Raw genomic sequence first — 72,089 nt, 5'->3', positions numbered from 1 at the left:
ACATGATTTTACAGTTCGTGGCCCTTCAAAAATGAATTAAAAAAATTACAATTAACTGTAATATCCCATTTTATTCTATCAACATTTTTTGCCCTTTTCTTATCAGCTTTCTCTGTCGTTCCTTACCATCCTGAATAGTTTAATCCTTGCTGGGGTATGGTTCTATGGGTTCTTTCAGAACCTGATCCAATATCCATAACGTCTATCTGAGCGATGACAGAATGTTAAACTGTGAAGAACTGATGGCTGAGCAAGGATCTTGCCTTAATGCACCTAAGGTCCACATGCATATCATTCATTGAACAGCTTTTTAGGAGTGAAAACCTTGCCAATTTTCTTTCTGAACGCAGGGTCGCTGATTATTCCTCTCTTAGCCACTGTCCCAGCTGAGAACAGCTAAATCAACAACGCCTGTGGGTTGAACCTGGGACATCCCTGAGCTTTATGACACAGGTACTCAGAAAACAAACTTGCTGAACCATGAAAAGTTTCACAGAAGCATAGAATCTACAGCACAGAAGGAGGCCACTTGGCTCATCGAGCCTGCACTGATAACAATTCCACCCAGATCCTATCCCCATAACCCCACATATTTACCCTCCTTGCCCCCCTGACACCAAGGGACAAATTAGCATGGCCAAAGAACTTAACCAGCACATCTTTCAGACTGTGGGAGGAAACCGGAGAACCCAGAGGAAACCCATGCAGACATGGGGACTCCATGCAGACAGTGACCTGAGGCTGGAATCGACACAGTGCTACCACTGTGCCACCATGATTTTAAAAATATATTCTTGGAACAACTTATACTGATAACGGCAAATGGCTTGCAAGATCTAATGACAGCATATGAGTACTGAATTAATGCCAATAAGATTACGATAGTTCTTAAATTTTGCAGCGATTTTGGAGTTTAAGAACATTTTATTTGGTTTATCTCATGTTTGAGTCTGAGACGTTCATTTTGTAGGTGCCATGATACCACTGGGAATTCATTGTAATATTTAGAAATGAGGATGTACGTTGTAAAGCTGTCTTACACCCCAATATACCAAGGATATCAGAAAGGTTTTTTTAAAACTTTCTTTATTAGTGCCACAAGTAGGCTTACATTAACATTGCAGTGAAGTTATTGTGAAAGTCCCTCAGTCGTCATACTTAGGTGCCTATTCAGGTGTACCGAGGGAGAATTTAGCATGGCCAATGTAACTAATCAGCACAGCTTTTGGACTGTAGAAGGAAACCAAAGTCCCTGGGGGGATCTCATGCAGACATGGGGAGAACATGCATACTCCACACAGACAGTGATCCCAACTGGGAATTGAACCCAGGTCCCTGGCTCTGTGAGACAGCAGTGCTAATCACTTTGCTACCGTGCTGCTCCAATAAGAACACTAAAAAAGGAGGGTTAACAATCTGCACTGTAAGATGATACTGGCGGAAGTGGCTTACTTCACAGCCTGCAATCTGGAGAAGTCTTGAAGAGAAGCACTGAAGTTGATTGTTTATATAACAGGAGATACTTGGGAGTAATTAATTTTTAAAATGTTTTCTTTGTTCATGTGATGTGAGTATTGCTGGCAAGGTCAGCATTTTTGCCCATTGCTAATTATAAAATCACAGAATCCCTACAGTGCAGAAGGAGGCCATTTGGCCCATTAAGTCCACACCAACCACAATCCCATTCAGGCCCTATTCCCAGAACCCTCATATTTACCCTGCTAATCCCAATGACACCAAGGTTAATTCAGCATGGCCAATCAACCTAAGATCGCACATCTTTGGACTGTAGGAAGAAACCAGAGGACCTGGAGGAAACCCATGTTGACACGGGGGAGTGTGCAAACTCCGCACAGTGACCCAAGGCCAGAATTGAACTCAGGTCCCTGGCACTGTGAGGCAGCAGTGCTGACCACTGTGCCACCATACTGCCTGTAATTGTCCTTGAGAAGGTAGTGGTAAGCTGTATTCTTAAATCCCTGTGTGTAGGTCCACTCACAGAGCTGTTAGCAAGGAATTCCATTGGCAGTGAAGGGATAGCATTGTATTTCTAAGTCAGGATGGCACGTGACATGGAGGTAACTTGCGTATGGTGTGATTCCCATGCTTCTGCTGCCCTTTCTCTTCATGTTTGAAGAAGCCGCAAGTTTGGAAAGTGTTGTTGTGGGAGGCTTGCTGAGTTACCACAGTGCATCTTTTAAATGGCACATACTATGTATGCTGGTGGTGGAAGAAGTGCAGGCCGAAATTTTCTGACCCCTCCAACTGGTGGGATCTTTAGTCTTGCGAATGGGAATGGACGTATGAATGGCTTACTTACTGCCGTCATGAACCATGTGGATGTTATCTGTAAGGGTGTCTCAACTTGAAACTCTGGTTCATAATGGTGTATTGTTTTGGAATGTTGTAAAGAATCACGTGAAACCCCCAGAGAGAATAACCAGCCCAGTCATCATGTAACAAATTCTAAATACTAGCTATTAAACTAAAGGAAAGATAGATACTCATGACTAGGGCTATAACACTCTAACACAATTCAATATTTGAACTGCTAAACACACGCACTGTTTTATAGCAATTACCCCTTGTTCCAAACTATATATCTGCGATATCCCTGAACTCATAAAGACTTTTGCATTCCCAACCAACATCCAAATTAAATAAACCTTAAGCCCAGGCCAGCTTATAGTCACCCCACTGTACAAGGTAGACATTTGAATCTGGAAAACACCTATTCCTGGTCTAGCAAAGATATTTGAACTGCCTTTTTAAAGATTCTTGTCACTATCTTGTCTTTAAGATTTTTTAGAAGTTAAAATGACCTCTCAGACTCTGAGCTATAAAATTGGCCTCTGCAACTCTCAAATGCAGCAATCCTCGCTGTGCAATGTTAAGATAGCCTGCCTGCTTCTGCAGGTGCTGGCAATTCTGCCTGGTTCCTCGATAATTTCCCCCTTTGTGTATTTGGACTAAGTGCATCTCTCACGTAGAACCCCTACAGTGCAGATGGAGAATGCAGATTCTCGATGGAGGTCCATCAAGCCTGCACTAACAATCCGACCCAGGCCCTATCCCTGTAATTCCATATATTTACACTGCTAATCCCCTGACACTAAAGGGCAATTTAGCATGGCCAGCCCACCTAACCTGCACATCTTTGGAGTGTGGATGGAAATCAGAGCATCTGAAGGAAACATGCAGAGAGAATGTGCAAACTCTACACAGACAGTCGCCTGAGGCTGGAATTGAACCTGAGTCCCTGGCACTGTGAGGCAGTAGTGTTAACCACTGTGCCACTGTGCTGCTCACATTGTGTGACTCAAAAATTAGCATCCCTTAGTCATCTAGGTAAGCTGTTTCCCAATGATAGTTATTTACACCTGATTCTGTCTGCTAATCTTGCCTCTGGAAAGGTCATATCTTATTAGTCCCTTCGAATGCTGGCTACTGCTGTCACTAGGCAAGTCCTTATCTGTTGCTGGGCAGATCATATGACAGCCGGATTCATTAGCCCTACCCCCCCCAACACAACAAGACTGAACAATTCCACCCAAACCTCTGGGGTGCTGTTAGAACTGCACTCGCCCATACAAATGGGTGGGTATTCCATCTCATTCCTGACTTGTGCATTGTAGATGGTGGACAGGCTTTGGGGAGCCAATGAAGTGACTTACTCACCTAAAATTCCCAATCTTTGATTTGCTTTTGTTGACACAATATTTGTATAGCTGGTCCAGTTCAGTTTGTGGTCAATGATAACCCGAAGGATGTTGGTCATTTGGTATCAGCAATGGCAATGCTACTGAATGTTAAAGGGAGATGATTTGATTTTGTTTTGTTGAAGATGGTCATTATCTGACAATTGTGTGATGGGAGTATTACATTCTACTCACCAACCCAAGCCCGTCTTAGGGCAGTCTTGCAGATGTGAATCTTTTCAGCATCTGGGGAGTGGTGAATGGCGTTCAATACTGTGCAATTATCAGCAAAGAACACCACTTCTGATCTTTTGTGGAGGGGAAGGCATTGATGAAGCAGCTGAAGATAGTTTGGCCAAGGACACTACCCTGAGGAACTGCTGCAGCGAGTTCATGGCATACAGCAATTTTCCTTTGTGCTGGGTGTGACTCCAATTAGTGGAAATTTTCTCCCTTGATTACCATCAGCTTATGTTGTGCAAGGACTCCATGATGCCAAATGCAACCTGCAATCCAGCTGTTTTGTCTCTGTTTTGTCCAAGGCTATTATGAGGTCTGGAGCCTGAGACGGTGACTTTTCCCCATTGTGCCTTTGTGGTGCCTGCCCCAGATTTTAGTGCATTCCTCACTGAGGCACATTTCTTTCCCCAAAATTATACTTAATTCATAAAATTTATAAAGGTGCATTCCAAAAAATTTTGAATTGAATATTATAGAAAGCACAATAGAATTCAAATTTTCAGCATAAATAATGTTGCACCCAGAAATGTCTCAATATCACTGCAATACTGGTATTATTTACAATATACATTCTATGTCAGGGTTACATCCTGAGGGGTTACTGACAATTTCAAGCCCCTTGGTGAACAATGGCTGAAAACCCTTAGACGGTGGCTTTTCGCCATTGCACCTGCATGGCTATCCCAAAATTTAGTGCATCCCTCGGCACGTGGTGTGTGTCAGTCTGCAACACCTGGTCATGGGCAAACCAGCAAGTTTCGGGCAGACCAAACAGTGTCTTTCATTGAGTTAATGGTCTTTTACATGCAATTGCTGTTTATTTGGTGTGCGTCCCTAGGAACAGTCCATAGAGTCCTGAGTCATGGAATTTCTCAGGGTGAATCTTGTACTGCAGTCCCAGCTGATGTTAATACTGGTCAGGTCAGATCCCAGAGTGAAACGTAGCTAGATAGATTCTAACATTTCCTTTAGAAACTGTGGAGGAAAGTTACTGAACAAATTCACAGGAGTCTGCTGATGAACTTTTAATACAAAGAATAAAACATTTATTAAAACAAGAAAAGTGTTTTATTACATCAAAAAAATTTACATCAGACAAAAAGGTTGGAAAGATCTCAGTAGAAACCCAAGAAGACAATTTAATTTTACACAATTCCTTTACCCCAGCAGTATCTTTACAGACATGTAAACCAGTGAAGAGTTACCACTAGCTTGACACAAAGGCTTCTCACTTGGGACTGGCAAAGTTGCAAGTACTTTCCTTCCAGTGAATTCCTGAGCATTCACTTAATGTCTTTCACCCAATTCATATCTCTGCCAGAGACACCCAAAATCTGCACTCTAAACTCAATGCTTCATCAACTGCAGAGCAATAAATGAGTTCCGTAAACTCAGTCTTTTAGTCACACCTCCTCTAAACTGATTACATTACTGAGTCCCATAACTGATTATTCAGTTGACCACTATTCCACTAGCCACTCAGTTTCTCTTTCCAGCTTAAAATCCCTGTGTGCTCTCTCTGACACACACTCCAAACTCCTACCTCTCAACTCCTGTTTTTTCTGTGTCCCTGGATCACTGTGGCTATGCAATAATAATGTATTTCTACTTGGTGTTTTGTTTCCAGAATCACTGAACTTTTAACCCATCTCTTTCACTCAGGGGTTATGAAGCTTCATTAAAAATGTATATACACAAAAAGCCCAAAAGACCTGACCTTTTAGTCACAAATTCACACGTCTATCCAGCCTCCCAGGCACCAAAGTTCATAAACAAAACCCAAATGAAACTGAAACCATTTTTACCTTTCTTAATACATATATATATAAAAATATAAATTCAACTTAAAATTGTTCATAATGCTTGACATAAACAATTACACCTCTTTACACAGGCACATTCCAAAAGGAGGTGGGCCACGGCTCTTCCCTGGTCTGTTTTGTTGTCACTATCTATGATGTACATTGTTTGAACAAATGAAGTGGTCTTGTTGACGTTACAAAGAAGACTTTAGTAACAGCACTGAAAATTGCACATACTTATGGCAGCAGGTAAAAGTATGGAAAGGGTTCTTACATATTTCTTCTTATCCCTATACTGGCCGTAGCTCTAGGTCATGTGCCTTCTAACATCACCATGTGGGCTGTGGTCTTTAGTTATCAGATTCTTCTGTCACAGTCCCCACCACAGCCACCTTGAGTGTAACATGCAGGGGGAGGGGAGGGGGTAAGACTCTGGGGGGGGACGATGCTCCCACCCCACCGTGCTAATTTTCCAGCATAGCAGGGTGGGAGAATTTCACAGCCGGTGTGATTCGTGCATGCCGGATTTCTGGTGCCATCAGATCCACGCTGGAAACTGGCAGGAAGACCAGGCAGGTCATTTTAATATATTTTCAATCTGTTTTCAATGCTATTCGCAGTCCCGGGACTGAATTCTCTGGGCTCTCTCATCCCACCAGAGTATTTCATTGTAGCGGGGTTCACAATAGGTCCCCACTTTTGGTGAACTATCGGGGTGACTCTGCTGGAGTAAAGGGGGCAATCAGGACCCCCTAGAGGGTTGGGCAGTGGGGAGGTGTTGCCTTCAGGGCATGGATACTCTGGCAGTGCCAGTCTGTGCATCAAGGGACAAAGTGCCCATGCCCAGGAGCACCTTGTCACTGCCCATTAGGGTGGACTATAAGAACATAAGAAATAGGAGCAGGAGTAGGCCATCTAGCCCTTCGAGCCTGCCCCGCCATTCAATAAGATCATGGCTGATCTGTTGTGGCTCAGTTCCACTTTCCCGCCCTCTCCCCATAACCCTTAATCCCCTCTCTTATCAAGAACCCATCAACCCGCTTCTTAAAAATATTTAGCGAGGCAGCCTCCACCACTTCAACGGGCAGAGAATTCCAGAGATTCACCACCCTTTGAGTGAAGAAGTTCCTCCTCAACTCCGTTCTAAACCGCCTCCCCTTTATCTTGAGGCTGTGCCCCCTAGTCCTACTGTCTTTTTTGAGCGGGAAGAGTCTCTCCACCTCTATCCTATCCATCCCATTCATCATCTTATACATCTCAATGAGATCTCCCCTCATTCTTCTAAACTCTAACGAGTACAAGCCTAGTTTATTCAGCCTCTCCTCATAGCTCAATCCCCTCAACTCCGGTATCAGCCTAGTAAACCTCCTCTGCACTCCCTCCAGGGCCAAAATATCCTTGCGCAGGTGCGGCGCCCAAAACTGCACACAGTACTCCAGCTGCGGCCTCACCAATGCCCTATACAGCTGCAGCAAGACCTCCCTACTTTTATATTCAATCCCCCTCGCTATGAAGGCCAGCATCCCATTCGCCTTCCTGACCACCTGCTGCACCTGCAAGCTGGGTTTTTGCGACTCATGCACAAGGACCCCGAGGTCCCTCTGCACCGTCGCCTGCTGCAGTTTTTCGCCACGTAAGTAATAGTCCTTCCTACCATTCTTCCTACCAAAGTGGACCACCTCACACTTGCCAACATTAAATTCCATTTGCCATTTCCTGGCCCATTCGCCCAGCCTATCTAGATCCTTCTGCAGACTCTCCACACCCTCCGAGGCAGCAGGGGGATGGTCTGCCTCCCGGGAGTCTGCACTGTGGGGGGGGGGGGGGAGGGGGGGGGGGAGGGGGGGGGAGGGGGCATCGTCACTGGGGGGGGGGGATCATCAGTGGGGGGGATCATCACTTGGGGGGACTGGAGATCAGAGCACTCTGGGATGGGGGAGTTGGGGCTAGGCCCAGGAATGGTTGGATGAGCCGCAATCAGGCTGTGCAGGGGTTGGGGGGGACAGAACTGTGGGGGTCCCGAGCTGGCCAGCGATTGAGTTGGCCAGCAAACTGAGCTGGTACAATCGTGTGAGAGGCAAGAAATTAGGATCACGCACGAACTTATCAGATCTTGACAGGAGCCAGTATTTTAATCAGCAGCATCTGACAGTTGGTGTGAGAGCATTCTGTGAAACCTCTCCCCTATAGTGCCACCAGGGAATCATCTATACTTCCATGGAGGAGGAGGAAGAGAAGTCCCTCACTAATTCCAGGTCACCTGGGGACAGTAATACCCATAGTGCTGTTAGGGAGGGAGTTCTCCTATTTTCACTCAGTGACAGTGAAAGAATGGCAATATATTTTCAAGTCAGGATGGTGAGTGACGTGGAGGAGAGCTTCCAGTTGGTGTGTGCCCAGGTATCTGCTGCTCTTGTCCTTCTAGATGGTGGTGGTTGTGGGTTTGAAAGGTGCTGCTGAAGGAGCCTTGGTGAGTTCCTGTAGTGCATCTTGTAGATGGCACACACTGCTGCCACTGTGTGTTGGTAATGGAGGGAGTGAATGTTTGTGGAAGTGATCCAGATTGAACACATTGCTTTGACCTGGATGATGTCTGCTCTCTTGAGTGTTGTTGGAGCTGCAATCATCCAGGCGAGCAGAGAGTATTTCACCACATTCCTGACTTGTGCCTTGTGGAAGGCGGACAGGATTTGGGGAGCTAGGAGGTGAGTTAATTTCTCAAGAATTCCGAGCCTTTGACTTGTTCTTGTAGCCATAGTATTTGTATGACTGGTGCAGTTCAGTTTCTGGTCAGTGGTAACTCCCAGGATGTTGATAGTGGGGGATTCCGCAATGGTAGTGCCATTAAATGCCAAAGGATGATGGTTGGATTCTGTCTTGTTGAAGATGGTCATTGTCTGGCACTTGTGTGGAGCAAATGTTACTTGCCACTTGTCAGCCCAGACCTGGATGCTGTCCAGGTCTTGTTGCATTTGGACAAGGACTGTTTGAGTATCTGAGGAGTCATGAATGGTGCAGAACATTGTGTAAACATCAGTGAATATCTCCACTTCTAACCTTATAATGGAAGGAAGGTCATTAATGAAAAAGTTGGGCCTAGTGCACAACTGTGAGGTGCTCTTGGCTTGGAGCTGAGATGATTGACCTCCAATAACCACAACCACCTTTCTTTGTGCCAGGTATAACTTCAACCAGTGGAGAGTTTTCCCTGTGATTCCATTGACTCCAGTTTTGCTAGGCCTTCTTGTTGCCACACTTGTTCAGATGCTCACTTGGTGTCAAGGGTAGTCACTCTCATATTGCCTCTAGAATTCAGTTCTTCATCCATGGTTAAACCAAGGCTGTAATGAGGTCAGGAGCTGAATGGCCCTAGCAGAACCCAAACTGAGTGCCTGTAATCTGTTATTGCACTGCTAGTGTCGTTTGATAGCACTATTGATGACCTCTTCCACCACTCTGCTGATGACCAAGAGTAGACTGCTCGGGTGGTAATTAGCTAGGTTGCATATGTCTGACTTTTTGTCTACAGGGCATACCTGAGCAATTTTCCACATTACCAGGTAGATGCTGTACTGGAACAACTTGGGGCGCAACAATTTCTGGAGGCCAGGTCTCCAGTGCTATTGTTGGAAAATTGCCTGGGCCCATAACCTTTGCAGTATCCAGCGCCCTTAACTGTTTCTTGTATCAGGTGAAGTGAACCGAATTGGCTGAAGACAGATATCCGTGATATTGGGGGGCCATCAAAGATGACCACTTAGAGGGTTACTCCAAGAGTCATCACCCACGAACATAGTTGGATAGTTATTCGAAGTAGAATCTCAACTGAAAGCTGTTCTTCCGTCACAACATTAGGGCACTGGGGTTGGCAGTGCTTTAGTACCACTGAAATTGATCGTAGGACCTTCCCATTCTGCATGACCCAGCCAACTGTGATGGATGCATTTCTAACTGCCTATATTCAACTTCTCTTATCACATCATTGTAACTACTTAAAAGAAAAATTGCATTCAAAACAACTCAAAGGGAAAAGTTCATCTGTCTTGGATTGTAGATCACCGTTTAATCTATATTAGCCTGATAATTAGTTTCTGATTTAAAGGAGCAAGTTTTGAAATGCTAACCCAGATGTTTTAGATTCATAGCTTCAGTAATGAGATAATAGACCTAAGGTCAAATAACTGTCAACTTCTTTTGGTATCCATCACCTTTTTCTCTACATTTTCATTGAGAGGCAATGTGGTTCCCATCAGGACTGGCCCTAAAAGTGGAATTTCTGGCCTTCCATTAATTCGATCACACTCTTTCCTAAGTGGTAATCTCACTGGGGAGGGGAGAGCAGGCAGCCTCTTACGAAATCTGTTTATATGCTGGAACAGGCTGGAAACACAGGCCTGCCTGATCCAGCTGAATAAATAAGATGCGTATATGCAGTTCCACTCAGGGTACAGTATAAGGTGATCTTGCAAACCAAAACAAAATGACAGGAAGAGCCGCCTGGCCTTAACTTTTCACTGAATTCCTATGAAAAAAAAATGGTCTTTTGCCAGGGCCATTGAAGCAGAGTTTAATTTAAACAGCATTAAGATTCTAGTACCAGTTCCCAAATGATCTTTATCTGCAAAGTTCAACCTCTGCTGGCCCTCGCACAAGTGGTGGTAGGGGGTGAGTGGAGAAAGAAATCATTAAGAGCCGGCAACTGAAGTCTTCAAAAATAAGAGTACTTTTTCTTTCCCAAACTTTTTCCAAAAGTCAATTTACAACAGAGGGAAGGTTTTTTTTAAAAAACAATAACTGATCCACCTTCACAAGCATGCAATGACTCCCATGTGGTCTAAATGTTTTAGTAGTGGAGGTATCAGCCGGTTATAATCTGGTTTCTCTGCAACATATTTTTTCATTCTGTTTCTCCAATTTTTTTTTGCCACTGAAAGCTTTTGTAACATGCTTTTTAAGCACCTGTCACTTTGAGAGATGGCTAATGTGCTAATTGACCAGAACCAAAGAATTTAAGCTGTAAACAAATGAGAACAGTATTTATAATAAATCAGTTTTATAGTCCTCTGATGATATCAGCTTAATTTATGTTAGGGGAACTCACAAACTTCTATCGCAGCTGAACATTTGTGTTTCTTTAGCTGGGGAAAAGTTTGCTCCAGTCCCAGAGCATGACATTTAACAATGTAATGACCAGAGCTATCTAAATATGTTAACTACCCAAGTTATCAAGAACGCATTAGATGCCAGTAAAACATGGAAATCTTTCAGGATTAATGAGTCTTTTTTTCCCCCCAACTGGGTGCACACATTTTTCAACAATAAAAAGACATAAAATTGCAGTGAAATTGCATTGTTGTGTCAAATCTCAGGTGACACAAAATTCCAGTCATGTAAAAATGCCAGCTATTTCCATTGGTGGAATAGCAAATCTCATGGATGATGTCCGTGATGATAAAATTCCACATTGGTAAAAAAGCAAATTACTACGGATGCTGGAATCTGAAACCAAAAGAGAAAATGCTACAAAGGGTTATCTGGACTCGAAGCGTCAGCTCTTTTCTCTCCTTACAAATGCTGCCAGGCCTGCTAAGATTATCCAGCATTTTCTCTTTTGGTTCCACATTGGTAACTCCGGATAACTCAATGTGTCTAAGCTTGTCACGTGACTGTGCTGGCCTCTTGGAGCAGAGCTGGACCTTACAAGCGTGCAAAATCATGGAGTCAATATTGGACATTGAGATTTCCCCATGAAAGGACATATAAAGCCTATGAGTGAGGTAGAACTGCCGTCAATAGCAGAGAAGATGGAGTTAATAGAGTTAGTGGAAAACCATTGCATACAACAAACAATGGCCATCGCGAATGAATGGGAGATTTGACCACTTGTGAATTTATCTCAGGTGGACTTACAATTTTTTTTATTCATTCATGGGAGGCCAGCATTTATTGCCCATCCTTAGTTGACTGAGAGCAGTTGGGAGTCAACCACATTGCAGTGGCTCTGGAGTCACATTTAAGCCAGACCATGGAAGGATGGAAATTTGCTTCCCTGAAGGTCATTAGGACATAGGCAACATGATAGCACAGTGGTTACCCCTCACAGCACCAGGAACTGGGGTTCAATTCCAGCCTCAGGTCACTATTTATGTGCAGTTTGCATTTTCTCCCCACATTTGCATGGGTTTCTTCCAGGTGCTCTGGTTTCCTCCTATACTCCAAAGATGTGCAGGTTAGGTGAATTGGCCATGCTAAATTGCCCCTTAGTGTTAGGGGGATTAGCAGGGTAAATATGTAGGATTATGCAGATAGGGCCTGGATGGGATTGTGGTCGGTGCAGACTCAATGGGCCAAATGACCTCCTTCTGCACTGTAGACATTCTCTGATCCAGTGAACCAAATGGGTTTTCCTGAAGGTCGCCAATGGCATCAAGGTCATCAGTAGATTCTTAATTCCAGATTTTTTCACTGAAATCAAATTCCACCATCTGCTGTGATGGGATTCGAACCCAGGTCCCCAGAATATTAGCTGAGTTTCTCAATTAATAGTTCAGCGATAATACCACTCGTCACCCCAAGCAATGAAACATATTATGCTGGAGCACAGGACCCCAAAAGCTGGGGGACCCTAAAATGAAAGCTGTCTGATTCTTGCCACTCACAGCCAATCAGGTACAGATGAACATTACAAGCCCACCCACAATTGTAAAGTCAGTCAATATTCCCTAACCCTAATGAGGCAGTAATGAGTGGGTGGGACCGATCAGACCAATTGAAGCACTCACTGCAAGTCGCTATGGAGATTTTCATGTATTCAGAAAGGTATTATCCATGTTGCATGTGGCCAGCATGTGCACGGTGAATAACGCAGTGTGGAATCAGGGGGACCCCAGCCTCAGGGTGAATAACGCAGTGTGGAATCAGGGGGACCCCAGCCTCAGGGTGAATAACGCAGTGTGGGATCAGGGGGACCCCAGCCTCACGGTGAATAACGCAGTGTGGGATCGGGGGGACCCCAGCCTCACGGTGAGGGGAGTCAGTGTGGGATCGGGGGGACCCCAGCCTCGCGGTGAGGGGAGTCAGTGTGGGATCGGGGGGACCCCAGCCTCACGGTGAGGGGAGTCAGTGTGGGATCGGGGGGACCCCAGCCTCACGGTGAGGAGTCAGTGTGGGATCGGGGGGACCCCAGCCTCACGGTGAGGGGAGTCAGTGTGGGATCAGGGGGACCCCAGCCTCACGGTGAGGAGTCAGTGTGGGATCGGGGGGACCCCAGCCTCACGGTGAGGGGAGTCAGTGTGGGATCGGGGGGACCCCAGCCTCACGGTGAGGAGTCAGTGTGGGATCGGGGGGACCCCAGCCTCACGGTGTTTGCTGTAATTCATGGTTAGAAGTAAAAATGTTAAATGACAGCAATATTTTTCACTTGAAAAGCAGAGTCTTGGGGACTGAAGTGATACACAGGAAAACATTGTAATGGAAGATTGAGAAATTACTGGGGCAATAAATTTCCTTAGCGTCCTTTCCAGCCACACAACTAATGGCGGCAGGGAGACAGCGAGTGTGTGTATGTGTGTGTCTGTGTGTGTGTGTGTGTGTGAGGGATGGGGGCACTGAGACAATGTGTGAGGAATGGGGGACAGCAAGTGTGAGGGGTGGGGGAGGGAGAGTGTGTGAGGGGTGGGGAGAGGGAGAGTGTGTGTGTGAGGAGTAGGGAGGGGAAGGGAGTGTATGAGGGTGGGGGAGGGAGAGTGTGAGGGGTGGAGGGCAGAGAGAATGTGTGTGAGGGGTGGGGAGATGGAGAGTGTATGAGGGTGGGGGAGGGAGAGTGTGTGAGGGGTGTGGCGAGAGAGAGTGTGTGTGTGAGGAGTGGAGGGGAGGGGACGGAGTGTGTGTGAGGGGTGGGCTTTGCCCTTCTGATCCAGGGGTAGAGTTGCCCCGAGAATGAAGCTGAACACTGGCCCCCATCACTCTAAAGCTGCCTCTGGAATTTGTCCACAATTATGAAACAGAAGATGAACATCTTGGACCAGCTCAACAAGCAAGTCCTTTCACAGCTTAGCAAGGCCAGAGATGGGAAGCAGGAGCACAATCCAACTGCTCTAGTGGCCATGTTCATGATGAAAGAGGCATGGAAACTGATGATGGAAGCCACAGTTGCCACTGCTTTCACCAGGCTGGGTTCAAACAGGTTACAACTGCCTCAGAGAACAAGCAGCAGCAGGGTGGGGCTGATGAGGCACTTTTCACTCACCCTGTGGGAAGCCAGTATGGAAATTCCAACAGAAACAGGCATGGAAATGTACGGAGAGCGTGGGCAATGCATAACAGAACGGACACATGATACAATCTTAGATATACTACGTTCTTCAACTGAGGAGGTCGCTGACCTTGAAGAGTATGATGAATACCAGCCTGCCTGTCCATCTGTTTCCATAGTTGATGATGTAAATGCCATGGGGGATGCTACAGAATATTATACTGCAGCATGGAAACAGCAAAACCATGCTTGACTGCATTGGGCAAGGTGGTGGATTGCACCTTGCAGGTCCAAAAGTGGCACATTGGAGTGAATTCATAATATTTTTCAATGTAAAACCCTGGCCTTTTACCAGTTCAGGCCATGGTAAGGTGTGAACAAATTAAATAAAGATTTCTTTGCACATTTACTGCTTTACTGTCTTTGCATTTGGCATATGAATCTGTTGTTTATTTTTCAAAGATGTGGAGATGGAGATGTGGACTGCAGTGGGCACAATAAGAAGTCTCACACCACCAGGTTAAAGTCCAAGAGGTTTATTTGGAATCACAAGCTTTCGGAACGCTGCTCCTTCATCGCCCACTTTCTCTCACCCCCACACCTCGCACACACACACTCTCTTCCCCCGCTTATCACCTGATGAAGGAGCAGTGCTCTGAAGGCTCATGATTCCAAACAAACCCGTTGGAGACTTCTTACTTTATTGACAAAGTCCACATTCGTAGGTGCATCAGGTTACACGGAAATATTCATGTGGCAATGGGGCCTCCTCCACGATCATGAAGCTCTGCTTAACAGAAACTTGTGGGTGGATCCCCTGAGATTCGACTCATCAGCAGGATTTTACTGTCGGTTGAAATGACTTTTGTACACTCACTTAGTTTATCGCGGTTAGCAAGCAGTCCATTTATGAACTGTGTCATTGTACTGAATGTGGAGAAACTGGCATTGGACTGGGGTAAACACAGTAAGAAGTCTCACAGGTTAAAGAGCAACAGGTTTATTTGGTAGCAAAGGCCACTAGCTTTTGGAGTGCTGCCCCTTTGTCAGGTGAGTGGGAGTTCTATTCACAGACAGGGCATATAAAGACACAAACTCAATTTACAGAATAATGATTGGAATGTGAGTCTTTACTGTCTTGAAGGTACAGGCAATGTGAGTGGAGAGAGGCTTAAGCACAGGTTAAAGAGATGTGTATTGTCTCCAGACAGGACAGTGAGTGAGATTTTGCAAGCCCAGGCAAGTCATTATGGGGGTTACAGATAGTGTGACACAAACCCAAGATCCCGGTTGAGGCCATCCTCATGTGTGCTGAACTTGGCTATCAGTCTTTGCTCAGCGACTCTACGTCGTTGTGTGTCACAAAGGCCGCCTTGGAGAACGCTTACTCGAAGATCAGAGGCTGAATGCCCGTGACCGCTGAAGTGTTCCTCAACAGGAAGAGAACACTTGTGCCTGGTGATTGTCAAGCGATGTTCATTCATCCGTTGTCATAGTGTCTGCATGGTCTCCCCAATGTATTATGCCTTGGGACATCCTTTCCTGCAGGAACAACTTGCTTGGGTTGCAAAATCTCACTAACTGTCCTGTCTGGAGACAATACACATCTTTTTAACCTGTACTTAAGCCTCTCTCCACTCACATTGCCTGTACTTTCAAGACTTGATTACCTGTAAAGACCCACATTTCAATCATTATTTTGTAAATTGAGTTTGTGTCTTTATATGCCCTGTTTACGAATAGAACTCCCACTCACCTGACAAAAGGGGCAGTGCTCTGAAAGCTAGTGGATTTTGCTACCAAATAAACCTGTTGGACTTTAACCTGGTGTTGTGAGACTTCTCACTGTCATTGTACTGGACTATGGATTGGGTGCCACTGGTTGATGTTGCTACATCTGGTAACACTGTGCTGGGACTTCCTGGCCCCTGTCATGACGGGAACAGCCTTGGGAGATTTGGTGGTCCAGCCAAAGGTCCATTGACTTTCAATGGGAGCAGATGATCTTGGCAGCAGGTGAAGCCGGAAGATCCTGCCCATTATTTCATCCAGATACGAGTTGGATAATAAGCTGCCTGTTTTGAGTACGATCGTTCCGGTGCAATACTGAATGAGAGCTTGACTGAAGGAAAGAGAGAAGAAAGGATCACATAATGGTCCATACTCATCCACCACAATAGTTCCTGCTGGCTTGACTAGGAGTTACACTGGTTACAAGAGTGGAAAGAAACAAGACCATTTCAGTTTGGGTGCATTCCTAGGTATGGAAATGAAAACCAAGGAACAAAGCAATTAATTTGTAGTGTTTCCAAGGGGAGCATTTTAAAAGAATGTAGACCAGAGCCTTCAAGTTTATTTTTGTCTTCAACACTTTTTAAATCATTGTGAGAACAATAAGTACATAAATTGGCCTCTCTGTAGTGGTCAAGATGTTCTTTCAGTACCTCTTGGGATTGTAGCTTTGAATTTGCCTAGTTCCAAACTCTTGCGCTATGGTCAGTAATGTTCAGATGGCTCTTAGTCAGCCTATTAATAAAGCATGAACAAACTTAGACTATCTGTTTTCCCAATTAGCACCTATTATCTGATCCATGGGCTTGCACTGGTATCAGGAGCAGATAAGGGTGTAGGCAAACAACACACCCATTCTCCACAGCGCAGTAGCATAGGGAGACAGCACCTCAAGGAAGAGAGAACATGGAAAATTAGGGATTGGTAGGGCAAAATAATGAAATCTTTGCATAAATATCAAAAAAGGGGATACACTGGGATATGTCCCATTGTTTAAGAAGGGGAGCAGAGACTTCCCTGGGAATTATAGACCAGTGAGTCTTACTTCTGTAGTGGGCAAGGTTTTAGAAAGAATTATTAGGGATAGGATTTATAGTTATTTGGAGAGTAATGAATTGATTAGAGATAGTCAGCATGGTTTTGTAGCGGGAAGGTCGTGCCTTACAAACCTTATTGAGTTCTTTGAGAAGGTGACCAAAGAGGTGGATAGGGGTAAGGCAGTAGATGTGGTATATATGGATTTTAGTAAGGCGTTTGATAAGGTTCACCATGGTATGCTTCTGCAGAAAATGCAGATGTATGGGATTGGTGGTAATTTAGGTACTTGGATCAGGAATTGGTTAGCAGATAGGAGACAGAGGGTGGTGGTTGATGGTAATTATTCATCATGGAGTTCGGTTACGAGTGGTGTGCCTCAGGGATCTGTTTTGGGGCCACTGCTGTTTGTAATCTTTATTAATGATCTGGATGAGGGTATAGTTGGGTGGATTAGTAAGTTTGCTGATGACACCAAAGTCGGAGGTGTGGTAGATTGTGAGGAAGGGTGTCGAAGTTTGCAGGGTGACTTGGACAGGTTGCAGAGCTGGGCTGCGAGGTGGCGGATGGAGTTTAATGCGGAGAAGTGTGAGGTAATCCATTTCGGTAGGAATAACAGATGTGTTGAGTATAGGGCTAACGGGAGGACTTTGAATAGAGTGGAGGAGCAGAGGGATCTAGGTGTATGTGTACATAGATCCCTGAAAGTTGGGAATCAAGTAGATAAGGTTGTTAAGAAGGCGTACGGTGTCTTGGCGTTTATTGGTAGGGGGATTGAATTTAGGAGTCGCAGCGTCATGTTGCAACTGTACACAACTCTGGTGCGGCCGCACTTGGAGTACTGTGTGCAGTTCTGGTCCCCACATTACAGGAAGGATGTGGAGGCTTTGGAGAGGGTGCAGAGGAGGTTTACCAGGATGTTGCCTGGTATGCAGGGGAGGTCCTATGAGGAGAGACTGAGGGATTTGGGGTTGTTTTCACTGGAAAGAAGGCGGCTAAGAGGGGATCTTATAGAAACATATAAGATGATTAGAGGTTTAGATAGGGTGGATGGTGATAGCCTGTTTCCTCGGATGGAGAAATCTAGCACGAGGGGGCATGGCTTTAAATTAAGGGGGGGTAGTTATAGGACGGATGTCAGGGGCAGGTTCTTTACCCAGAGGGTGGTGAGGGACTGGAATGCCCTGCCTGCTGCAGTTGTAAATGCGCCTAGTTTGGGGGCGTTTAAGAGATTGGTGGATAGGTTTATGGACGAAAAGGGATTGGTTTAGATTAGTGGGTCAATGTTTTTTTTTAAAAATAAGACTGGTCGGCGCAACATTGTGGGCCGAAGGGCCTGTTCCGCGCTGTAATGTTCTATGTTCTATGTTCTATGTTCTATTTATGATGATTAGTTTTCCTGAATTTTAACCTATCTCCATAAAAAAATTGAACTCTGCAAAGCAAGCTAAATTCTCCCTCGGTGTACCGGCACAGGTTTCAGAATGTGATGACTAGAGAATTTTCACGGTAACTTCATTGCAGTGTTAATGTAAGTCTACTTGTGATGCTAATACATTTTAAACAATACATTTGCTTTGGGTGGCATGATAGCACAGTGGTTAGCACTGCTGCCTCACAGTGCCAGGGACCCGGGTTCAGTTCTGACCTTGGCTGACTGTCTGTGTGGAGATTGCATGTTCCCCCATGTCTGTGTGGGTTTCCTCCGGGTGCTTTAGTTTCCTCCCACGGTCCAAAGGTGTGCAGGTTAGGTGGTTTGGCCATGATAAACTGTGCCTTAGTGTACCAAGATGTGTAGGTAAGGATTAGCGGGGTAAACACATTGGGTTATGGGCATGGGATTGGGCCAGGTTAAGATGCTCTGTGGGAGAGTTGATTCAGACTCGATGGACCAAATGGCCTCCTTCTGCACTGTAGGGATTCTATAATTATGTGGAGTCACATAATTCACATCAACCATTCACCAAGCTGTGGCAAATATGTTTAGAAGCAAACTATTGACTGGAGACCAAAAATCAGCTTTTTCTCTCTCCAATATTTCTTGTTTTTCATTTGATCTTCCTCTCATTAATGGAGTGAGTTATGCCAAAGTATAACTCCATATGGAGTGTCCTGCACCTCAGTTCAGGAATCATTCTTCATTGAAGAGTGTTGGCAACCAGTTTGGTAGTGCAGATCAACAGCCTGACCTCGTCTATCATATCCACATGTGCACTTTCAGAGGGGGATAGCAATCAGGAGCAGGAATTCTGGCTCTACTTCCAGTCTCTGAGGAATGCCGAGACCAGCTGGGATCTGAAAGCCATGTTGCTACAGATTTAGAAATTGTGTCGCTGGAGTTCATTTAACAATTTTAAATATATTCATTTTCACACTTGCACTCTGCCTGGTATCTGCATACGGATTACTGGTACTGCTCAAGATAAGAGCTAGACCATTGGTCAGTTTATATATGGCCAATGTTCTCCTGCCTTACAATGGGTTCGACTCTTACTCAATACAGCCCTGTTTATGCTAGCAATGGATTAGACAGGGTGGTATTGAGATGGAAATCATAAAACAAGAGCCTCTAACTCACCGCTGACCATCCACCTTTGTCACGGTGTAATGGCGATGTGAATGGTGATAGCCAGGACATTGGCAGTGGGAGCAGTGTTCACTGTGAACTATGTTAAAGAGTCATAGAGATTTACAACATGGAAACAGGCTCTTAGGCTCAACATGTCCGTGCTGCCTTTTTTTTACACCACTAAGCTAGTCCCAAATGCCCGCATTTGGCCCATATCCCTCTATGCCCATCTTATCCATGTAACTGTCTAAATGCTTTTTAAAAGACAAAATTGTACCATCTCTCATGCAAAGAAAGCTACAGTGTCTTAGTTTTATCCTTGCCAACCAGTGTGGATTCAGTTAACAATGTTTTCTGATTTTTGAGAAGGCCTCAATGTAGGCATCCATTGGAAAAAGGCATGGGTCTAGTTAAAATATTGCAAAAGGGATCAGATTACATAGCTTTGTGCCCAAGATGATTTTCATGTCAATCAGAACTGCATATCATGGACAACATGAGCTGTGAGACAGCCATTTCCTTCATTATTGTAAACAGGCAGTAGGTGCAATGTCTTGCTTCTAGGTGTGCTCTTACAATGTCTCCAACACTCAAACAAGCTGCTCCATTGATTTGAGTTTTTCCCAGTATCACTCAGTTTCACTAGTGACTGTTTGCTGAGGGTTGCCCTGACTGTCACATTGCAACTTCTCTGGTTTTCCAGTGGCGAGCTCTCGCTTGCTGGTGACAATTTCCTAAAAACATATTGTGAATATTCAATAAGATCTGAAATGGTCCAGATTTGAAGAAAATCGACACAGTGGGCAGATATTCATTCCAAAGAGGAGACTCCCAACACATCAGTCAAAGGGATAACATGGCACGGTGGCACAGCAGTTAGCACTGCTGACTCACAGCGCTAGGGACCCAGGTTCAATTCTAGCTTCGGGTGACTGTCTGTTTGGAGTTTACACGTTCTCCCCCTGTCTACATGGGTTTTATATGGGTGCGCTGGTTTCCTCCCACAGTCCAAAGATGTGCAGGTTAGGTTGATTGACCATGCCAAATTGCCCCTTAATGTCAGGGGGGACTAGCAGGGTAAATATGTGGGGTTATGGGGATAGGGCCTGAGTGGGATTATTGTCCATACAGACTGGAGGGGCTGAATGGCTTCCTTCTGCACTGTAGAGATTCTATATGGCAGTTCACTTAGAGATCAGTGCTTCATTATTGCCGGGTGAAACTGGTGGACTGGCTTCAGGTAAAGTAACCAGAAAAACTGCTGGACAGTTGTTAAAAACCCAACGGATGCACTAATAATCTTTGAGGAGAGAAGCCCGTCACTTTACCTGGTGACCCTAGTCCCACAATATATGGTTGATTCTTCACTCCCTCAGGGGGGTTCAGTGTTGCATTGAGTCTTAATGAGCTCTCTGGACTCCAATTACTTGTGGTAATTAGGCGATCAACTGCTTCAAGCAGGTACCTCAGCTGCCAAAAGAAATTGTGCAGTTAAGATGGTGGTGATAAATGAGCTGATTTTAGCTCCAGTACCAGCCCACTCCCGATTAATGAAGGGAAGATAAAGTCTCTTCTTAAAGAAAAGACCAAAATTCAGCTTGTATTGAATTTTCTTTCCAATGTTATTGCAAAAGATGTTGTTGATTTCCTTGAGAAAGCATGACTTTCTCACGGTTGTGACAGCAATCGAAATCTGAATTGCATTCGCAAGCTGGACTTTGCAGGTTACAATATAGGAATGTGAAGCCACCTGAATGATTAAGGGCAGAGGTTAACCAGACAAGAGGTTGAATGTAAATCAGGCAGTGATATGCCTTATACAATGTTCATAGTTACTAAGTTTAGGCAGTTAAGGGATTAACAGTCTCAAGGACAATTCCAAAACAATAAAAGTCTTGATGCCTGGTTCTGAATCGATATTATCCAATGCACATAGTATACTTTAATACACATAATAAACAAGTCGGGATTTCTCTGTTCACCATACCTGTGTATCAATCTTGAGCCTTAAGTTTGTCTATCTAGTAAGAATGGAAAACCTACCTTTGATACAGAATACCAGGGCCAAGGGAGTAAAATCATGGGACCTTGATGCTTCTCCTATTTCTGGCCGCTCTATTCCTCCCACTCCCCTTCCCCCACTTTAACTCTCCCCCTCAGTCATGCATGATTATTTTTCCTTTTTCAAGGTCTACTAATCAATTCACTAAGCAAACGCAGAAAAGTCCAGTTCAACTGATAATTTCCACTGTTGGAGTCTGGTTATAAACATCAACTGATATATATGCAATATGCTTTATTAACATTAAGACCAGTAACAATATAGTGCAGTGTTAGTTTGCATGACCCCATTGTGACTATTAAAAAAAAGATAGTATACATTTTACTTTAACAGCATCACGCAATAATGTTAATTTGACAGGACACGATTCCATTGGTTATTTATAACAGTGTGCAGATGATAACACATTGGAATATTCCAGCCTTCCTGCCTGCAGGGCTGGGTTTTCCTGTGGCAGAGACATCCTGCCATTGACCACCGGTGACATCTTCTGCTCCCACTAGAGTCAACAGCAATTTGCATGGCTCACCCATTCTGCCACCAGGGAACCTATAGTGGGGTCAGCTTTGGCGGGATTAAAGGATTCTGCCAGCAGGAAGGGTGGGTATCCTGCCCATTGATTTTGGTGACTGCCTCAACCCTCATTAACATGTTCTGCACATTGCTCCATATGGACATGGCGACAGTAGCTTCATGTTTGGGGGAAAGATTCAATACTTGCAACCCAGGTAAGCTGCACAAGATATTTGCCTGGGTGCGTGATATTATTTAATATAATTACTCTATACAAGGGGTGTAATTGGATTCTATTTTATCAGTAATCTCACAGGGTAGAAAGATCAAATGACTCCTGAGCAACAAAGTGGAATGATTGCACAATGTTGGTCTTCACTGTCAGTGAGAAGCATTGGGGCCCTCAGGTGTCTCTGGGTAACACAACTTTTTAAGAGGCCAGAGGACAAAGACAATATGCTTCACAACACTGAACAGCAAGTCTGAACACTCTGCTGATTGCTGCTCCTCACTGCAATGTATTTTCAATACCTACCATACAAACCAACTTTATCATGTTATTTTAATACCTCGAAAAATCATAAGAAACACCACTCTGAGCCCATTAGACATTCCTGTCCTGGAAATCTCACATCCAGCCACAGTTCCATTGTCTATTTAAACAAAAGAACAAAGAACAACCCAGCACGGGAAACAGGCCCTTCGGCCCAACGAGCCCGCGCCGCCGCATCGCCCTACACCTATTCTACCCTGCATGTCTACGAATGGGACCCTACTCAGTCAGATTCAGGGAAGAAATAGTGTCAATTTGGTGGAAACCAATTAGCCTAAGAGCACATCTTTGGGGTGTGGGAGGAAACCGGAGCGCCCGGAGGAAACCCACGCAACCACAGGGAGAATGCGCAAACTCCCACAGACACAGGCCCAAATCCATGTATCTGCACAGCTAGCAGTGCTAGTCACTGAGCTGTTGTGGAGCCCGTCTATCGGTCCAGGATCAAGCACACACACCAACATGAAGTACTAGGCCACTCCTGGACTTCCAAGAGCAGCCCACGCACGACCCGCCGTGTGCATGCCCCTCGTTTGACATGAGGTGGACCTCCACCTGTGGAATAAAGACAAAAAATATTAATCATACAGCCTGCCCTTCCGGTGTCTCCCGAGGTTTAACCCTATTTAATAGCCCCTACCATATCCCTCCATTCTTGTTTCACTCATGTGCCTATCTAACTGCATCTTAAACGAGTCCAACGTGCCTGCCTCCACCACCCTACTCGGTAGCGCATTCCAGACCCCCACAACTCTCTGCGTAAAGAACCTTCCTCTTACCTCCAAATTATACCTCCCCCCCCTCACCCTTAAGTGATGACCTCTCGTGTTCGTACCCAGTCTAGGGAGCAGTCTCTCACTATTAACTCTATCTATTCCCTTCAGTATCTTATATACCTCTATCATGTCCCCTCTCAATCTCCGTCTTTCCAAGGAGAATAGCCCCAGTCTCTTCAATCTCTCCTCGTAACCCAGTCCCCCCATGCCAGGCAACATCCTGGTAAACCTCCTCTGCACCCTTTCCAGAGACTCCACGTCCTTCCGGTAATAAGGTGACCAGAACTGGACGCAGTACTCCAAATGCGGTCTAACCAACGTTCTGTATAACTGAAGCATTAGACGGCAGCTTTTATACTCTATGCCCCTTCCTATAAAGGCTAACATCCCATAAGCCTTCCTAACAACGTTCTCCACTTGTGACGCAACCTTCATGGATTTGTGAACCTGCACTCCCAGGTCTCTCTGTACGTTTATACTCCTAATCGGCCTACCTTTTATCACATAGCTCCTCTCTGCATTATTCCTTCCAAAATGCATCACCTCGCATTTGTCAGGATTAAATGCCATCTGCCACCTATCTGCCCACTGCACCAGCCTATCTATATCCTGTTGTATCACCTGACAATCCAGTTCTGTACCCGCCAACCCTGCCATCTTGGTGTCATCAGCAAACTTGCTGATCACACCACCTACTCCCTCTTCTAAGTCATTTATGTAGACTACAAAGAGGAGAGGTCCCAGTACCGAGCCCTGCAGCACACCACTGGTCACTGGCCTCCAGCCCGACAAGGTACCCTCCACAACTACCCTCTGTCTCCTATTTCCCAACCAGTTCTCAATCCACCTAGCTACCTGGCCTCGTATCCCATGCGCCTTAACCTTTTCTACCAGCCTACCGTGAGGGACTTTGTCAAACGCCTTACTGAAATCCATATAGATGACATCAACGGCTCTCCCATCGTCAACCGTTTTTGTCACCTCCTCAAAGAATTCCACCAGATTCGTAAGGCAAGACCTCCCTCTAACAAAGCCATGTTGCGTATCCCTAATTGTAAGATAATTATGGATTACAAAAGCTATCTAGCCCAGTTAATCTCATCCTTGCCAGAATGATATACAAACATACAATTAAGAGCAGGAGTGGCCATTTAGCCCCTCGAGCCTGCTCCACCATTTCATAACACTGCCTATATTATATAAGTGACACTTATATGAGCTTATATTATATAAGTTCAAAAGTACTTAATTGGTTGTAAAGTGATTTGGGACATTGGGAAACGTTTATTTTATTTATTAGTGTCACAAGTTGACTTATGTAAACACTGCAATGAAGTTACTATGAAAATCTCCGAATTGTCATATCTGGCGCTGGTTTGGGTACACTGGGGGAGAATTTAGCATGGCCAATGCACAGAGTAGCATAATGGTTAGCACTACTGCCTCACAGCCCCAGGGACCGGGTTCGATTGCCGGCTTGGGTCATGTCTGTGTGGAGTTTGCACATTCTCCCTATGTCTGCTTGGGTTTCAAATAAATAAAACATAAATAAAACATGTCTTTCGGGCTGTGGTAGGAAACCGGAGTACCTTGAGGAAGCCCACGCAGACATGGGGAGAACGTGCAAACTTTGCACAGACAGCGACCCAAACCGGGAATTGAACCCAGGTCCCTGATGCTGTGAGGCAGCAGTGCTAACCACTGTGCCACAGTCCCCACCCCCCTGTAGAGTACAAACGTAGTGCTATATAAATGTAGACTCTGTGTTTCTTTCATTAAACCTGAACGCAGTAGGCAGAGTGACTGCAGCAGAGGTGAAATTGGAAGCTGAACGTTGATTTTTTAAAAACATTTTCTTTCAATATCCCCCAACCCCCTCTAACCACCTCCAATTTGACCCCATCCCTGCTAATTTACCCCCAATCTTCCCACAAACTAATTGCTTCTAAAGTTATGGGGATTTGACTAACTATTTTTTGAAGCCAGAGCTCTCTTTTTCCTGACAGCTACTGCACTGCTGCTGACATTCAGACAGTTTTATGGATTCCTAGTGGGATTTTCAATCAAAAATCAAAACCACAAAGCTGCTGAAGGTCAGAATGAGAAAATAGTGAGAATGGCAGGGAGAGTGAGAAAATAATGAGTTCAACAGGGAGAGTGAGAAAACAGTGAGATCGATGGAGAGTGAGAAAAAAGTAAGATCGACAAAGAGTGAGAAAACAGTGAGATCAATGGAGAGTGAGAAAATAGTGAGATCGACAGGGACAGTGAGAAAAAAGTGAGACTGGCAGAGAGAGTGAGAAAATAGTGAGATCAATAGGGAAACTGAGAAAACAGTGAGATTGACAGGGAGAGTGAGAAAACAGTAAGATTGGCAGGGACAGTGAGAGAACAGTGAGATCAGAGAGTGAGAAAATAGTGAGATTGACAAGGAGAGTGAGAATATATTGAGATCAGTAGGGGAGTGAGAAAATAGTGAGATCGGCAGCGAGAGTGTGAAAACAATGAGATCAGCAGTGAGAATGAGAAAACAGTGAGATCGGACAGTGAAAAACTAGTGAGACTGGCAGGGAGAATGAGAAAATAGTGAGATCGGAGAATGAGAAAATAGTGAGATTGGCGGGGGAGTGAAAAAATAGTAGGATCGGCAGGCAGAATGAGAGAACCATGAGATTGGTAGCCAGGATGAGAAAAGAGTGGAATCGGCAGGGAGAGTGAGCAAATAGTGAGATTGACAGGCAGAGTGAGAAAATAGTGAGATCGACAGGCAGACTGAGAAATCATTGAGATCAGAGAGTGAGAAAATAATGAAATTGGAGAATGAGAAAATAGTGAGATTGGCGGTGAGAGTGAGAAAATAGTGAGATTGATGGGAAGAATGAGAAAACAATGAGAAAAAGAGGGGGTGTGAGAAAATAGTGAGATTGGCAGGAAGAGTGAGAAAACAATGAGAAAAACAGGGGAGTGAGAAAATAGTGAGATCAACAGAGAGAGTAAGAAAGCAGTGAGATTGATAAGGAGAGTGAGAAAATAGTGAGATCGGCAGGGATAGTGAGAAAACAGTGAGATTGACAGGCAGAGTGAGAAAATAGTGAGATTGACAGGGAGAGTGTGAAAACAATGAGAAAAACAGGGAGAATGAGAAAACAGTGAGATTGGCAGCGAGCTTGAGAAAACAATGAGGTCAGCAGCGAGAGTGGGAAAACAGTGAGATTGACAGGGAGAGTGAGCAAAAAGATTGACAGAGAGAGTACAAAAATAGTGAGATCAATAGGATGAGTGAGAAAATAGTGAGAATGGCAGTGAGAGTGAGAAAATAGTGAGATCAACGGAGAGTGAGAAAATAGTGAGATCGACAGGCAGAATGAGGAAACAGTGAGATCGGAGAGATTGGCAGCAAGAGTGAGAAAACAGAGAGATCAACATGAGAATGAGAGAATAGTGAAAGCAACAGGGAGAGTGAGAAAACAATGAGAACAGCAGTGAGAGTGAGAAAACAATGAGATCGGAGATTGAGAAAATAATGAGATTGACAGAGAGAGTGAGAAAACAGTAAGATCAATGGAGAATGAGAAAGCAGTGAGAACGGCAGGACGAATAAGAAAATAGTGAGATCAACAGGGAGGGTGAGAAAACAGTGAGATCAACAGGGAGAGTGAGAAACTAGTGAGATCAATGGAGAGTGAGAAAACAGTGAGATCAGATAGTGAGAAAATAGTGAGATTGACAGGGAGAGTGATTAAAACAATGAGAACAGAAAGTGAAAAAACAGTGAGAATGAGAAAACAGTGAGAACAGAGAATGAGAAAATAGTGAGAACAGCAGCGAGAGTCAGAAAACAGTGAGATCAGCAGGAAGAATGAGAAAATAGTGAGATCGGCAGCAAGAGTGAGAAAACGGTGAGATCAGCAGCGAGAGTGAGAAAGCAGTGAGATTGGCAGGGAGGATTAACTGTTAACAAAGAGCAAAGAACAAAAAAATTCCAGCTCAGGAACAGGCCCTTCAGCCCTCCAAGCCTGCACCGATCATGCTGCCCAACTTAACTAAAACCCCCTACGCTTCTGGGGACCATATCCTTCTATTCCCATCTCATTCATGCACTTGTCAAGATGCCCCTTAAAATTCACTACCTCATCCGCTTCCACTACCTACCCCGGCAACGGGTACCAGGCACCCACCACTCTGTGTAAAAAATCTGCCTTGTACATCTCTTTTGCAACTTGTCCCTCACACCTTAAACCTGTGCCCCCTAGTAATTGACTCTTCCACCCTGGGAAAAAGCTTCTGACTATCCACTTTGTCCATGTCTCTCATAATCTTGTAGACTTCAATCAGGTCTCCCCTCAACCCCTGTCGCCCCAGTGAGATCAAAGCAAGTTTCTCCAACCTCTTCTTATAGCTAATGCTCTCCAAACCACGCAACATCCTGGTAAATCTTTTCTGTACCCTCTCCAAAGTCTCCACATCCTTCTCATAGTGTGGCGACCAGAATTGAACACTATATTCCAAGTGCGGCCTCACTAAAGTTCTATAAAGCGTCAACATGACTTGCCAATTTTTAAACTCAATACCCCGGCCGATGAAGGCAAACATGCCGAATGCCTTCTTGACTACCTTCTCACCTGCATTGCCACTTTAGGTGACCTGTGTACCTGTATACCCAGATCCCTCTGCCTATCAATACTCCTAAGGGTTCTGCCATTTACTATATATTTCTATCTGTATTAGACCTTGCAAAATGCATTACCTCACATTTGTCCGGATTAAACTCCATCTGCCATCTCTCCACCCAAGTCTCCAACTCATCTATATCCTGCTGTATCTTCTGATGGTCCTCATCACTATCTACAAATCCACTAACCTTTATGTCGTTCGCAAACTTACTAATCAATCCAGTTACATTTTCCTTCAAATCATTTATACATATTTCAAACAGCAAAGGTCTCAGCACTGATCCCTGAGGAACACCACTTGTCACAGCCCTCCATTCAGAAACACACCCTTCCGCCTGTACCCTCTGTCTTCTTTGACCGAGCCAGTTTTGTATCCACCTTGCCAGCTCACCTCTGATCCCATGTGACTTCACCTTCTGCACCAGTGCCATGACTGACCTTGTCAAAAGCCTTACTGAAGTCCATGTAGACAACATCCACCGCCCTACCCTCATCAATCATCTTTGTCACTTCCTCGAAAACTCGATCAAATTCGTGAAACACGATCTCTCCTTCATAAAACCATGTTGCCTCTCACTAATATATCCACTTATTTCCAAGTGGGAATAAATCCTGGCTCGAAGAATCCTCTCCAATAATTTCCCTACCACTGATGTAAGGCTCACTGGCCTATAATTACCTGGATTATTCTTGCTACCCTTCTTAAACAAAGGGACTATATTGGCTATTCTTCAATCCTCTGGGACCTCCCCTGCACCCAGTGAGGATACAAAAATTTCTCTGAAGGTCCCAGCAATTTCCTCTCTTGCCTCTCTCAATATTCTGGGGTATATCCCATCAGGCCCTGGAGACTTGTCTACCTTGGTGTTTCTCAAGAACCCCAATACCTCCTCCTTTTTGATCATATTGTTGTTCATGCTGATTATGTTGTTGAAAATGATCAGCATATTTGTTCCTTGTAACCGTATACAGTGCGATTCTGATCATAGACAAGACATGTAAAATGTCTGCTGTCATTAACATAGTTCAATAACTGGCTGCCTGGAGGACTTAATCTCATTGACTATTGCTCCTAGGTAGAACATTCTGGTACCAAAAGAGAAAATGTTGGAAAATCTCAGCAGGTCTGGCAGCATCTGTAAGGAGAGAAAACAGAGCTGATGTTTCGGGTCCAGATGATCCTTTGTCAAAGCTAAAAGACATAGAAAGTGGGAGATATTTATACTGCAGGGTGAGGGAGTGAAAAATGAGTCATAGCCACAGAAACCAGGAGAAAAGACTGCTAATGGCTGTCCACAGGCGGAACAAAGGGTGTGAATGGCCAAACGGCAGAGAAGCTAAAATAGAGATGTTGGGGGTGGGAGGGGAGCAGAAAGCGTGGGACAGAGGTAAGATTCAGAAAAGGAAAAGCAAAGGGGGAGAAAAGGTAAGGTCTGGTGCCCAATTACTCTCTCTGACTCTAATATGGTTCACTCCTGAGAGTCCTATCTTTATGTGTCCCTACCTTCTGTTCACACTGCACCATACCTGAAATAGTAGTAGCCATTTGAAGTTGAAAATCAACTTTATGATGTTTGGCAGAGTATTCTTTCATGATGGCAGTTCTAAGCTGCACCTAAAAATAATAAATGCGCGGCTTCTAAATGACCAGAAGCTACAATGTGACATGCTTTAATTGGAATCCCATACCAAACTTATTAAACTTTATTTGTGTTATAGTTTTGCATTCCAAATAACATTGACTGAAATCTGTGTCAGTAACTAACCACATGTATCCTTAGCAGAGGTCAGCTACATCCTTTTGTGAGCAGGAGAGAAAGGTTTAAGTATTTTCAATAGCTGGGAGATGAATAAGGATGACAGTAAATGCCCAGGACATTTTTATTTTGAGAAATTTAACATGTTTCTCCAGCCAGAATCAAACCATCAGATCCACCGACATGAGTTTCAAAGCCTGAGGCAGGAAGCAGGGGAGCCTGTTGACAATTTCTTAAATGAGATTGAGGAATGTAGCCATAAAGGAAATGGATGAAAGGCTCGTGGATCTGTCCATTTGGGGCTCTGTACATCCTGATATACAAAAAGTACTCATGGGAAAAATCAGAAAAGTTCATTAAAGGCAGCAACAATATTACTAACAAGCAATATAACATAATCAGCTAGAAAAACATCATCAGCATGTGACATAATATCAGCAATATCAAACACAACTCCTACACCTGGAGCAACATGCATCTCATTGCCAGTACAGCATGCCAACTCACCACTGAGACAATGATTACCAAATCCAGGAGTTGGATTGCCAACTTTTATTTACATCTATTTGAAAATGCATATTGATGTTTGCATCTAATAGTCCCCCCGCATTGTCTACTCCCACCGACATGAATTAGGACTGGTCCCCCACAATGTGCATCTGGTAAGCAGAACCTGGGGTGGGGCGGGGTGGTGGGGAGGCTGCACCATGGCACTGTCACTGGCACTATTTGGAAGTATTGAATTCCATACACTGGCTGTGCAGCCCTGTCATTATCATCTTTCAACTCCGAAACAACATTTTCTCAAATTTTCACACAAAAACTCAATACTGAAATCAATATATTTTATTACTTGAAAACATAGGCTGTAATTCAGTGATCTCGTTCGCTGGCAGCGAGAATGGAGAATTTGGCGCTCCGTTCACGGCAGCAGGACCAGAGAATCCTAGCCCCAAGAATTCCAGCCGTAGTTCATTTGGCAATATCTTTTGATAATGAATTTAAATGCTAATAATTGAAGCAAGTTCTTAAAATTCAAGTTAATATTCAGCTCCAGCATCAGTCAGGCAAAGAAAATTTTGGACCATTACCCTTCAAGTAACATTTAGATTTGTCAGTTCTCACTGAATGTCATTTCTTAGTTTCTTTTAATTGCTGCACGCTGTGTCACAGACCGTGCTAGTTTCGAGTCCCTTCTATTCACATGAACCTTCTGTAAATCGGAAGTATGAAGTTTGGAAACCTGGACGGAGTAGCCTCGACTGAAAAAGGAATCGAGAATTGTGAGGTAACAGTGGAGTGAATTAGCAAGACATGCTTATTTTCAAAGGCTAATTTGAAGTTTTCGAATTTATAGTTGCACTAAAACATTACTCAAACCCCATTTTAATATTATACGTGTTATATTTCCTTTTAATAATTTAAACCTGGCCGACAGAAACCTGCAAGGGGATATTAGCACTTTTTAAAAACAATTTTTTCTCCATCTTTTATGTCTCGTGCTTAACTCATTTAACATTTTCCAACTCCTGTCCCTGTAAGTTTTATTTAAAAGTACTTAACTACATTCTTGAAGAATAATAGCTCCAAAAATGATTTACATCCTTGTATTAAATGTCAATGTTTCAAAGGACAGTTTAGGTTTTTGATGTTACCTCTTGCTTTGCTCGTGAAACAGACAACTATTTACAATGCACTTTTCCAGATGTTGAACGGAGAATGCTTTCAAATCTCCATGGAATATATTTTGCAGTATTATAAATAATGTAGCTCATTGCTCATTTTGAAGGATCAGGTTTGATACGGGTGTAATGTAGTGGATATTTCATGGAGATGTGCGTGTGATGGTTTTTCCTTTTACAGACTTGAGGTCCCAGCTTAGCGCGTTTGGATCTACTGAGGATTCCACTTACTTAAAGAGATCTTTGAGACAAATAGAAGTAAGTGCATGAAAACATGAAAATGCTCAACCTATGTAGTCTGTGTTACTTGAAATCCGTTCAAACATATGTGATGTGACTGTTCTGAAATCTTGCTCACCATTTTAAAACCAAGTGAAGATGAACAATTAGGCGGTCAAATGGGTTGGAAGCAGAGTTGGAAAAATTATGAGGCAGATTCATTTGGGAACATAGGAATTAGGAGCAGAAGAGGGCAAACTCAGCCCTTTGAGCCTGCTCTGCCATTCAATCAGATCATGGCCGATTTCAGGTTGCCTCAAATCCACCTCCCCATATCCCCTTATAACTTTCTTTTTTAGAAATAATACCTATCTCCTTCTTGAAACCATTCAACAATTCAGACTATGTGCTATGGGGCAGCGAGTTCCACAAATTCACCAACCTCCTCAGCTCAGTTTCAAATCTACCGCCTTTCAACCTATACCTGTGACCTCTTGTGATATAAAAGAAACAGAGTCATGAGGACAAAGCAAACACCAAAGTGTTAAATTGTAAGCTTTAGAATAAATATTTAGTGGTCTTTATTTTCAGTGTATCCTTATTTTGTGCACCAGTTGGATTCACACAGGCACGAATAAAAATGGTCACCTGAGATTTTTTAAAAATTTCCAGGACGTGGGCATTTTTGGCTGGACCACCATTTTTTGCCCATCCCTAACTGCCCACTATTGTTGAGGGCATTTGCGAATCAACCACATTGCTGTGGTCTTATCTAGGCCAGACCAGGTAAAGACGGCAGATTTCCTTGCCTAAAGGATATTAATGAACCGGATTGGTTCTTACAACAATTGACAATGGTTTTGTGATCATCGTTAGACTTTTAATTCCAAGTAATTCTACTGAATTCAAATTTCACCACCTGTCATGTCAAAGGCTGCAGAGAAGTGAAGGAGGGAACATGCAGCACAGCCTCAGTGGATTAACAGTCTTTCATGGGTGTCTTGAGATGCAAACACAATTGGGGAAATTCAAAGGTGTAGTTATGGGGAGGAGGAGCATATACTTGAAAGGCAACAACACGGCCAGAAACCTTGGATAGGAAAAGAAAACTGGTAATAAAGTGCTGGTTTGGTCAGCAAGAGTTGACGAATGTGGTTTATTCTTGAGTAGCTGGTGATGATGACTATTCTACAGCACAAAGTCACATCTTCTATTGGTGCTAATGGTCTATTGTCCTTCATTGGCGATGCTACGATTCAAAATGATATAACTTCAACCATCAGGAGCAGCATGGTCACACAGTGGTTAGCACTGTTGCCTCACAGCACAAGTGTCCTGGGTTCGATAACTGGCTTGGGTCATTGTCTATGTGGAGTTTGAGCATTCTCCTCGTGTCTGCGTGAGTTTCTTCCGGGTGCTCAGGTTTCTTCCCACAGTCCAAAGATGTGCAAATTAGGTGGATTGGCCATGCTAAATTGCCTCTTAGTGTCAGGGGGACTAGCTAGGGTAAATGCGTGGGAGGGGTTATGGGAATAAGGTTTGAGGTCGGTGCAGACTCGATAGGCCGAATGGCTTCCTTCTGCAATGTAGGATTCTAAGATCGGGTCCTTTGTCGACTGATAGCACAAATAGTCGTCAAAACTAAACACTGATTATCCATTCCAAAAATGGATGATTGTCACAATTATGCAGTCTAAAGCATATGTGCACTGTGCTATAGGCACTCACTATTGCATGAGCGCAGACCAGCTAACAGCGTAAACTAAGGGGTACAACATAGGGCTTCTGAGCTGTATTGGCCACTGGATAAACTAGTGTCATTGTGGGAGTCCTTTCCTCCAATTGGATATTTCTTTTAAGGTCATTTATTTATGAATAAAATAGCTGCTATGCCTTAATACCCACTTTGTTATCAAAATAAACCATGAAATCTCTTCCACCAAACGGTAATCCTACTTTGGGAACTTCTCCAATGAATCTGTGGGCGCGGTTTTAACCATTACGCAAACAGCGGTGAAAGTATTAAAGTCTGGAGTATCTCTTTCTGTGTCTGAGGCAGCAGAGGTGAGCAGCAGGGCAAGGTAAAGCCACTTAGCACAGCAGTCAAATCCAGGCACTGCAGAACCTGTAACAACAACAACAAGTAAAAATCAGAAAACGGCGGCAGCTCAGATCAGGTCAGGAGGCATCATGAGGTAAATGAAGTGGATTTATTTGAAGAGGTATTGTCCTAGGATCACAGTGGGGTGGACTTTCCGAAGCGGTTGCCAGATGTACCTGATATTTTCTTTGAAATGGAATTAACTGGCCCCCATCCAGCAGACCTATTTTTCACAGCGTGCTAACATAAGTGATCATGGCTTTGTGGCTGAATGGGTTTCACAGTAATTGGGGCATGTCGGCAGAAATTTTAGCTCGCTCATAATTTTCCCTCGCTGAAACAGGTGTGGTGATAAGAGTTGCTTTGTTTTGTTCTTATCACCACCTCACTGAGTTTAAGAGAAAGAAACAAAATGAACACTGTTCTCGGAGCAGCAGGATCTCAGCTGTGTACAATCACACAACCACACCGTGCAAGGCGGTAGGCGCCTATAATTAATTTTGCCTCCTATTTTTAAGAGCAGCCTCACTTTTGGAGCAGGTATATATTTTAATTTGTACACCGTGAGCATTTTCCCACTGATAATGAGTCATTAATGTCGGAGTGTCGTACTCCTGTTGCTGATGGCAGGCCCAGAATATTAAGCAACCAAATTCTTTCATTCCAATCGTGCCTAAGATCAAATGTCTTGGGTGCCAAGGATTTTTTAAAAAATTAACTGGGAAGGCCAACACTTCCTGGCCATTGTTGTGAATATCTAATTTTAAAATATAGCTTTCAGTTGAGAAACTGAGAAGCAACCCTGAAGTAAATACAATGTAAAGGCATGAGTGTGATCCAACGCAACCCTCCTCCCTTACCTCAGATGCCCCACTCAGGCCCCCTTCCCTCTCAGATGCCCCACTCAGACTCAGGCCTTCCATCAGGCCACATGCCTTGGCAGTGCCAATGGTGCACAGCTCCCTGGCACTGATACCCTGGCCTGGTGCCTTGGGCCCTGAGGGGGATCAATCAGGTAAGTCCAGCAGCCAAGGTGCCAGTTTGAATTCTGTGCAGTGCAGAGAGCAGCTCTTTAATAAATCTGTTAGTTTGAATCTGTGTGCAAACCACATTATTTCTTTTAGTTAAAACCCACAACCCCTAACATAGTTAGAACATTGCAAGGTACATGATCCCCAGGCCCAACAAGAAGACCCTTTCCTTCCATTCCGTGTTGCTGCACTCTCACATTAACTCTCAGCCTCCCTCCCTTTCACCCTCCTCCCCTGTCCGGCCTCTGCTCCACTTTTCCATCGTACCCCCCCTTCCACCCTTTCACCCTTCACCTGCCTCCCCTGTCCAACCTCCGCTCCATTCTTCTATCCTACCCCTCCTTCTACCCTTTGCCTGCCTCCTGTGTCCATCCCTCATGCAGCTTGTCTGAGCTCAGCATGAGTCAAGTTGTGAGTAGTTCCTGACAAGGCCAAAGCTGCAGGGAAGAAGTCAAGTTCGCCTGGCGCACAGCCACTGTAAACATGAACATTCTAAATGCTTGCTGGCGGCTAGTTAATTTAGTGATGGGCCAAAGGGCTTCTTTCTGTGCACTATGACTCTATGACACGCTAATCTATGTTTGTTGGGAAGCTCGGCCCACATTTAATCCATCTTTAAAGCTGGGAATTCCTAAAATTCATCCCGCCACCGAGAAACTGATTCTTGGTCTCCTGCTGAATTAAGTTCCCTCACCCATCGTGCTATTTGCTGTTGGACCAGAAGATTCTGCCCATGATGTCATTGCATTTTGTGAACTGGTTTGTATTTATCTTATTGTGGGTTCTTGCTCCCAGTAAAATCACTATAAACTATGCAGACTATCTTCAGGAGGAATTCAGAGGGAGTGTAATTAAATAATCATCCCATGTGCATTCCAGGTATTTGTCAATGACTTTGATATAAGATCCAGCATTGGTGCAAAAACTGTGCTATCACTAAGGCTATGTCATCAAGCTAAAGGCGCAAATGTTTTGTCACAGTGGGCAGAGTTCTGCTTCCTCACCAAACATCCGGGATGGCAGCATTACATACACTGACTGGCTCCACATCACCTGAAGCAGATACAAGGCTCCATTATGATGCTTGCAGCATGGAAGTTGTTGATGTTTGCAGCTCAGGATAAATGCATTCACTGTTTTACTACACTGTTTTAGAACATGTAAATATGGTTAATTTGTTTATGTTATTAGTGATGAAAGGAAAATGTCTTACACTTTGAGAATTTGGCAATGATGGGTGCTTGATTAATAGTAGTAGAAGCAGGTACAATTTTGTTTTTTAAAAAGCATTAGACAGTTACGTGGGTAAAATGGGTATAGCGGGTTAAGGGCCAAATGCGGGTAATTGGGACTAGCTTCGGGGTTTAAAAAAAGCAGCATGGATAAGTTGGGCCGAAGGGCCTGTTTTCATGCTGTAAACCTTTCTGACCTTATGACTCTAATATAGGGTCGGGGTTCTGGGGAAAAGGCAGGAGAATGGGGAAGAGAAAAACATCAGCTATGATTGAATGGCGAAGCAAGCTTGATGGACCAAGTGGCCTAATTCTGCTCCTATGTCTTATGGTCTAATAATCTATGGGCATTAGGGTCCAGATTTACACCACGACAAAGAACCTCTCCATTGTGGCAAAGACCGAGTGCTTGAAAATCAAAAGTCCCACCCTTAAATACGGCGCTTCCCATTTTTTGTGAGGAAGGGAATGGAACCAGTTTGCGTTTTGCACTTGTGCCATTTACAGAGACAGCTGGCTATTTAAGTCATTAGCTGCTTCCACTGCAGTCAGAGTTCGGTAGCTCAGGAGTGTAGAACCCAAAGTGTGAAGACTAGACCTGGTAAGAGCAAGTCTGAACTTTATGGATTGGTTTGGATAGCCAGAGTACCCCTGTGGGAGGTAAGGTACCCCTTTGGATCTGGTTCCAGGACAACTTTGGGGGAGGTAATGAGCCCTTTGATGGAGGTCAGCCACCTTTTGGAATTGTTAAACTCGATATAAATGTGCATTAGAAGTGCATAAACTCATTACTGTGAAGCTGATTGGAACTATCAACAGTGTCAAAATTAACACCAAAACTCTCAAAAACATCTGTTAAAAGAACCTGTCAAAACGGCTAAAATGACCTGATGAAAGTACCAAGAGCACTTGTCAAAAGTACCACTCTGAAGGGTCAAGGCGTTTAAAAGTCTAGCTTTATAAATCTTTGATAACATCCTTCCTACCAAAAATAATGGTAAAATATCCTACATTATGACATGCAAACTTTCACCAACAGCTTCAAAATAAATCTGTTAGGTCCCTGACACCAAGCAATAAATTTCACAAACTTGTTCAACTTTGCTGCATTTGATCAAACTTATATGTTGAACTCCAATCTATAATCAAAGTCACTGAATTGGACAACTTATCCCCAGCTATCAAAAAAGCAGCAAACACTTGGGAGACCACAGCAAGAGCAACCTAACCATCCACTGATATCGCAGCAAAATTGGTGCAGAAAATCACCCCCTGCCAGCTCGTGTTACCAAATAAACCTGTTCGACTATAATCTGATGTTGTCAGGCTACTTACACTTGGACAATGGCAGTGACAATTGTTACTGAACTTCAAATGGCAATTTTTCAAACCATTTTTTAAAATTCATTCATGGATGTGGGTGTTTTTGAGTAATTTATTGCCCTTGGACTAAGTGACTCGAGAAACCATTGAAGAATCAACCACATTGCTGTGAGTCTGGAGTCACATGTAGGCCAGGCCGGGTAAGTATGGTAGATTTCCTTCCCAAAAGGGCATTAATGAACCAGACGGGTTTTTACGATGATCGTACTTATGGTCATCATTAGACTTTGAATTCAAATTTCACTATCTGTGGGATTCGAACCTGGGTTCCCAGAGCACTACCGTGGGTCGCTGTATTACTAATCTATTGAAAATACCTCTGTGCCACTGCCTCTCCCATAACTTAGATGGACCACCATGTTATGAAACAGAAGAACTATGGACTAAATGACCCTAGTTGATGGCCAATTTCTCCACTGCCCTCTGAGGCAAGCATCCTATTTACTGTCTTACAGAAATCCCATTGCTTGAACTCCCCACTTGAATCTGCCAAATTAAATGTCATTAACCAGGGGCAAGTACTGTAATGTGACCTGAAGGCATTTGAAGTGAGTATCTCTAACCCTTTGATGCATGAATGTGAAACATACAACATATCATCATATCCTCTTATGTGGATGCCGTCCTTTGAAGTACTCCAGACATGATGTTTGGTGGTGGGTATAATGTGCTGCAGAATCAACACTATTTCTCTGAAATCACCGCGTCAAAATAGTAAGACGTTTACAGTGAAGAACGTGCGCCCAAATTGAGTCCTAAACTCATTCTTTTGCTGATGTGGTGGAAAGGTGGCGAAACATATCACCAGCAGCACTCATTCGCAGTCCTGTTACTAACGTCAAGATAATCACTCATCTCAACAGTCTCAGCATTTCTCTGTTATTATTATTAAACTAGAATAACACACTCATAGAAATACTTCACAGATCTGACAGAGACGATCTGCACATTTGTAGACAAGTTGGACTTTGCAGAAATGTGGTTTCATTATTTATGTTTTATTATTAATTAGTGTCACAAGTAGGCTTACATTAACACTGCAATGAAGTTACTGTGAAAATCCCCCAGTCGTCACACTCTGGCGCCTGTTCGGATACACTGAGGGAGAATTTAGCACCTAACCAGCATGTCTTTCAGGCTGTGGGGGGAAACCAGAGCACCAGGAGGAAACCCGTGCAGACATGAGGAGAACGTGCAGACTCCACACAGACAGTGGCCCAAGCCAGCAATCGAACCAGGGTCCCTGACACTGTGAGGCAACAGGGCCTCTATGCCACCTTTGAGAAAGAATATGAAATAATTATAATTCTTATACTGTGGCCTCCGCTGCCCTTAATGCAGAGGCTAATTATTTTTACACCTCATGAATTTACACAAAACAATTAAATAGGGGAGCTCTTTTTTGGCACTCAGGTACAAACATATATAAGAAAAATACATCCATAATTGAGAATTGTTAAAACATAGATAATATCTTTGAACTGAAGGTAAAATATATTTGCACAAGTGTCAGTTAGATTGGCTGCAATGTGAGGAAATTCCAGGTTACCTGTTATTATAATGAAGAAGGTTCCCCTGCAGAATGGCTCAGAGAATCTTAACATTGCTAATCCTTGGTCAGTTTTCCAAAATAAGATAATGGCAGTATGATCTGATTGTGAATTAAGTGTCTCCTTCTAGAATAAATCCCTTTTAGAACCTTGCATGGAACAATAAAAAATTGAGGCGATTTTCCCAAAACAATTCTGTGTCGAATTCACGTAAAGACTGGAGTCAATCCTGCTTTTTTTTTTAGCGGGAGTTACAAAATGAATCTCCCAAATTTTGTGCACTGCTGAGTGCCTCAGCATGAATCAAGCTGGAATTCAGTGAGCGGAGACTATTCCTGCTGGAGAGGCTGACAGCATAGTGCTGAGCGGGCCACTGCGCATGTGCTGATCTGTCAGCACCGAGATTGGTGCATGCACCTTGCCCCTGATCGCTAGCCCGCGATTCCTCATCGCTGGCTGTGCAACCCCCTATGGCTCAACTGCTGGTCCCCCCGACGTGACCAGGATAGTCTCGAGTCCCCCAACTCCTCGATCTCTTCCCCCCAACCACCAGCAGCCCTGATCTTCCAATTCCTCTCCGCCCTGCAGCCCTGACCCTCTCCCCTCCCCGCAGCCCTGGTTTCCCCAGAAGGCTGACACACACTAACCCCCCCTCCACTGCCCAGACCAATCACTAGCCTCCCTCCCTCTTTCACTCAGCCCTATTGCAGAGTGGCAGCAGGATCTCCCCCAAGGCCCCGCCTCCATCAGGTTCTAGGCACCAATAGGCATTGCCCCCTTGGTACTGCCCACTGCCCGGTGGGCAGTGACAAGGTGCCCCCGGGCATTGGCACTTTGCCCCTTGGGCAGTGCCGGGGGCCCAAGCTGCCACTGCCAAGGTGGCAATGCCCAGGCCATACCCCCTTGATATCTGACCCTCTGGGGGACCTCGATGGCCCCACCTTCACTCCAGCGGGGTCAGGCTGCTAGCTCCCTGCAAATGGAGAGCAATAGTAAACCCTGCTGGAGTGAACCAGATTTTAGTTCCGGGCCCGCTAAAGATATTTAAAATGTATTAAAATTAGAATTTATGCAGCTCTATGCCGATTACAGGCGTGGAGTTGATGGCACTGGAAATTTGGTTGCTGGGGACTCGCGGGGGCCCTGGTATCCAGCAGGGAGCCCACAAAATGGCCTCCATTTGAGCCTCCTGACCCACTGTGCTACAAAAGCAGCCCAGCGGGTTGGGAGAATTGCCCTCAATATCTTTCTGATGTGTGTGAATCCAGATTTAAACATTGGCACTTTATATGATTCAACAATGTAGTGAGGAAATGAAATTACATGCACAAACATATTTGATTTACTGACCTGCAAGAGAAATATATAAAGCTTCACTCTTTGGATGAATATGTGGTGTTGTATTTAGTTTAGGTTTTTTCTGTGCTGGTGGGCTGTGTGTTTTATTTTACTTCAAATTTTCTGTGAACTTTGGTCACGTCACCAGGTATATGAGAGGAATTGTCTCCCAGGGAAACAATTTATATGCAGTTGACATCTCTTCTAATTTACCCTTAAATTGATGCCCCAAGTGCTACCTCTCCTTCCACAACCTATCATTCACTCTATGGCTTTAAGGGGCAGGTAAAAATAACCAGCACAGGACACATTGAGTGATTGGATATTGTTATGGTTCAGGTCAGAAACTCCAAAATGTTCTAAGAAACCCACCTGAATCATACATTTTACATCTTGAATTTGATTAGGAAAGGCATGAAATGTTCCACTTCAGGTATGATTCAAAAGACCCACTAGGGAGCTTTTATCAAACAAAGTTTACTTAAGAATATAGTTAACATGTATAGAAATAAAATTAGCAAGAACTTTTATCAATTACGAAAAAGAAACAAAGAAAGCACTAACGTGTAACTCTTAATGAATGTCTCCAATTTGTTTCAATTAAAACCAAAACCCATGGACAACAAAAAAACCCGTTCCACAGGTTTAACACTAATGCTCACTTAATGATGGAATTGAGGCCATTAATTGAATTCTGCAGTCCAATGCTCTTGAGACTCAGAACAGTCTGAAGGCAAGACAGATTTCCAAAGCACCAGATCATTGATTCTTTACTGCAGCATGGCAACAAGCTAACTGGAAAACATTTCAAAGCAAAACTGGGAGAGAAAGAGACTTTTTTCCAGCTTGCTTCTAAAGACTCCTGCTAACACTAAAGCCAAAACAAAATTGAAAGCTGAAAAACTTTGGTCACCTGACCTGCCCACAGTTTTTTTCTCCTCCCAACAGTTGCATCACCTAAAGCTGTGTGCATGAATTTAAAAAACTCTTAAAGGTACACTAACATCACAATATCACTATCATCATCACCAATAACAAAGACTTTTTCACATCTTTGTTGCTACAGTCACGCATCTGTTCTTCAAAAGTGCATCAACTGTTGACATCTCTTGGAGTGCTTCTCCATTAAGCTATCACGAAGAAGAACACTCATTAATGTTGCAGCTATATCCATTATTGATCCTATGATATGAAGTTCATGCAGGAAACTTCGGAAATGGACACATTAGCAATTAGATTTCGCTGTAACCACAACATTACAATGGCATTATTGTTACTTGTTTGGTCACAAACCATGATGCCCAAGCATATTCAGGGTAGATTTAATGGTGAATATGCCAAGCAACTGAGCATCATTGTCAGCACCATGTACATCACGACAATGACACCAGCCATTTTGCTGCCATAAACAAGCATCTGTTCTGTGTTTCCAAATGTTACTCTCCCTGCAGGGAAACCATGAACTAAAGTAACTAAGTTTACTGAGTAACCCCCCCCCCAGATAAAGAAATTATCAATGAGATTCCATTTTTAGTAACTTCTAATGTGAATCAGAACCAACACAAATTATACACAAATTAAGAAGCAAATGATGCTGCAAATAAAAAGGCAAATCTCACATTAAACAGTCAATGCAACAAGTATACAACTTATGCAATGACAAGCATTCACACCACTCCCTGTACAGAAGTGGCACTATGTAGCTACACAGTTCCACTTTATGATGTGCTTCATTCATGCAGAGTGGGGCAGGAGTCCTATCTGACAGTAGTTTTCACCTTAGAGTTGCATAGGTATGATTATCATCAGCAAGGCATACGTCTATGACCACTCTCTCCCTCGAGTCAAACTATTCTACTGGTGTAGCCCTGGAGCGTTCCTTTTCAACCAACCAACCAATAACACCCCTGGTTCACAATCTGACTGCTTCTGGGGAAATAATGCATTATTTAGCATTTCTGAGCTGTTTGTACAGTTTTCCAGGATTTAGTCATTTTTAAGCCAGTTTACACTGTATCTCCAAGATATCCTGCCTCCTTTCTGCCAGACAGAGAAACTGACCTGTTCTTGAGGGCGATTTGTTTCTTTCTCTCACAAGGATTCTCTGCATTCTTCATTCTGACTCTATCTGCTTTCTCTATGTGTTTCTGTGCAGATCTCCTTTGTCATCCAGTTCCCCTGCTTGTGACTCTTCTTTGTCTTTTTTTAGACACATGGCTTCTTTCTTAGCTTCTTTCCTGTTGGTACTGCTTCCATGTCAAGGGTCACCAGGTCACATGGCCCAACATTCCTTATTATCTAAGAAAATTACAATTGAGCCCTCTACAATTGATGCAAGTTCTGAAAAGTCAATTTATGTCGCCATCAATCTTGATTATGTTCCAGGGACACACGTTGCTATTTACCAGTATCAAAATTAACTAACACATGTTGCCCCAGAAGACAATTCCTCTCATATACCTGGTGACGTGACCGAAGTTCACAGAAAATTTGAAGTAAAATAAAGCAAACAGCCCACCAGCACAGAAAAAACCTAAACTTAATACAACACCACATATTCATCCAAAGAGTGAAGCTTTATATATTTCTCTTTCAGTGCCAAAATTCACACAAAAGACATGACAATTCCAAGATTAATGGTGCTTCAGAAACACAAGTTTACACAAGCCAGGTAACACAAGCCAGTTATTCACATAGTAAGTTAGAAGTCAACATAAGAACATAAGAAATAAGAGCTGGAGTTGAATGTATGCATGGTCAATTCTACTCTGTCAATCAATACAATCATCGCTTGTCTTTGACTTCAACTCCACTTTCCCCCCACTCCCCATATCCCATGATTCCTTGGAAGATGACATATTTCTCTATCTGGGCCATAAACGTATTCAACATGGAGCATCTACAAAGCTGTGAATTAGAGAATTCCATAGACTGACCACGTTTAGAATGAAGAAATTTATTTTACTCTCAGTCCTAAACGATCGACCCATTATCCTGAGGCTGTAACCTCTGTGTTCTAAACAACTGCTTCAGGGCCTTGGATGTTTCAATGAGATTGTGTCTCATTTTTCTAACCTCCAGAGAATATAGACCCAATTTACTCAGCCTCTCATCATAAGACAACCCTCTGATCCAAGGGACCAATCTAATGCACCTTTCCTGCACTGTCTCCAATGTAAGTAAATCCTTCCTTGAATATGGTGACCAAAACTGCACACAACATTCCAGGTGTGGTCTCACCAAAACCCTGCACAACTTTGGCAAGACTTCTTTATTCAAATTCCCTTGTAGTGAAGGACAACTTGTCATTTGCCTTCCTAATTGCTTGCTATATCGACATGCTAATTTGTTATGTTTGCCCAGGTCACTTTGCACATCAACATTGGCAAGTTTGACACTTTTTAAAGAAGTATTCTGCTTTCCATTCTGAAGACCAAAGTGAATAACCTCACACTTCCCCACATTGTACACTACCTTGCCCACTCACTTAGCTTGGCTTTGGTCATCACTGACAAGGCCAGCATTTGTTGTCCTTTCAGAATTACCCCTTGAACTGAATGGCTTGTTAGGTCATTTCAAAGAGTAGTTAAAATTCAAGCACGTTGCTGTGACCTGGAGTCATTTGTAGAATAGACCGGGAAAAGATGGCATTAGTGCTTTTACCAATAATTTATGGTTGAATTATCCCCATTACTGAAACTGACTTTATAGTCCAAACTTTCATATTGAATTTAAATTCCACCAGCGGTCATGGTGCATTAATGTGGCTTTCTGGATTACCGACCCAGTGACATGACCACTCCCCTTATCATCATCTCCCCTTATCGAGATCTCTTCACAGCCTCTTGCCTCTTTGTCTGCTCCTCACATCTTTATTTTCACCTAGTTATGTATCATTAGTAAACTTGGATACATGATTCTCTGTCTCTTCATCTAAGTTATTAATATTGATTGTAAATAGCTAAAACACCTGCATTGATCCTCGTGACACTCCACTAGTTACAACCTGTACTGTTATCCCTATCCTCTGATTACTGTTAATTAATTAATCCTTCATCAATGCTAATGGCATAGTGATTTAGCACTGCTGTCTCACAGTGCAAAGAATCTGGCTTCAATTCTGGGTGACAGTTTGTGTAGGGTTTGCATGTTCTCCCTGTGTCTGTGTAGGTTTCCTCTGGGTGCTCTGGTTTCCTCCCACAGTCCAAAGGTGTACAGGTTAGGTTAATTGGTCATGCTCAATCGCCCCTCAGCGTCAGAGAGGTTGGCAGGGTAAATATGTGGGGTCATGGAGATAGGTTTTGTCAATGCGGACTTGATGGCTAAATTGCCCCTTAGTGTCAGGGGGATTAGTTAGGGTAAATGCATGGAGTTATGGGGATAGGGCCTGTATGGGATTGTAGTCGGTGCAGACTCAATGGGCCAAATGGCCTCCTTCTGCATTGTAGGATTCTATGATTCTATGCTCTATGATATATAATCCCCAACTCCATGAGTCCTTATCTTGCATATTAACCTTTTGTGTGGCACCTTATTGAAAGCCCTTTGGTAATCCAAGTATACTACATCGACTGGTTACCCTTTATCTACCCTTCTCATTACAACCTCAAGAAACACTAGAACATCTTTCAAACATGATTTATAAAAGCATGGTGACTTTGTCTGATCAGACAATAATTTTCTAAATGCACTGTTAAGACGTCCTTAATAGTAAATTCCAGCACTTACCCAACAACTAATATCAGTCTAACTGATCTGTAGTTTCTTGTTTTCTCTCTCCCTCTTTTCTTGAATAGTGGGGTTACAATTGCGAATTTCCATTCTGTTGGGGCCATTTTTGAGAATCATAACCATTACATCTACTATCTCTATGGTTATTTCTTCTAGAACCGAAGGTGTAGGCCATTAGGTTCTAGGGATTTGTTGAATTTTAGTCCCTTATATTTCTCTGGTACTTTTTCTCTGCTGATATTAATTATCTTTATTTCTTATTAGCCGCTAGGAAACCCTCCATTTCTGGTATGTAGTTTGTGTCTTTTACTGTGAAAATATTGCAGAATATTTGTTCAATATCTCTGGCATTTCTTTATTTCCAATGATAATTTCTCATGTCTCAGCCTCTAAGGAACTAATGTTTATTTCAGTTACTCTCCTCTTAGCTCTGGCAGTTTGTTTTTTATATTTCTGTTCACTCTCTTATTCTATTTTTTCAAACTTCTGGCACCCCTTTGCTGGTTTCCAAAACACTCTCAATCCTCAAACTTCTTTGAAACATTTTAAACCTCTTCTTTTGATGTGATATTATCCATAACTTATTTAGTAAGCCATGGATGGAACTTTCTTGCTGAGAGTTTTTGGTGAAATATATTTGTGTTGAGCATTTTGATTTGTTTCTTTAAATGTTTCTCACCATTTATTTGCCACGATGACTTTTATCCAATCAACCTTTGCCAATGTTCCCCTCATACCAACGTAATTGTCTTTGAATGTAAGATTCTTATTTGTCATTGGAGTGTGCTGCTTTCAAACTTTTATATGGAAATCAATTGTATAATGATTACTATTTCCCAGTGAATCTTTTACCAATGAGCTATTTGCACAATGCTAGATCTAAAATAGTTTTACCCCTAGTTGGTTTCACAAAGTGCTGCTCCAGGAAATATGATGACAACATTCTACAGACTTGCCCTCCAGGCTACATTTGCCAAACTGATTGGTCCAATCTATCTGAAGATTAGATTCCACTGCAATTATTACATTGCCTTTGTTACAAGCTGCAATAATTTTAGTTTAATACTCTACCCAAAGATGTAACTACCATTAGGAGGCATATAAAATACTCCCACTAGAACTTTCTGACCCTTGCTATTTCTAATCTCCACCCTTATTGATTCAACTTCCTGATCTTCTGAACCAAGTTTCCTCTTCACTAATGTCGTTGTCATCTTTTGCCATCTTGGCTACTCCTTTTCTGTCTGCCTTTTTGAATTGCTGTGTATTCTGGAATATTTATTTCCCAGCCTTGGTCACTTTGTAACCATGTCTTTCTAATTGGATCTAAACCATTTATCTCGATATGTGCCACAAGTTCATCTATCTCATTTTAGATGCTTTGTGCATTCAGATAAATACGCTTTAATTTTAATTTCTTACTATTGTTTTTTGTATGGAGCTTATTTGCTGATGCACTATTACTGTTAATCTCTCATTCTGCCGATCTTTAATCGCATAGCTACACTGCTCTTTTCCCTTTGGATTTCTATATCTCTTTTCACCTCAGCAACCCCTCCCTTTCCTACATCCCCATTAGATTAAAGCCTGATCCACAGCCCGAAGTGGATGTAATATTAGATACAAATATTCTTTTCCTTATGTAGTTCTTCATGATTGAGGATGACTTGCTTCCTCTCTGGTTCAATGGGTTCTGAAATGTCTAAAAAGTCCAATGTGCAATCTGCAGCACCTGACACATGAGGCAGATGATACTTGAATAGTTGGATAGATATGTTCTTTAGAGGTTTAGACACTCTCTCCAATAATATGACTTCACCTCTTTATGATCCCCACAAAGTCTCTTGATAATGTCATGAAGATGGAGGAAAATTGTTGAACTATGTTTGACATATTGAACTTTTAAATAGGACATGTGCTTTTAAAAATGGGCATACAAGCCAAAGATGGCTGTGGATGTAAATTCAATTGAATTGCTGGTGGGTGATACTGAGAAAGACAATGGAACTGCACCTTGTTTCCAGACAAGGACATGTCCAAAGCATGAAGGCCATCCAAACAACCAACTGCCATCTCATGTGGAGATAATGGGAGTTGATTACCAACTCAACATTAATGATATCCTGTGAACAATGTCCTAGATTGGTTTATAGATTTTTTTGCCTTCCAGGAATATAGAAAGACTGGGATAAAAGCCAGCTGCAAAATAGTATGGACTAGTACGGAGTGTATCAGCATGTGACACATGAGGAAAGATAGTCAGCAGGCCCCTGCATGTTTTGCAGGTATCTCTCTCTCTCTAATTACTAATGTAAGCCAAGTCACCAAAGCCATAGCTGAAAAGAAACCAGGGCAGTTTCTCAGCCAAGCAATAGAAGACCGGAATGTTGAAAGCAATTATTCACCTGCTGAAGTCAACGCTACTGAAATCATAATCACAACACCTACAGTATTCCATCATCTACTCTTCACGGCCAAGTTAAAGCTTGGTTTTTATTTTTTTACTTGTGGACGCAATTCACATTTCTAGCCTGTATGAAGGTATAAGACTGGGCTTCATCATTATTCTCCCATTTAGTGGCTCATAAACTCTTCTTTAACTCAGGAAACCATGGTTAAATTATTTCTTTTTAAGAAAATATTGGGATTGGGAGCAGGCATCCACAAAAGAAGGGATCCTTTTTTAATTCATCTTGTTGAGATTAACAGAGGGGGTTAAATAGAGAAAGGGAGCCAATTCATCCCTCCTCACCCAGCATAACAAAGTATGGAAACCCGCCTGGGGACTGACCATAACAAATCGGGGGTTCATGGCCAGAATTTGTCCCACAGATAAAATGAATGAATTAGAGTAGGGGAAAGTGAAGTGTTCCTTTGAAACCAATTTTAAGAAATGGCAGAAAGGTTTGCTTGAGTCCATACTAGTTAATGTGTAAAAATCCAAAAGCAAGTTATTTTCAAAAGGAAAGGGAAGTTACTTTTGAAAGCTAAGAAGCGAATGAGATGATATGTACAATATTACAATGCATGGCTGGAAAATTATGTTATGAATGTAAGGCATGGCTATGAAAAGAAGTAGAATTGCTCAGAACACTGTTTGAACTCCAAGGAAAAGAAAGAGACAGAGAGGGAAGGGTAGGAGTTTTCCAAAGAAGAATGCATGAACTGGACAGGGAGGATAGAGGCATCCGAGATATCCTGGAAAATCATGCTCATGAACAGTCAGAGAAAATCACTTAAATCAAATGAAGCTATTGGGGCTGGAGGAAGTCAATCAGGATCTGTAGGAACACAGGGAACCTGGAATAGTTCAGAGGTCTTAAAGGAGACAGTAGAGTCAGTAAGGGTAGGAGTAGCTAGACAAGGGCTACCTGCAGTCACTGAGGCAGGGAACATGCAGTCAGAGTCACTAAGACAGAGAGCCAGAGACTGTCCAGGGCCCCAGAGAAGGCTATAGAACCACTGAGGGTTGGAGTTAAGAAACAGCTTCTGGAATTTAGAAAGACCAAGGTTAGGTCTGTTCAGTTGTGGAAGGTCTGGGTGAAACTGGTGGAACATAAATCAGTAAACAGGATGGCTTGAGTTAGTTTTTTTGCCAAGTTAAACAAAGTCCAGGCAAGTTTTGGGACAGCTAAGGAGACAGTGAGAGTGGTACTACACCCAACTATTGAGTTACCGGAAGTTAGAAGGACTAAAGAGAGGGTAGCATGAGTGCAAAGAAGAAAAGTAAAACCTGAGCAAGTTAAAAGGACCAAAGATGGGCCCTTATAAAAGAAATCCATGAGGGACCTGTAAAGTTTTAAAAAGGCAATAGGAGCGAGCAAGTGATCTTTTTGCATACAGTTTTGTGTCAGGTTTAAATTAGGGTTGCATGGTGACACAGTGGTTAGCACTGCTGCCTCACAGTGCCAGGGACCCGGGTTTAATTCCTGGCTTGGGTCACTGTCTGTGTGGAGTTTGTATGTTCTCCCCATGTCTGTGTGGGTTTCCTCCGGGTGCTCCGGTTTCCTCCCAATGTCCAAAAGACATGTTGATTAGGTGCACTGGCCATGCTAAATTCTCCCCCAATATACCCGAACAGGCACTGGAATGTGGCCTCTAGGGGATTTTCAAAGTAGTTTCATTGTAGTGTTAATGTAAGTCTACTTGTGACACTAATAAATAAACTGAAATGGGAATGAGGTGCCCCTTTGATGAGAAGTAGAAGCACAAGGAAGTATGGCAGGAGTCAAACATTCACTTGGAGGTAGTAATGTTCTAAGAGACATATGACATCTTTTGTAGTAAAGCAGCTAGGTAACATTCCCCCTCCCTTCTGTGCTGCAGATCTGCAGTTCAACCTCCAGCTCAATAACTTAGAGCCAAGCTTCCTGCAGCCTTACTTACTGCAGATATGTTTGCCCTGGATCACACCAGAAGCTCCCACATCCTGCAATTGCAGCATATCACTTGTTCAGACATTTCTAATATGTGTTAATTAATTAATAAATGCTAATGAATTAGTTTAAAATTAATAAGGCCAACATCTCCCAGTAGATGTTGGTTCTGCCAGTAAATTTTACAATACTGATATAACAATGCAGTGCTTTCAATACTGGTAAAACATAGTTTCTAGTAGGACAAGTTACAGGTTTACATGCTTCCTTGCTGTATCAATGTGGAAATCAAATATTGGAGGCGGGAAAAAGACGACAAGAATAAAGCATCTCCTTCCCGTGCTTCACCGAACTCCTCATTCAACACACTTTACATTTTGTAGTGCCAACCAAGAAGCAGACAATATTAGATCTGAATCTGCATCAATATAGACTCATAGTGCAAGTGCCCCTATGTAACAGTGATCATTATATGATTGAATTTTACATTTAGTTTACGGGAGAGTATCAATATAGATTCATAGTGAAGGTGCCCCTAGGTAACAGTAATCAGAATATGATTGAATTTTGCATTTAGTTTGCAGGAGAATAAGATTTCTATAACTATTTAATAGGACAGCACGGTAGCACAGTGGTTAACATTATTGCCTCATGTAGCCACGGACCAGAGTTTGATTCCCAGCTTGGGTCATTGTCGGTGCGGAGTTTACATGCTTTCTCCTTGTCTATGTAGGTTTCCTCCAGGTACTCCGGTTTCCTCCCACAGTCCGAAAGATGTGCTGGTTTAGGTGCATTGGCCGTGCTGAATTCTCCCTCAGTGCATCTGAACAGGCACTGAAGTATGGCAATGAGGGGACTTTCATAGTAACTTCGTTGCAGTGTTAATGTAAGCCTACTTGTGGCACTAATAAATAAATTTAAACTTTAAAAGAAAAATGGAAGCAAAGTGAATGCTGGATCTATAGAAAGGGAGTCTGTGGGATTGATACTGGAAATTAAGGAGATTGCCGATGAATTGAACAGGTGTTTTGTAGCACTCTTTACTGCAGAGAATACAAGTAACATCTCAGCAATAGCTGCTGCTAAATTTGCTGATGATATAAGGACTGATGGAATATAATTTGTGAAGGGCACACAAGCAGGCTACAAAAAGATACAGATAGATTAAAGTGAATGGGAAAAGATCTGACAAATAGAGTGTAATGCAGGAACATGTGAACTTGTCCATTTTGGTAGGAAGAATAAAAAATAAACATATTATCTAAATAGCGAGAAATTGCAGAGCACTGAGTTACAGAGGGATCTGGGTGTTCCAGTATGTGAATCAGAAAAGGTTAATATGCAGATACAGCAAATAATTAAGAAAGCTCATAGAATGTTATTGTTTATTGTGAGGAAAATTGAATTCAAAAGTAGGGAGGTTTTGCTTCAGTTATACAGTGCTTTGGTGAGACCACATCTGCAGTACTCTACTGTTTTGATCTCTTTACTTAAGGAAGGATATAAATGGATTAGAAACAGTTTAGAGGTTTACTGGATTAATCCCTGGAAGGGGTGGGTTTTCTTACGAGGAAATGCTGCGGGGTCTTGACAGGGTGGATGTGGAGAGGTTGTTTGTTCTTGTGGGAGAATCTAGAATTAGAGGTCACTGTTTAACAGTAAGAGGCCACTCATTTAAGATAGAGATGAGGAGAATGTCCTCTCAAAGTGTTATGAATCCTTGGAACACTTCCTCAGAAGGCAGTGGAAACAGAGTCTTTTAATATTATTAAGGCTGAGATGGATAGGTCCTTAATATGCAAGTGGGTGAAAGATTATCAGGGGGAGGTGAGAATGTGGAGTTGAAGTTCCAATCAGGTCAGCCATGATCTTATTAAGCTGGGCAGACCAGAGGGGCCAAGTGACCTACTCCTGCTCCCAATTTGTATGTTCGCAGAATCATATGTGTCAAATATGGCTGTCAATTTCAGCTGAATACCCAGCATGGCAACATCATGCTGATTCTCTTCCTTCATCCATGAGTGTTCTTTCCAGCAGGGGTCACTACATAGAAAGCGTGGCTGGTTTTCTTCCCTTCTCAGCCAAGCACGCTGAGAGGAATGAGATAATCTCAGTCAACCCTGACCACAAATCAAGCCTGCAACTTGCCACTCTGCACAGCGTGAATCATTTATGAAAGCTATTGGTGTTCTTTTTGTGATCATAGATATTTTGAGTTATATTAAGAGCAGTTATCAGTGAACTTTATTGGTGGCTTTATAACTATTTACTTTGTTGTGAAAAGCATTGAATATGAACCTTATATTCATGATAATTAAGGTGAATCAATGTGCGGATTAAGTTGATTGGCCATACTCAATTGCCCCTTGGTGTCAGGGGGATTAGCAGGGTAAATGCATGGGGTTACGGGGATAGGACCTGGGTCGGAGTGTTGTCGGTAAAACTTCAATGGGCCAAATGGCCTCCATCTGCACTGTAGGGATTCTATGATTTCACGAACTTATTTATGAAACTAGAAAACACTTATTGAACAATAGGTATTTTCCCTTTAAAAATGCCAAAAGGATGTGTCACTGTGGTGTAACTGCTTCTGTAGCATTCAAAAAGAGGTATTTCTATTCTGGTAAAGTCGTATTTCCTGTGAACCTTACATAACTGGTTGAAGCAGCCATTAAACCCTCAAAGAGATGGGGAATTATCTCGGCCTCAAAAGGTAATCTTTTAAATCAGGAATCTAACCTCTGATACCCCAGCTCACCATTAGTAACAATAAAAGCCCTTGAATGAGCAAGACAATGTGAAGAGAAGCAAGTTTTGAACTAGAGAGCATAAGTTCAATGTGTTTACTTTAACAAGATGTTTCAGCACTTGTTATCATGTTTTTTTTTTAAAAATCGTGCTTTGTACCAGGTTCTGTCCTTCTGTTTAGGCATTTAAATTCCTGCTGTATCTAATATCAAGAGCTGCAATTAACTTCTAATTAGGGGCTAAACTAGTTCTCCTGCATAGAGGCTTGTCCATCATACACACACTTTGATGGCTCTGAATTACTCCTCTTGCTACAATGCACCCTTCAGACATCTTGTCCCCTGGGGAAATCAGGAGTTTTTGATGGGACTGGGTGGAGTAGCACTTTCTGTATTTAAATAAAACTAGTTGAAGAACCTGACATCTTCTGCCTCCAGGGTGCATCATATTTGTGTTTACACAAGAAATGTAAAGCACACAGTGGCTTTCAAAGTTTATTATGTAGGCTTGAACATTTGCAGCTTGCAATTTTCTCGTTGTTTTGACCTTATGGAAATCTGCCCAAGGTTGAGACAGCTTCATTATACCATGAAGGGAAATGTTTAACTCTTTTCCAGAGCAGCATTGGTTAGGGCTAGTGAACATCTAGGAAAAGTTTTAAAGTTTTTAAAGTTTATTTATTAGTGTCACAAGTAGGCTTACATTAACGCTGCAATGAAGTCACTGTGAAAATCCCCGAGTTGCCGCACTCCAGTGTGTGTTTGGGTACATTAAGGGAGAGTTTAACATGGCCAATGCACCGAACAAGCGTGTCTTTCGGACTGTGGGAGGAAACGGAAGCCCCCCGGAGGAAACCCACGCAGACATGGGGACGATGTGCAGACTCTGCACTGACACTGCCAAGCCAGGAGTTGAACCCAAAGCTTTTGAAACTTCCCAATTAATTAAAGAGCTAAACTAATTGATGACAAAGAAATGAACCTGGTTAATCTGCTAATGAGAGCATCATCTTGTTTCACTTTGTTTAAGGTGGGGGTAATACTTATGACAAGATTGTCCCAAAAGAGCCTGCTGGCACATTTGAATTACACAAGACTAATGCAAAGTAACATCACTGTATTGTGTCATTCAGCAAACAAATGTTTGCAGTGAGGTTGTGAGTGGAATTTATGCATCCGTTTGAAGTTATGTATTACTGATTTCTTAGAAGACTAACAATGGAACTTATCCATTAATTATTTTCATAACCATAATAGTCATCAAGTTGGAGTCATTAATATGGTACAGAAGGAGATGATCCTTTTCCTAGTGTGGATCACAATGCCATACACAATACTCTGAATCTTACGAATGTTTTGCATAGCCTTTTCAATATATCTTGGCATTTATGTTTTCCACCTTGTGATCAAATCTTGAATTCAATAAGCTTTTTTTTTAATTCCTTGACAACCTGAAGTGTTGCTTATCCTATATTCTGAGTTCATACACCAATTTTTCAGGAGCATTGAGCTGACTCAAAATTGTTACTGCTAGTTTTATTTATGGATCGTTCTGCACTTATTGATATTGATTTGCACGTCCCATTTCATTTGCGAGTAGCATTTTTCACATTTTGAGTTTGAATTCAGAGATGAACACAAGTAAAAACCTTAAACAGAAACGCTGGAAAATCTCAGCAGGTCTGATAGCATCTGTGGGGAGAGACTAGGGCCAATGTTTCAAGTCTAGATGACCCTTCATCAGAACTGTCAAAAACCTTAATTACGCTTCTGAGAGAGCATGACATTTATACAGCACCAATCATATCTAAAGGGTGTCTGAAAGTGCTTCATAGCCAATGAATTACTGATGATTGTGTTTATTAGTGTTACATAGACGATCACAGCAGTCAATTTGCTCACAGGCAACAGTGACAAAAAGGCAATGTAGCTATTGTAGTGTTGCTGGTTAAAGGATAAATGTTGGTCAGGATCCTGGGTAAATTCTCTGGTTATTTTTAAACAATGCCGTTGGGCTTTTTATTTGCATTTGTCTATAAAGACAGATAACTGAAAGACAAAAGCCTCTGACAATGCTGCCCTCCCTCAGTATTGTGTGAAGTGCTTGTCCAGTTGACTTGCTTCAATGTATGCAGTGGAAATTGAACATAAAAAGTTTGATTCAGTTAAGTGTTCTGCCGCTCAGCCAAACTGGTATAATCGGTTCTTTTCAATGCTGTCCAATTTTGAATTGCTTTTATTTTGTGAGTTTTTTTCCTCTGCCAACATTTTTCCCTTCACTAATATCAGGCTAGTTATTCTGTATAAGTTGATTTACACTGTTTAACTGAAACGGATCCTTTGCAATATGTAATGCAGGAAGTTAGATCAAAACAAAGTTCTATAGTTTTAATAATCACGAATGATTGTCAATAAAAATATTGAAATGAAATGTCTTTACCTTGTACCACCCTGATGAAGGATTATCCAGACTCAAAACATTGGCTCCATTCACTCTTCACAGAGGCTGCCAGACCTGCTGAGATTTTCCAGCATTTTGTGTCTTTACCTTGAGATGTATTGCGCTGGTATGTGCTTTTTTGCATAGATAATAATGCACTGAAACTGAGATCAAAGTAGGCACAATCAATTGGGAAAAGATATAGAAATACCAGACTCATTTAACATATCACTCACATGGGGTGGGAATTTGATAGTTGTAGGACGTTTTTGATGGCTGAGATTCTCTTTATCTATCTCACTCCCCTCTCCTAACACTTCTGACAGTCATTTTACATATTCCTTTGGAGATACCCTGAGCCTCCCTTCTCTACATCACCTACTCACCAAATGTTCGACTGCACTCCCCCAATGAGCCCACCTTCACCTTGTTCCTCCAGCCATCGAATGAAAGACCGAACACCCTTCCACTCTGCAACCGCTTGCAAAACATTTGCTTATTTGCGAACACGTTCTATGTCCTTATCCTGGAGGAGTAAACTGACTTTCAGTGAATTGACACACAGGTGCTGATTTTTCCCCCTTGCTGAGAATAACTCTCTGGCTTCACATTCCATCACGTCCCATGTCAGAACTTATTGTGAGAATTCCTCCAAGACTATACCCTGATTCCTCTGACTCCTTCACCATGTCATCCTATAGCACAACTTCTACTTCTCTATTGCCACTTTCCATCTCTGGAAGAAGCAGCAAAAACAGAAAATGCTGGAGAAACTCAGCAGGTCTGACAACATCTGTGGAGAGAGAGTGGAGCCAATGTTTTGTGTTGTCAGACCTGCTGAGTTTCTCCAGCATTTTCTGTTTTCGTTTCAGATTCCAGCATCTACAGTATTTTGCCTTTATGTGGAAAAAGCAACTTCACCTCACTCCCACATTTTCTTATACCTGACCCAGTCTGGTGGCCTGCTTTGCATGGCAACATTGACCCTTCAGTTGACTCATTTCCACAACTGTCTCACCTTTATCCTTAACGCCACTATGCTGCATGGACCTCTTGTTTTGCTTTAGTTAAATTGTGATGGTTCCACTAAATTGATAACTTTGAATGAACACCTTCTGCCAACCCCAAGAAATAAAAATTATTTAATATCCTGATGTTTAGGGAATTCCCCAAACTATGTTCTATGATGAGATTTGTATAGCAGGGGACTCTCTTAAACTGAATAAATTGATAGTGTGCAGCATCAGAATCTGTCAACATTTGGAGAAGGCAGGAAGGACCAGAACTGGACCAGAACTGACAGATTTGCATTCCAGAAATTGGTACAGGAAAGAGGTAGAGAATCTGATAAGCTGTTGTGACAACAATAATCTCTCCCTCAATGTCAACAAAACGAAGGAGATAGCCATCGACTTCAGGAAGTGTAGTGGAGGACATGCCCCTGTCTACATCAATGGGAGCAAAGTGGAAATGGTCAAGACCTTCAAGTTTCTAGGTGTCCAGGTCACCAACAACCTGTCCCTCCATGCCGACGCTCTAGTTAAGAAAGCCCACCAACTCCTCTACTTTCTCAGGAGGCTAAGGAAATTTGGCATGTCCGCTATGACTCTCACCAACTTTTACAGATGAACTACAGAAAGCCCTCTTTCTGGTTGTATCACAGTTTGGTATGGTTCCTGCTTTGTCCACGGCCACAAAAAACTACAAAGGATCATGAACTAAATTTCCATCATGGAAACCAACCTCCCGCCCATTGACTCTGTCTACACTTCCCACTGCCTTGGAAAAGCAGCCAGCATAATCAAAGATGCCATGCACCCTAGACATACTCTCTTCCACCTTCTTCCAATGGGAAAAGTGTACAAAAACCTGAGTACATGTACCAACTGATTCAAGAACAGCTTCTTCCCTGATGAATTGCTGGGGATCCCAATAGGACAAAATATTTGATGTGTACAAAGAAATAAATATGCATCTAATCGACTATTCTTTATTTGGCAGGGCCTAAATTTCTTTGCAAAGAAAGTGAAAATCAGTAAAGTGAAAGTGGAGTTGAGGTAGGAGGTGAGGCATGATCTTATTGAATGATTGAGTAGGCTTGAGGAAGTGTATTTTCCATTCCTGGTCCTATGTCTTGTTCTTGTGTAGTGACACTCAGGTGACCTCATGCTCAGTAGTTTGATACAGTACAGCACTGGGAGGTGGGTTGGGGCGGTGGGAGGTGAGCGGGTTTCATTGGAGAAGTTTACCATCCCAGCTGAGGAATGCCTTCTACCTTGAGAATGTAAAACTGAAAAAAAAAACAGAATCTATTCACAGCCTTTTTTCCATCCTACTTTGCAATATCCTCTTGCCCTACGTTTCAGCTCTCGTCATCTGTTCTTTTGAGCCCACACCTCTGTGTCCCTTCTCCTGCCAATTCATCATGGCAAGGAGAGTATTTAACTCCAATGGCCACATCTGAAATTCTCTTCCTAAAACTCTCCCATATTGATGAATATTTCCTTCTCATTAGAAGCCTACTCAAAATCTTATTTCTCACTCTGTGTTGATTACCCTTCCCCACTAGCTAAGTATAAGTTGTTGCACTGGATAAGTCCATTTGGGCCATCAAACATTTCCATCTATTCAACTTATTTGGATTTGACAGAATTTGCTTAACTCCCGGATAAAAGATTCTGCAGTGTTTCTCCCTGTCCCACATCCCAAGGCAAATCAACTAAAGCACATCCAACCCACCATCCAGATGTTCTATTGCCGATTTAGTCTATAATCCCAGTTTCTGAAGAAAGATCATGTTCACAGACTATTCTACTCTTGCTATTTATACATCCTTATTTTTAATTTCACTCCCAATCCAATATTTACGGAATCATAGAATCCTACAGTACAGAAGGAGGCCATTCAACCCATCGACTCTGCACCAATCACAAACCCACCCAGACCCTATCCCTATAATCCCATGCATTTATTCTAACTAGTCTGCCTGACACTATGGGACAACTTAGCATGGCCAATCCACCTAACCCCCATATCTTTGGACTGTGGGAGGAAACTAGAGCATCTGGAGAAAACCCACGCAGACACGGGGACAATGTACAAACTCCACACAGACAATGATCCAAGGCCAGAATTGAACCCATGTCCTTGGCACTGTGAAGCAGCAGTGCGAACCACTGTGCCACAGTGTTGCCTTATATACAGCTATTTTGCAAAGATGGTAAAACAACATTAACTGTTTTAACATGGAGTATATTCTCCATGTCTAACTTTCAGTTTCATGTGCAAATTTTGTAGCCTCGAGTTTGGTACTGGTAGTTATAGAATCATAGAATCCCTACAGTACAGAAGGAGGCAATTCAGCCCATCGAGTCTGCATCAACCACAATCTCACCGAGGCCCTATTCTCACATATTTACCCTGCTAATCCCTTGACACTAAGGACAATTTAACATGGCCAATCCATCTAACCTGCACATCATCAGACTGTGGGAGGAAACTGGAGCACCTGGAGGAAATCCACGCAGACACGGGGAGAATGTGCAAACTCCAAACAGACAGTGATCCGAAGCTGGAATTGAACCCGGGTCCCTGGCACTGTGAGGCAGCAGTGCTAACCACTGTGCCACCGTGCCATCCCAAATTGGAATAATTGTCATAGTATATACACCTCTCAGCATTTTGAAGAGTTGGGTCCCATTTGTTCCATTAGCCTCCACTGAAAGCAAATTAATTTCTAAGTTTCTGAATAGTGGGAGAAAACATAACTGATTTGGAGTTTATGATGTCCTTGATTACTCATTTATGGACCCCCTCCATGCATCAGTGTAAATGCAGTAATCTTTTGGAGACAAGTGTCAAAAATTGCATTCCCAGTGTTTGAATAATGATATAAAACAATTTAGATAAGAATAGTCAATAATGTTTATGATTCAGCCCAGCAGGTACATTTAAAGAATACTGTTAACACTTTACGCCCTAGTTTCCAATTTATTTACACTCTGTAGTTTTATTAAAACAACACTTTAAAATTGCAACTAGTGGATGCACCCTGCAAATGTGTCTTGTAGACAAGATCCAAACTTTCCAGTGCAAACTTTACCCTCTTATTCGGGGCATTTAATCTGGTCTAAAGCCTTACCTTTTTCACCTTAATTACGCTCCGATTCCTGAGTAAAACGATCTTTCACCATACCCTGTTTTGAAAACTATGTCCCTTCTTCCATCGCTATGAATTGTCTCTCTGACCACTTTTTTCCGCCCTCTCTTTTTTCTGTTCCACAACCCCCAACACCCTTAATAACTTTTTTCCTTGTGGGTAATTTCTGTCGCTCCGGAAGAACTCATATGTGCAGGTTCTGAATAAAATACACAGTTAACGTGTTGTTCATGAGGACGCTAATAAAAAAAATGCCACTGATTACCCGTCTAAAGAAATGGGGAACAGGCTACTTGATACGTATGTGTGTGTGTGTGTACCGTGTTCACACGCTAATCTCCGGTGGCTTGCTGCATGTATAACTATTACCCACTTGAGCAGGAAGGAAGTGGAATATTATGGAGATCGCATAAGTGAGGCTTTATGAACTCGGGTTAAAATACCACAATGACGTACATACTTTCTAACAAATTGCATGAACTGGGCGGCCACATATTTTGTCGGATTTACTGATCTTTCCAGTTTGGTCTCTTAAAAATGGATCTAATATGGGGTCCTGGGTGTCCGCCTCTTACCCCATAGCGCCTTCGTCCACCCCGCTTCCGATCACTTGAATTCATTGGACTAAATATGTTGTCAACTTCTATCTAGCGATAGTCATGCAGATAAATGAGGTGCAATTATTTTGGAAGTATTTGCGTGCGATATATATCCATGGTGAGTTGTCTTGAACTGTGATTAGGACGTTCATTGTGGATCATATACGTGGGATTTGTTAAATCTTGCAATCGCCAGTATTAATGACTACAGATTGACAAGAGTTCTTTCAGTGTTGGCTCCTTCTTATTGAAATCGCACGTGTTCCACTTTAAACAAAATGCGAGGGCGTTGAGTTTATAAGGTTTTTCCAGCATCCACTGTATAATAAGGCCGTATTTAACAAAGTTGACGGTATTTGGAATATCGATTGGCTGATATTGTTATGTAATATTGTAATGTAGAGCTCATATTGCGGTTTCTGGAGATAAGAGACAACTTTGTGTTGAAGTTTTTTTGTGTAAAAACGTTTTCGCGACAGCTTGAAGAGGTTTTCATGTGACGATCCTTGTTTCGGTCTGTGTTATTGAGTTAATGAGCATGCAGTACAAAGTTGTTCATGGCAATGTCTGGCAAGTTGTGCTTTCATGTCTGTGAGGTGAGAATATCTGCTGTAAACATCGGTAAAGCAATGAGTCATGTTCATGCCTTACCTGGAAGCAGAAATGCGCTGACGTTTACTGAGTTATTAATGACCTGTGGTGCCTGGCAAACCTTTGTGTTACATGTATTGCTTTTTCTTGGGGGTGAATTTGGGGGAACGTTGTATAAATTGTGCGTGCCTGTTTCGGAGCTCTTTGGTGAAAACTGGGTGTGGGCAGAATTGAAATATTTTGCTATGAAGTCTTAAGTAGAAATAAGGCTGTGTGTGCAATTCCATGCAATGCTTGCTGTACTGGCGGTACCGGAGTTCAGACTTTTAGTGTGCCCATTGAACAGTTTCCTCATGGGAGGTGCGGTAGTGGACTGGAATTTGTGCACAAAACTTGCCGGCGGGTGCCGGGGGGGGTGCTTTTTTCAGAAATTTAACGAAAGGTTTGCGAAATTCGCTTGTTGAGGAATCGGTGGGCACTGCAGTTGATTAGAATGGCATCGTGTGTAAGAAAGTATTGCACTGTGTATTAAACAGCCTGCACTGAGGCTCAGTCATTCCGGCTGTCGGAGCGGGGGCTGGCCCACTGAGCATTTGCAGCCCCGTATTAGTACATGTACAATGCGGGATTTCACGCTATCTCATGCTTTTGTGCCTGCAGCACTGAAATGCATGTGTTGGTGTGAGCACTATTCATACTGTCCGCTGTCCCCTTCGCTGCTGCAGCCCAGGGCTCTGTCCCTGCCTCGCACTGATTGACTGGCAGCTGGGCCCCTCCCCCGCCGCGCTGCAGCTTCTGGGCGGGGCTCCTCGGCATTCTAAGGTTGGGGGCGGGGCGGGGCGATAAACAGGCCAATGGGAGATCGGGGGCGGGGATGGTGAGCGTGATTGGTGCGAGGGCGGGGTTTGCGAGGGTGATTGGCAGATGTTGCTATGCCGGTGAGTGAGCAGGGGCGGGGCCCTGTGGGAGTGATTGGCAGATGAGAGGGGTCGGAGAAGATCAGGGCATTAGGGGCGGTGCTCGGCGGGAGTGATTGGCAGTTGGGTCCAGGGAGGATGGGAGAAGCGTGGGAGGCGGGGCTGATTGGCGGATGGGGCGGGGCCGATGAGGATGAGTGACAGCGGGAGCGGGGCTGGCAGGTCTGGTAAAAGAGGCGGGGTCGGTGAGGATGTGACAATGGGAGGGGCGGGGTCAATGGAGCTGATTGGCAGATAGGGCGGGGCCGTGGGGGCTGACTGTCAGCAAGGGGCGGGGCCGTTGGGGCTGACTGTCAGCAGGGGGCGGGGTTGGTGAGGATGAATGATAGTAGGGGCGGGACTGGAGGCTGATTGGCAGATGGGGCGGGTCCGTGAGGATGAATGACAGCAGAAGGCGGGATCTACTGGCTGATTGACAGATGGGGCGGAACCGATAGGCTGATTGACAGATGGGGCTGGTGACGAAGCGGAGATTCTGCTCATTATATTCAAATGCTGTTCCAGGAGGGACTGGATAATACGGAGCCGAGCAGCCAAGCTCTAGAGTCCCTGAGCTTTTCAAGAACTTGTCCAAGATCGGCTGTCAAGAATCATGGACTGTTTTCATCTGCCTTGTTTTCTGTCAGTGAGTAGACCTTTTTGTATTTTTCTAATAGGTTGGGAGGGATTTCATGCATATTGTAGCAATGTGTGTTTGTGTGTTTTAACCATTTATTTAATTCCTCTCTTAAAGATGTACTTGCGACCATTCACTACATCAGGGTTGGCTGGGAGTATTGTTGAGGAGGGGGTGGGGGTGATTTTACACTTGTCAAGAAGTAATTAAGGAAGTGTTGCACAGTCAAACACCGGGCTATCAATGTAGCCAATGTGGAAATGTGAACACATTTCAAATTGAACAAAAAAAACCTCTTGGGCACAAATAATTATTTACTCTTCACTTCTCAAAAATCATGAGGTTTCTGGGGAGCTGCCCGTTGCAGGATTTAAAACTTGTTGCTTTCAAAGAATCCAGTGTCACTAAAATAGTGAAAACACAAAAGGGTAACAGGATGGTGCTATCTGCCTGATTATGGGCTATTTAACTGTAACCGAGTGAGGCCAAGTAATTATACCTCTTCTCTCACTCTCTCTGTGTCGTGCGCTGTCTCTGGGGCGTTGATTGAAGATTACTTGTAATTCTCATTCTGTTTTTTTTGTGTGTGTTGTTGTTGTTGCTTGTTTTGCTCCACAGAGACACCATGATTCCTGGTAACCGAATGCTGATGGTAATTTTATTATGCCAAGTCTTACTGGGAGGTAATGCTAGTCTGATACCCGAGGAAGGGAGGAAAAAGTTCGCCGAGCAGAACCAGGCGGGTGGACGTCGCTCTCCGCAAAACCATGAACTGCTCCGCCAATTCGAGGCCACTCTACTCAATATGTTCGGACTGCAACGGCGCCCGCAGCCCAGCAAGTCTGCGGTCGTGCCCCAGTACATGCGGGATCTCTACAGGCTGCAGTCCGGGGAAGAGCTCGCCCACGACATTAGCTTCGAGTATCCCGAGAGATCCACAAGCCGGGCCAACACCGTGAGGAGCTTTCACCACGAAGGTACAAGGGAGCTGCACAAAACAGAGAGAATGATTGTGTTTGATCAGAGGCAGCAGTCAATGATAGCAGAACATGGCGGGAGATTAATGTTAAAAATGTGTGCATTTTTTTTTAAAAAGCGATTGATTTATCTTGTTCAGTTCTTTTTTAAAGAGCTGCGGGAGCCAATGCTTGTGGCTCTTATTCTTGCGAAGAATACATGTGCACTTTTAGATCTTGGAATGTGTACATTCAAGTGTTTAAATGAGTTTATTTGCTGCAGGACCAGACTCGGAGTTAGACTGCTCCCCAACTCGCACCCTGTCTAATTCCACGTCTTGAGTGTAAATATTGCAGGGTGAGGAAAGGGCTGTTTTGGCAGGTGACACAAATATTTTCTGAACCCAGCCGCCATTCGCAGTCACTGTTTAGTTTGTGTAGGTTGCATTCATTCCTCTGGCACACACGTTTTTGTTGAGTCGAGCGCCAGTTTTGTAAATAAGTCTGAAGTTTATTTATTGGTGTCACAAATAGGCTTACATTAACACCGCAATGAAGTTACTGTGCAAATCCCCCCAGTTGGGCTTTAATCGTTTCTTTTATATAAATCAAAACTCTTTTGGGTCCAGAGGCATTGGTATTTTCCGTGGGCGAATCCAGATTTTTAAGGGTTGTCTCTCCTTTCTGTTGCGTGACAGAACACTTGGAGCTGATGCCAGGGCAGAGTGAGGACAGCCAGCTTCGTTTTGTCTTTAACATCAGCGCGATGCCCGAGAAGGAGGTGCTGTCCTCGGCGGAGCTGCGGCTGTACCGGGAGCAGATCGACAGCGTCTGGAGCCGGGAGGACGGATTCCATCGCATCAACGTCTACGAGATCATGAGAGCTCCGAGCGAGAAGGGCGGGCTGATCACCAGGCTGCTGGACACCAGGCTGGTCCAGCACAACAGGACGCGCTGGGAGAGTTTCGACGTGAGCCCGGCGGTGCTGAGGTGGACCATGCAGAAGCAGCCCAACCACGGGCTGGCCGTCGAGGTGATCCACCTGAACGGGACGGAGAGGCGGCACGTCCGGGTCAGCAGGTCGCTGCACCAAAGAAGGCACGCTGGCGGCGACTGGTCCCAGCTCAGGCCCTTACTGGTGACATTCAGCCACGACGGCAAGGGACACGCTCTCACCCGGAGGGTCAAACGCAGCAGCAAAGGGCAGCGCCGCAAGAAGAACAAATCGCACTGCAGGAGGCACTCTCTCTACGTGGATTTCAGCGACGTGGGCTGGAATGACTGGATCGTCGCGCCGCCTGGTTACCAAGCTTTTTACTGTCACGGGGATTGCCCCTTCCCGCTGGCTGACCACCTGAACTCGACCAACCACGCCATCGTGCAGACGCTGGTCAATTCTGTAAACTCCAACATCCCCAAGGCTTGCTGTGTCCCCACAGAACTCAGCCCTATCTCAATGCTCTACTTGGACGAGTATGATAAAGTTGTGCTGAAGAACTATCAGGAGATGGTTGTGGAGGGGTGTGGGTGCCGCTGAGTGAAATGATGAGAATTGACTTTTTTTTATATATATAATGTCTGGACACTATTCGGAACAGGCGTTCACCATTACATTATTTATGACTTATGTGCAAATGTTGACCATATGATCATATATTTTGACAAAATATATTTATAACTACATATAAAAGGAAAATAAAAATGAGTCATATTTTAAACATTAAATAAATTTCTGTACAACGTTTTTGTTAGCTGTATATTAGTATGTATATGTTTAAATTGGAATATAGAAAAAAAGTTCATAAATGTTCATTAAGTGTATTATTTATTATTTTTTCACCCTTTTCAGAGTTGAATTCAGTGTGTAAGTGTGTGCCGAATTAGAAATCTAAGCTGAAATACTTAACAAGTCCCCCCCCCGCCCACTTTTTTCCTTAAAGGAAGCGCTTTAAGCGTTTTGGCGTTCTTTTGTTAGGAAGCTGGTTTGTAAGAGGTGTGAACGGACTTTAACATATATGAAGAAATGTCAACGAGTCCAGTTCTTGTGCTAATGGGTGTGAATAGGTGACTTTGGTTCGCTGGGAAGCTGTTGAAGCAGTGAATAGCTCGAGAGGGCAGAAGCACATTGAAAAAGATGTGTGCGGAGGGAAGGGGAGGGGGGAGGTCTCACATCCAAACGACTGTTCTCATATCTGTTTGTCATTCATATCACTGGGCATTTCAGATTCTGTAGCAGAAGTACCTTAAAAGCAGATCAGAAAGCTAGTTGCGTCACACCATCAGTCAGATTCCAGTTAAAAGTACTCGCTCTTGTCTCTAAACTTAACGTTTCTCTGCCTTTTAGCGATGACCATGCCCATGATGGGATGCAATGCCTTGTCTTTTGAATTGATTTGATTTATTACTGTCACGTGTATTGGGATACAGTGAAACATATTGTTGCGAGCTAAACAAATGATGCATACCGTTCATAGAATACATAGGGGAAAAGGCAAGGAGAGGGTGAAGAATGTAGTGTTGCAGTTACAGGTAGGGTGAAGAGAAACATTAGCTTAATATATGGCAGGACCATTCAAAAGTCTGAAAGTAGCAGGGAAGAAACTGTTCTTGAGATGGTTGATACTTTTGTATCTTTTTCCCCGACAGGAAAAAGATCAATTTTATCAGCTCCTGTCAGCTTGGATCTTCTGTCTTTCCTATGAATTGGATTCAATTTGAATTTGGTTTTTGGAGTAAGCAAGGAGATGGATTCAGGTCCATCCTGAGCAATGGCTTTGTAAGTTTGAGGATGGAGCAAAAAAAAAGAAAGTTAATATTAAACCGGATTTCTCCCGCGATTAAAGGTTAATTTGCTGGAATCCTTGTTAGTTTCCGTGTTAGTATCCTTGTCACCAGGAGGGGTTATTGTATTAACGACTTTTTAAAATCTTTTCATCTATGTCCTCTTCACTACCCCACCCCCACCAAACTGTAAGAGGTTTTGTCTCCGAGCAAGTCTGTGTCAGGCTAATATTAGGAAGGCAGCGAGGGGGTTAGCATGTGGTAATCAAGGCTGCATGTAGGCTTAATTTTTTTTTGGAGCCTGCTTGGGCCCAAAAGGGATGTAAGCGGGCTTGCAAACTCCAAAAGCAAACTCCCAAGAGTTGCCTAAGCCTGCGCTCCCTGGAGTGTGCAGGTGGGGAGAGCAGGGCAGACCCTCAGGCAAAGGCATCCATGCTCCGCAATTTACTCACGGCCCCTGTTAGTTTTCAACTGTGGCCAACCTGAATAAATCTTTAAAAAGGATTTGATGATTGCATTCCCTCAGGAAACATTTGTTTTCGTTCCACATCATATCTCTTAAACTGTATACCGTGGCGGGGCTGGGGGTGGGGGGTGGGGTCGACTTTCAAGTCAGAGATGTTTAGAAACTTTATTTTAACCGTTCACTATGGTTCTGCCTTGGCTCTCTACACAAGTGCCTCTGTTGGTTATATTTTTTTTAATGAATGGAAGCGGTATATTTAATTGTACGTCAAACTTATTCCTTTACACTTCTGTTGCGTGGCATCAGAATTATACGTGGAATTTTGTAATTTTAACATTTGCGATTATAATACATATTTTACCGGTTAGCGTTGAAAAGGAATTCAAATGTTAGCCTTTGTTTAAGTGCTGAATTAGTTTGGGGTCCAAAACACTCTTTAGCAGTCTGGAGATTGGGCTTAGAGGAAAATACATAAAGAAGGAAAAACGCCTTCTCCTGTGTTGAAATGTTCCTGGATTTTAACTTTCCCAAGCTTGTGTGTGGTCTGGTCGTGTTCTTCCATATGAATTATAAATATTTAATAACAGCTAGTGAACAGGCTAATCATTTTTGTTTGTAGATGAACGGGTCTGTGTTCTAGGACAATGCCCCCCACTAAATGCCAGACTGTACGTTTTAGCTTTCAATCCCCAAAAAAGACGATTTAAAATAATTTTGCAGGATGTTGCGGGTCTTAGTCTGATAATACCGGAGAGTACATTTTTCCTTTCCCAAAATGTCTGTCTAGAATTAAAAAAAAATATAGGAGCGAAATTATTTCCCTTGGATTTTGGAAATGAATGGGAGTGGGAGGTAATTCCGACGTCAAGTTCAGTTACAGTTGGATCTTGCTGAAACATTTTTTTTCTTACAATGGAGACCTCCAAACATGTCCCCCTCCATATTTATACAATTATATATATATATACCCATCATCTTCTCCAAAACAACCCAGAAGGAGAGAACACCCAGCCAGCCACATCTGCTGCAGCTGCAACACCGCCTCCCCAAGCCTCCTGTCAAACTCTCAGCACAAGAGGGCCGGCCACTCAAACAGACCCAGATCCTCCACATTTGCCCATCATCATCTCTCCCACAGCCCCGTGCCAGGAAAGACGGGGCTATCTTTTGTTTGAAGCCAGCTCCCCCGCAGCTTTACAGTGGCCCGTAAATCAAAACCGGCTGGCAAAAGAAACATCAATTTCTTCCAATCCCTTCAGCCCAACAATCGGTTTTTTTTACTATCTCTTAGAAAGGCCCGGGGCGGACGACCTGCTGCTTTCTCCCTGACGCCTGCATATCAGGGATAACCAGGCCGGGGAAAGAATTTCATTTTGAAGTGGCAATAAGCTGAAGGGTGGTGGGGGGCAGAGCTTTTTCAGCTGTTTTGACAGTGCAATTACACACATTTCAACTGATACGCTTCATTCAGATAACATCGCCCCTGCCATTACAAAATCAGGAATGGTAATTGTCTGGTAGCTCATTACCCCAACACTCAATACTCCGAGCTACATGGAAAACAAGCGCACATTTATTAAAACGCTTCAGGAAATGAAGCGACAGCCTTCCTGCATATGTGCATACCTCTCTAGACTCCTTAGCGCCATAAGCAATCGTTTGAAGCTATTAACTGATTGTAACATTACACTTTAGGTATTTCAGCTTTGGCCTTCGTTAAAATATATCTGCACCAGTGTCATTTTCTTTCCATATAGAGCCATGTGCACCATTATTTTGTTAATCATTTCAGTTTCAAAATCGTTCCTTTGTTCCAATTCGATTCCATTCAACAGGTTCCAACACGCAGAAAGCTGGTTCATTTCAAATCTACTATAAACCGTCACAGGGAAATGTGCAGGGAAATAGTTATTCTCTATCATGCTGAATGCACCATCTTGTATTGCAAAGGCCCATTGGAATGAAGCTTACTCTTCCTGTGTGACTTTTATCACGCATAACTTCATTTGCATAATTAATGAACAATAAACAACAAATCACTTTCGTGTAATATAATGTGGAAGTAATTCCAAAATTGGAACTCCATTCAAACACAAACAAGAGCTCCCTTGTTAAATTGCTACATTTCTAATAAAGAATTCATGAGCTGCATTGTAGCAGAGAAACACACTTGCATTCCCTTCTGTGTTGTCCATGGAGTTCAAAGGAAGAATTGAATCAAAAGCTTTGATTTGCAGTATTCTTGATTTAAGTATACAATGGTATGATTTGGGTTTGTGTTAGATTGAACGGCAATGGTAGTGAGGGGAATGGCACATTGCAATTCTGTACCTGAATTAAATCTACATTTTAATCAGATTTCATAAGAACATAAGAAATAGGAGCAGGAGTAGGCCATCTATTTCACTGAGATCTTACAGATTTTCTAGTTGAAAAGTCTGGTAAAGGAATGCATTCAAGTGCTACCATTCTCTTTTAATTCCTTCTTTCTACATAAAATTATACTGCCATTATAAATTAGTCTCTAGTTCCCTTTGCTTAACATCAGGTCTTAAGACTTATTTTTAATGTTTTTAGAGTACCTTGTGTGCTTGATCAACAATTGTGCTTGTCAATTTTAAGAGTCAACTCTGGATGTTATAAAGTCATGCTAGGCCTGGTATACAACTCCAATGTGATATTGAACCTGGGGCAAAAACTGTCCTAGAGGTACCAAAGATCTTTAGGATGCATTTTAAGAATATGTGCAGTAATTTAAATGATCAGATGATATTGCATCTCAACCTTTCCCTTCTAACTATTTGAATTTAAGAATGAGGAGCTATGTACCACACATGTTCCAGATTTCTCCTGGGCTGAGTAATTGGGAGTTCTAACCATGTGTTGCATAATATAACTCATACAGATTTGAGGCTGGGAGTTGCAGTGCGATGGTGTTATAAGATGTGAATGTAGTCATAATTATTCATGAATGTTATTCTCATTATCTGGAGGCAGCTGTATGGACAGGGTTGTCTTCAACTCAGTTTTCACCAGTCTTCAGTATAGTGGATGTTCTGTGTATTGCTTCGGCCAAATTCTATACAATATTCATTTGTTAGCACTTTGCAATTGTGGGAACTTACAAGATGTTACGAGAAGGTCATTTCCAGTGATATCTCATGGAGCACCAATGATACATACATTATAGACCAAAAATGAATAACACCGTACCTATAAAATGTTTATCTTTGTTAGTTGTTATTTAAAAGCCTCTAGTTCGGTGAGTCCAAATCCATATAATTGATTAGGAATACCTGCCATCATTCATTTTGGTTAAAAATTGGATTAGGAAAGTATGTGTGAGTTGATGACATGCATATTTATGAGTCAGTAAATAAATGAGCCATTTTAAAGAAAATAAGCACCATTTGTCTTTTGACACTTCTTTCCTGTTAAAATGTTTTATAGGATAATAGTGGATGGCTGGAGGTGAACTTCAAATGTAACAGCTTTTTATTGTTAGCCAGCAGTCCAAAACCAATGTTTGTAATACACCTTCAGATACTTAGGCATTTGGTGTAAATATCTATAAGTATTTTTTTCACTTTCGTATGTGATAAATCGCTGTTCTTCCACCATAGCAATGAAAAGTCACTTAATATTGGAGAATGTTGGGCTTGTGACACCAAGGACTATTTACAATAATTACTTGACATCTTAAATAGGAAGATTACTGGGAAACATGCCTTTGTTACCTCCAGATGTGACTATTCTAATCCATTCCTGGCCTCCCACATCTACCCTTCATAGACTTGGGGCTCATTCAGGGCTCTGTTGCTGTGTCCTAACTCACAGCAAATCCCATTTTGCAATCATCCATGTGCAGCCCTGATCTGCATTGGCTGCTGGTTAAGCAACACTTCGATTTGAAAATTCTCATCCTTGTTTTCAAATCCTTCACCCCACTCCTTCTAGACTTTGAAGATATTTATACTTCTCTAATAGAGCATTCTAATTTTAATTGCTACACAACTGGTAGCTGTGCCTGCAGCTGTATAGACCCTAAACTCTGGAATTCCCTCCCTAAACCCCTCCATCTTGCTACCTGACTTTTCTCCTATTAGACACAACTCAAAGCCTTTGACCAAGCTTTGGGTTATTTCCCCTAATATCTCCTTATGTGCTTGGTGTCATAATTTGTTTCATAATGCCTTTGTGAAGTGTCTTGGGGCGTTTTATTACATTAACGGCACTAAATAAATACAAGTTGTTGATGCAAGTATGTGCATATTATAAAATGCATTGTATGAATGATACAAGCTATGTAAACAGTATAACATTATAGACAGTAGTAGATACTCAAGTTACCTCAAAATAGAAATGTAATTAGGAGAGTCAAAAGTCATTTATTTTCTAATTGAGTGAAAAGTTAGTTCACTAACTTGCAATCACTCTGTATAAGTGTTAGAATGCTATTCAGTTTTGTGTTGGCAAGAATTCTTGATGTGGACTCTGACTGCCAGCGTGCTTATTTATTGTTGCATTTTGATGTTCACACTAAAATGTTACTAATCTTGAGGTTATTCCTCCAGTTATTTTGAAAAATACAATTGATAGGCAGTTCCTTAGAAACTATCAAGCTGGATATATATGGTAAATATTCTTTTTAATCAATTGCCTCCCTCTGTGCATGAAAATTTGGAGTTAAATATGGTAGTATCCCTTTTTCCAGAGGGCAATCTTATGACAAAGAAATTGTTATTGTCCAAACATTGGTGAGATGATACTATCAAAAATCATTACATCACAAAGCGAAGCACCTCTCTTCACAGTATGGTGTAATGTGGTGCCATGCAGTCCAAAAAGTCCAAGTTAGACCACTAATCAGTGCCAAGTTAACTAGTTTCAACCAATATGACTTTGGACTATAAATATCAATTTTTGTACTGTGGATTAGAGCAGAAAATATAGCCAGGCTCTTGCATGCTTTCTATAGAACCTGGGCGGGCAATATGATTTTGAGTACAATCAGGTTCACCTGTACTTAGGGGAAGTGATGGCCAAGTGGTATTATCGCCAGATTATTAATCCAGAAACTCAGCTAATGTCCTGGAGATACAAATTTGAATTCCACCATGGCAGATGGTGGAATTTGAATTCAATAAAAAGTATCTGGAATTAAGAATCTATTAATGACCATGAAACCATTGTCAATTGTCAGAAAAACCCATCTTGTTCACTAATGTCCTTTAGGGAAGGAAATCTGCCATCCTTACCTGGTCTGGCCTACATGTGACTCCAGAGCAATATGGTTGACTCTCAATTGCCCTCTGAAATGGCCTAGCAGTCAAGAGAAATTAGGGATGGGCAATAAATGCTGGCTAGCCAGCAATGCCCATTTCCCATGAGTGAATAAAAAAATGTGATATCCAACAACCTCCCAAACAGGGTAGTATCCCAACACATTATTTTGGGCTCTTTAGGAGAGATACTGGACCATAGTGGCACAGCGGCTAGCACTGTTGTCTTGCAATGCCAGGGCCCGGTTCGAATCCTGGACTGGGTCACTGTGCGGAGTTTGCCCATTCTCTCTGTGTTTGCCTGGGTTTCCTATAGGTGCCAATGTGTGGTTCCCTCCCACAGTCCAAAAATGTGTGAGTTAGGTGCATTGGCCATGCTAAATCCTAAAGATGCCAGAGTTTGGTGACAAGGGGATTTTTTACAGTAACTTCATTGCAGTGTTAATGTAAGCCTACTTGTGACTAATAAATAAACTTTACTTAATTTTAACTGTCAGTTTAGACTCAAGCATTAGTCACTCCTTTCATAAGAGAAGAAGGGGAGCTAAAATTGAAGTTTTTCATCATGCTGCTTGGTGCAGTTAGAAAGACAAACTGATTCACAGACTACTTTAGGTCAACTTCATCCCATTTAGATGTTTGCTCATCCAGCCTGAGCAATTGGCAAATATAAACTCCATCGATTAACTTATTTAGAGCAAAAACCAGCCTTTGAAAGAACAATATATTGTGATAATATAGTCATATATGAAGTTTAATCTGCATGATTTTGAATGTGCTGCTGTGTGAGCTGGTTTCTCTGCCAGCACATTGCATAAGATAAGACACACATGTGAATAAATACAGAAACTGCCCACAATCATTATTACATTACTTTATAGTTACATTAAAATGCATGAAAATTAAAGAGAATTTTTACAATGGGTATAAATGTACCAGATTGAATGGTGATAGGTGAGATCTTAATTTTGAGATAAGACCTTGTTTAAGGAAAAACATTGCATAATTAGTGTCAGGAATTTAGAATCAGCTATCTGAAACCTCACTTGAACATTGATGGCAAAGTATTTAAAACTGTTATAAATTGACTTCTGTATTATTAAAGATCA

General features: G+C 42.8%; 1 protein-coding gene across 3 annotated transcripts; it reads left to right on the top strand.

Annotated features, from left to right (window-relative positions):
• Nucleotides 1-33,689: 33,689 nt before the first annotated feature.
• On the top strand, nucleotides 33,690-64,330 carry bmp4 (bone morphogenetic protein 4). Of its 3 annotated transcripts, none has more exons than XM_080202714.1 (4): nucleotides 33,690-33,819; nucleotides 61,384-61,500; nucleotides 62,114-62,472; nucleotides 63,150-64,330. In XM_080202714.1, exons 2-4 carry the CDS (start codon nucleotides 61,472-61,474, stop codon nucleotides 63,986-63,988), a joined length of 1,227 nt encoding a protein of 408 aa, XP_080058840.1. In that variant the 5' UTR covers nucleotides 33,690-33,819; nucleotides 61,384-61,471; the 3' UTR covers nucleotides 63,989-64,330. The 3 variants fall into 3 exon arrangements, with proteins under 3 accessions (XP_080058840.1, XP_080058841.1, XP_080058839.1); XM_080202715.1 differs by having other exon boundaries at nucleotides 33,691-33,819; nucleotides 61,384-61,504; nucleotides 63,150-64,328; XM_080202713.1 differs by lacking the exon at nucleotides 33,690-33,819 and adding an exon at nucleotides 59,187-59,429.
• Nucleotides 64,331-72,089: the final 7,759 nt, after the last annotated feature.

Source organism: Carcharhinus amblyrhynchos, chromosome 14 (genome assembly GCF_965287045.1).
Source record: "Carcharhinus amblyrhynchos chromosome 14, sCarAmb.v2.hapA, whole genome shotgun sequence".
NCBI classification, from domain to species: Eukaryota; Metazoa; Chordata; class Chondrichthyes; order Carcharhiniformes; family Carcharhinidae; genus Carcharhinus; species Carcharhinus amblyrhynchos.
This window is presented reverse-complemented; position numbering and strand designations above follow the sequence as displayed.

Bases quoted from the DNA above. Each gene is read 5' to 3' on its own strand.
- bmp4 (XM_080202714.1), top strand. From the start codon at position 61,472: ATGGACTGTTTTCATCTGCCTTGTTTTCT. The intron at 61,501-62,113 runs GTCAGTGAGTAG...TTTGCTCCACAG, and splicing joins TTTCATCTGCCTTGTTTTCT to AGACACCATGATTCCTGGTA. The intron at 62,473-63,149 runs GTACAAGGGAGC...GTTGCGTGACAG, and splicing joins GAGGAGCTTTCACCACGAAG to AACACTTGGAGCTGATGCCA.